Source organism: Nelumbo lutea, chromosome 4 (genome assembly GCF_056320005.1).
Source record: "Nelumbo lutea isolate HS-2025 chromosome 4, American lotus-T2T, whole genome shotgun sequence".
In the NCBI taxonomy this organism is placed as follows: Eukaryota; Viridiplantae; Streptophyta; class Magnoliopsida; order Proteales; family Nelumbonaceae; genus Nelumbo; species Nelumbo lutea.
In genome coordinates this window covers 69,414,386-69,486,474 of record NC_142687.1, presented here as the reverse complement: position 1 = coordinate 69,486,474, position 72,089 = coordinate 69,414,386, and the positions used below count along the sequence as shown (strand labels likewise).

Sequence of the window (72,089 nt, the reverse complement as noted above, 5' to 3'; positions counted from 1 at the left end):
TTTTCTGTTTTTCTGGAGAGTATGAATGAGATCCTCTCTCAATTCGCAGGAGATATCCTATACCTCTTCAAGGTGGTTCGAAATCTCCTCCTTTCTTCTTTATTAAGAAACCTCCTTTTTTAGGAGTTATCCCAATCCAAATCAGTATTTGGATAGGGGATAATCTTAATCCTTTCTGCAGATAGAGTTAGCTTACTCCTGATCTTATCAGGAGGTTACCAGATTCAAATCTAATTTGAATTTGGTCTCCAAGAGTGGATAAGGCTAAAGGCCCAATCCTTTTACTAACTTTAATCTCAAATTCGCCCCATGGATGGGTGATCATATCAGCCCACCTCGAAATGGGCTTTTGGCCCATTAAGTGTTCAGTGTCTAATTACTTTCCAATCTGCTGCCCAGTTGGGCTTCTTTGTATGGTGTGGGACCCAAGCATTGATCTACACACTAGCCACATGGGTTCGGCCCAGCCTCTAAAACAAGGCTCAGCCGAATTCACTGAAAAACTCAATGAACCCCTTGAGTCCATCATATGGACCCTATGGGCCCAACACTTACATTAAGTGGTCCCTGGGCCAAGCCATCTTATAAAAACCCAGGGACTGTGGGCAGGTGCAAGATTAGCCCATCAGGTATTATCCTCAATGGTCTTACACTTAACCTCTCAGCCCTTAATGATCAAGCACTGCCCGACAAGAGTGGACCTCTCCCTCGGTTGCAAGGAACAGTGCCGCACTCTCTTCTCACATGGATCCCGGGAATTAAAACCATTTGCAAACAATTCAAAACCGTACATATATATATAAATATATTAATTTTGCAAAACAAAATTCCAACGATTGAAATCAACTGCCGGCAGTTTGGTTTCCATCAGAGAGAGTGCATTCCCGATCATTACCCTTTGTCCGACAAAGTGGCTGATTCTGTGACTATGATCACCCACTCAGATGAATTCTCAAACTGCCCCAACATACCCAGGTTTTGATCCCCGCTAAGGATCTCACTGATTGGCATATCAAAGGCAGCCTGATCCAACACCTAGTGAAATGTCATAATCGAGTCTAGGGGTGAGGTGTAACTTTCCAGTTTTGCCCATCTATCTCCAAGGTCCAGGGCAATACTGGAAATCTGGTCCGGTTCAAGGATTCAAGTAATCCCATACTGCATGTGCCTCGGGTCTTACCCTGATGGCCGAGACAGGCCATCCCAACACTTGGTGGCACACCAGTATCAGCCTTGGCAGGATAAATCTCCCCAGACTTATCCAACAGCTGTGAACATTTAAAACTAACATGAGTCTCTATAAATGTCCAGTTTTAGGGTTTTACACAGAATTAAACCAAACAACATGAATCAAACATGCACTTTATTTATCTCCACTAAATAACAAAAGTACATCAAATCAGATTGAAGCTAAGGGCATACAAAACTGTCTAACAAGATCCGGTCCACATCAAAGACAAAACATGGCCCTAAGTCAGAGCATGTTTGTAGCAAAGCCCATTTCACAGCAGAAGCCCAATTCGCAGAAGAGCCTTGTAGCAACCCAAGATATTCAGGCAGCCCAATTCGAATTCAAGAGCTTAGAGTCCCAATTTTGAATATAACCTCCAGAAAGAGAGTCTTATTAGATTTAAACATTGAATGTAATCCTATTGATGAACCTACAATTTATCTATAATTTTTTAGGACTTTAGCATGGATTTTTATGCCGGTTTTATTAATTTTTGCCTTAATTTAGCTTAATGCTAAGAATAAGTTTCAGGGATAATTAATCCAAGAAAAGGAAGGAAAAAGGCAAGAAAAGAAGGTTCAAAAAGACCAATTTAAGCCCAGCCCAGTTGTGGAAGCAAGAGAGAGCACTTCGGCCCAAGAAGAGCAAGTGGATTCCTTGAGAAAACCCAAAAAAAGAAAACCTAGCTAAGAGTAGAATTCGGCCCAGCAAAGAAGGCCCATTCTCAGTCTAAATGAGCAGCTCAAAGCATAGCTATCATGTGCTAAGAGAGATCCTAAGTGCAGCCCAAATAGCAGCCCTTAGGAGGCTTTCAAGAGAGCTCTAGAAAGTTTAAGAAAGGGGAGTAATACACCCAATTCTAGAGGCTTCAAGAAGGGGCAAGAGGCCCCTTGAAAAACTATATAAGGAGGCCTCTAGGAGGGGGGAGAATTGTTCAATTGCTTGAGAGGAAGGCTCTCCCACTCTTAAAGGTTCGGCCACCTTGAGAGAAGAGAAGAGAAGAAGGCTAGGCGCAAGGAAGAAGAAAAAGAAGGGCTGAAGGAAGTTCAAGTCAAGCAAGCAAGAAGAAGAAGGTGAGTTCGAAATTGGGCTCAATTGTAGTTTCATTCTCCTTTAATTTGAATTCAGTTTCTTTGTTATATTTTTTTTCCTCTTTCTCCTTCTTCCATTCTTTCTTGATGTATTTCAGCTTGTAAAATTTTAGTTCAACAATCAAATTCTTTTTTATTCATCCGAATGGTTATGAATTGTACTTGAAGTTTCTTGAATAGGGGTTAAATTGTAGATTAATTCGGGCAATTAACCTTCAAAACTCAGACTTGAATTCTCAGATCTGAGATTGCAAGATCTGAATTGTTTGAAAGAGAATTCAGATCTGCAAATTTCAGATTGGCCGAATGGATCTAAAGCTTGGAATTCCTAGAGTGCTTGAGAGAGACTCTAGGAATTCAGATTTACTATTCAAGAACTGAATTGAGTGCAAGGTTAGAGATAACTTGCACAATTCAATTAGTGATCAATTCATATTTGAATTGATGCCTTAGAAGTGTTTGAAGAAATGCATGTATGGGGATTACATTCTTGTTAGAGATAGAAGAACCATCACTCATGCATAGGATGAGCATGCGCTTGAGAAAGGTTGTTCATGATCTTGGGGTTTTACCAAACCAAGGCTCAATCATGATTTATTCGAATGATTCAAATTGATAGGTTGCTGAATTCTGAGATTGACATTTACTGCTTACTCTTCTAACCTGATTTGAAGGCAATTGGGCCAATGATTTAGATAAATTTTAGTTTAGGATTTTTAGCTTTTGAATAGAGTTTTGATTTATTGATTGATCAAATAAGAAGTGCCCAATTTAGTATTGGTAATTGCTTTCTAAATCCTCGTAGGAATGATACTTTATTCACTACTTTACTACTTGAGCGGCTATTGCACTTGCTAGTGTCACAATGAGCCACATCAAGTTTTTGGCGCCGTTGCCGGGGAATTAGGGAAATAATATTAGGAAACATTGGGCATTTTTAATCTGATCTCATTCAACATTGAATTCATAGTTGGGTTAATTTGCTAAATTTTTCATTTCAGCTTGGACTGCAACTACTGTACTACTATAATTGTGTTTTAGTAGATTACTTTCTCTTCCTTGTTTCAGTTTAATTTTAATAAAGGGAGACCTCTTTTCCTTTCTATCTTGAAGTTATTGTCTTATAAAAGAAAAAAAGAGAAAAAAATTGAAAGTATGAGTGTTGCAGATCTGAGTTGCATTCGGCACTCAGATCTGCTATAGCAAAACTGCAACACTCAGCTGAAAAAAAAATCAGTTCATATGTCAGCCCTTTATTATTCTTTTCTTTCATTACGAAAATAAATTAATATATATTTAGACAATGAAAAAAAAAGAGAGAGAACCATATAACCAAAAGAATGGAAACCAAGGATTTGGATCAGAACTCAGATCTGAGTTCAGATCTGAGTTCCCTTGAACTCAGACCTGAACTGATGTAAATTTAAAGGGTAATCGGGGGTTATCATCACCCCAATACACCATAGAACAAATCTGATATCTCCCAAAAACAATTGGATAGCATTGGGTAAAGAAATTCAGATCTGAACTGGGGCTGTGAACAGAGCAGGATACAGGGCAGACTTTGCAATGTTAGATAACTTGTACTATAATCTTTTTTGAGCTGATTTGGTTGAGGAAAAGTGTATTTATTTTTGAGAATTTCTTTTTGAGGCCTCAGTAGTTTTAGTGCAATGCAACACCTCCACACATTTTTCTATTTCAAACTTCTCTTTTGATATTGCAGATCTGCAACAGTTCAAATCCAAGTTCATTAGATCTCAAACCTGAACTGATGCAATCATGAGGTGAATTAGGAGCCATCATCACCCCAATTTAGTTGTGAATGAATAAAAAGTCTAAAGATTTGGACTCAATTCAAATCTGCTACTGCTGCACTTTAGCTTACAATACAGCAGCCTTGAATTTGAAAATGTGTGGAATGATTATTTTGTTACTACTGCACTATGGGTTGCTACTTTTGGTTTATAGGACATTTGTATGAATTCATAAGGAATCTGAACCAAAATATTGATTCATTGTGAACTACACTACTTTCAATAGCAACAACTTATGCAGGTCAATATCAGACCTGATTTCAGGTCATAAGAATTCTTCAAGATTTCTTGAAGCCATACACTTGCATAGCTCATAAACCTGAACCCAAACCTGGCCCAGGTCGAGTTATAGCTCAAATTAAGTTCTCTGAAGGCACATTGACATTTCAGCTCTGAATAGCAGCCCATAGTATAGCATATGTAAATGGTGATGTGCAATAGTTCCAATAAGTATATTCAATTCAGACTCCATTTATTATGGTTTGTTAATTGCAGATTTGAACTCAAATAAATTGTATCTGAATTCAGTTGCTACAATTAAGGGATGTAAATAAGATGGTTTGGATTCCCTTTTTAATAATCAAAATCATTTATGATATAAAATCATGGATGCTAATAATCACTAATTTCAGTATTAATGACTACTGTAATTTCAGATCTGAACTCAGATCCAATCGTGATTGTTCTTAATAGGTAAGTTTGCATATCTGATTTCAAGTCTCTACAATTTATCGAGGCATACAAGACATATAAGTTGGGACTTGAAACAAGAAGTCTTAAACTCTTGAGTTTAGATTTATTTCAGACCTAATTGCATCATAATTCAGACTTATTGATGTTAGGTTTTTTTTTGTAAGACTATTCTCAAAAGCTAAGACTTCAGGTCTGATTCTATTAAGAGCCTGAAGAGCAGCCTAAAGATACTAAATTTAGCAATTGATTTTAGATCTGATTATAGTAGATGTTAGATATGCTTACTTCTATTTAGTCTAGAATAGTGTGTAATAATATCTATTGTTAATTTAGCTAGCTTTCTTTTTCATTAATGATCTACTTCACACTTGAATGCTGGTTTTCAATGATGGAGCTCTATTTTTCTTGTTTATAAAAAAATAAAAAAATAAAGAAAGAGAGAGAGAGAGAGAGAAAAAGAGAGAAGCAAATGACTTTGGTTTGTCTTATTAATTACCTGGCTTTGTAAATTTTTCTTGTATATAGTTGGTAGATTAGGATTACTTACATTCTTTTGAATTGTGAATAGTAGTCTTTTTATTATTTGGTTTAAATTATTTTTAGTTAGAACAAAGCTCTTGATCTCTCTTGCAAGTAAATTCTAGCAGAAGAGGCTCCCACCAGAGAGAGAGAGAGAAAAAGAGAGAAGCAAATGACTTTGGTTTGTCTTATTAATTACTTAGCTTTGTAAATTTTTCTTGTATAGCTGGTAGATTAGCATTCTTTTGAATTGTGAATAATAGTCTTTTTATTATTTGGTTTAAATTATTTTTAGTTAGAACAAAGCTCATGATCTCTCTTGCAAGTAAATTCTAACAGAAGAGGCTCCCACCAAAAGAACTCTTGCATATCTGGAAATTAATCTTCAGGAAGTCCTCTTTACCCTTCTCTTTACTTGGAATTTCTCTTGTTGGTTTTATTGTGATCCCCTTAACACTAGGAACATTGAGGACAATGTTCATCTTAAGTGTGAGGAAGTGAGCCCGAGGCTAGGGTATGGGGGCTGAAATCATGCACCTCATTCACCCCAACACACATATGTAGACAGTGGCATAACCAAAAAAGACTGGAACCCCTCAAGTTCATTACTATTTATTTGATGATTTTTAAGAAGGAATTCAATGATTGAGGAAGACTGATGTACTTGTTAAGTTTTTATTCTTGTGAATGACCCAATTTGATATATGCATGAGAAAAGGGGAGCTGAATATGCTTTTCAGCATAACTAGCCCTAACTATCTTCATGTGTATGGAAGCCCTTGATTTCATGGTTAATGGTCAAGAGAGCTAGTGCACATCTGAAGTGTTGATTCTTGAGGTTCAATAATTGCAAAGAAGGACAAAAGCCCAAATTGACTCCGCTATTTAGAGCTGAATAGTAAAACTAGCAGCTCAGAATATGAGTCCAATTGGGGGTTTGTGATTCAGAGATCTTTTGTAATAACTCAATTGTAGTTTCATTCTCCTTTAATTTGAATTCGGTTTCTTTGTTATATTTTCTTTCCTCTTTCTCCTTCCATTCTTTTTTGATGTATTTCAGCTTGTAAAATTTCAGTTCAGCAATCAAATTCTTTTTTATTCATTCGAATGGTTATGAATTGTACTTAAAGTTTCTTGAATAGGGGTTAAATTGTAGACTAATTCGACCAATTAACCTTCAAAAATCATATTTGAATTCTCAGATCTGAGATTGCAAGATCTGAATTGCTTGAAAGAGAATTCAGATCTGCAAATTTCATATTGGCCGAATGGATCTAAAGCTTGGAATTCCTAGAGTGCTTGAGAGAGACTCTAAGAATTCAGATCTACTATTCAAGAATTGAATTGATTGCAAGGTTAGAGATAACTTGCACAATTTAGTTGGTGATCAATTCAGATTTGAATTGATGCCTTAGAAGTGTTTGAAGAAATGCATGCATGGGGATTAAATTCTTGCTAGAGATAGAAGAACCGTCACTCATGCATAGGATAAACATGCGCTTGATAGAGGCTATTCATGACCTTGGGGTTTCACCAAACCAAGGCTCAATCATGATTTATTCGAATGATCAAAATTGATAGATTGTTGAATTCTGAGATTGACATTTACTGCTTACTCTTCAATCCTGATTTGAAGGCAATTGAGCCAATGATTTAGATAGATTTTAGTTTAAGATTTTTAAATTTTGAATAAAGTTTTGATTTATTGATTGATCAAATAAGAAGTGCCCAATTTAGTACTTGTAATTGTTTTCTAAATCCTCATGGGAACGATACTTTATTTACTACTTTACTACTTGAACGGCTAGTGCACTTGCTAGTGTCACAATGAGCCACATCACCTATAAAGATAAAGAGATTGGATTAGATCACTAGATAAGAGATAGGATAGGATTAGTTCAAAACAGACCAAGACTTGAAGTTAATCTCCCAGAAGGAGTTGGAGAGAGCCCTCTCCCTCAGCTATATAAAGAGGGGGGCAGACCAGCTCCAAGCATCACTGAAGCATCCAAGCAAGCATCAGCAACTCAAGCTATCAAGAAGAGCAGTCCAGCCTACTGAGAAGCAGAGCATGGAGGGATCAAAATTCATGAGCATCTAAGCTTTCTCGTTTTGGTTCAAGGGGGGAGGTTCGATTCTGTCATCGTGAGGTTCTGTATTTAATTAAAGTCTTGCTTTTTAATTCAAGTATTCATTGGTTATTGTGCATATTCTCATTGGATGTTAATGTTAATTAGTCTGATAAATTAATTAATTTTGATTATCCTATTGCTATCCATGGTTCGGTGATCTGTAATTATCATGAATAGTGGTACAAGTAGCAATTAGGTTAATATCTTTCTTGGTCAATTGTTCGTGATAGCCTTTGACCTATGTATTGACATGTTTTAACCTAAAGGGAATTGATGGAACTGAAGGGATAGGATATCCATCCCATGGATGCACAAAGATTGCAGAATAAGGGGAAGAATTTCAAAAATTTTTCTCTCCCTTCAACTAGGAATCGCATTCCCTATTTAGAAAATCATATTTTCAATGATCATTCTTGAACCATAAACTAAACCAGATCTGAACCAAAAGGAGTACGAAGGGATTATACCTGATACGGAGAAACAGTATCTCCCAGTGGAAGTGTTCACCCCCAAGGAAGGATCCAAAATTTACTCCCACTAAAGATGACGCAGTGCAGGATGGAGCAAAATAAGTAGTGTTCTTCCAAAATAACTTGACCCTTTGCAAGAATCAACAGGATGGCTTATAAATACAGCTCCAATCAATCTTTTCTCCAAAAGATTGATATCAAGATCAAAACTTGATTACTCCTGTAGAGAGTAGGAGATCAAACTGCTGGAGGTAGCGGCTGCAGGAAGGAGGCAGCAAGAGAGTATTCGCCGGGTGCAAAATTCTCTCTTCTTGTGATTTCAGCTCTTAAGACAAGAATTGTGGATTGCATATCTAAAGGCTGTCGCCCCGTCCTCCTTTTATAATCTTAAAGGGATCAGCTCCTAATCCCATTAGGAGTTGCTGATCCAAATCAAATTTGTATTAGAAGTCCCTTTAAGTGATAAGGGATAACCCTTATCCTTTCTAAATATCAGATCAGCCATCTCCTAATCTAATTAGGAGGCTTCAGATCTAAATCTTATTTAGATCTTGGACTCTCTAAGTGGATAGGGTCTGGGCCCAATCCTATCAGTTGATCCATCTCAGAATTCGCATCTTTAAGTGATTAATCAAATCAGCCCAGTTCAAAATGGGCTTAAGGCTCATTTAAGGTTATGTATTCACTTAGCCTTCCAAACTGCTGCCTAGTTGGGCTTCCTTGTATGGCATGGGACCCAAACATTGATCTATACATCAGCCACAAGGATTCGGCCCAGCCTTTATTACAAGGCCTGGCCGAATACATAGTTTATGTACAATGCACCCCCTAAAACCCATCTTATGGGCTCTAAGGACCAACACTTACCCTAAGTGGTCCTTGGGCCAAGCCACCTTGTTACACACAAAGACTATGGGCAGATGCAAGATTACCCCATCAGGTATTATCCTCAACGGTCTTACACTTAACTTCTCAGCCCATAATGATCACACACTGCCCAATAAGAGAGGACCTCTCCCTCGGCTGCAAGGAACAGCGTTGCACTCTCTGCTTATATGGATCCCAAGAATTAAATCCTTTTGCAAATCATTTCGAAACCATAATATATTTACCTTTATATCTCATATAAAATATATTTTGCAAAACAAATCTCAACGATTAAAACCGGTTGCCGGCAGTCTTAGTTTCCATCAGTGAGAGTGCATCCCCGATCATTACCTTTGTCCGACAAATGGGATGATCTTGTCATTATGATCACCCACTCAGATGAATTCTCAGACTGTCCCAACATATCCAAGTTTTGACCCCCTCTAAGGATCTCACTGATTGGTATATCAAAGATAGCCCAATTCGACACCTAGTGCAGTATCATAATCGAGTCTAGGGGTCAGGTGTAACTTTCTAGTTTTGTCCATCAATCTCCAAGGTCCAGGGCAATACAGGAAATCTGGTCCAGTTCATAGATTCAATTAATCCTACTCTGTATGCGCCTAGGATCTCACCCTGATAGCTGAGACAGGCTACCCCAACCGACTTGGTGGCACCACAGTGTCAGACTTGTCAGGATAGGTCTCCCAGACCGACCCACTGGCTGTGAACATTCTAAACTAACACGAGTCTCTTTAAGTGTCCAGTTTAAGGGTTATTACATAGAAACATACCAAGGGAACATGAATCAAATATGCACTTTTATTCATTTACAGTAATCTCATAAAGTACATCATCTTGATTGAAGCTAAGGGCATACAAAACCGTCTAACAACTCCCACTTGCACTTAGGTCCAATCAGGTACAAGCTAGAGTCTCATGCTTTCCACGTGTTTCTCAAACACTTTCTGTGATAGTGGCTTCATCAATGAGTTTGCTACATTTTCCATTGACGCTACCTTCTGAATCAGGGCGTCCCCTCTACCAACAATCTCTCGCAATACGTGGTACTTCCTCTCGATGTGCATCGACTTTGAGTGGACTCGTTGCTCCTTAGCATGAGAAATGGCTCCATTGTTGTCACACAACAATGGGATGGGTGATATGCTAGATGGAACTACTCCCAACTTGTGAACGAACTTCTTCATCCACATGGCTTCTTTTGGCAGCCTCACTTGTGGCAATGTACTCGGCCTCGGTCGTGGAGTCTGCAGTGGACCCCTGTTTGTTGCTTTTCCAGCAAACAGCACACGATCCTATCGTGAAAACATATACAGATGTAGACTTTCTATCATCTTGATCCAACTGGAAATCGGCATTTGTATACCCTTGGATCTGTAGTGAGCTACCATCGAATACTAGACAAAACTCTTTTGTCCTTCGAGGGTACTTAAGTATATTTTTCACAGCAATCCAGTGCTCCTGCCCTGGATTGGCCTGAAATCTGCTTACTACACTCACTGCCTAAGCAATGTCAAGACGAGTGCATAGCATGGCATACATGATGCTTCCTAAGGCAGAGGCATAGGGAACGTCTTTCATGCCATCAATCTCCTCAGAAGTCTTGGGAGACATCTTCTTGGAGAGAGTGACTCCGTGCCTAAAAGGAACATTTTCATTCTTGGAGTTTTCCATGCTGATCTTTTGACTATTTTGTCAATGTAAGCAGATTGGGATAATCCTATTATCCACATTGATCTATCTCTACAGAGTCGAAAACCCAGTATATAGGAGGCTTCTCCAAGATCTTTCATGGAGAATTGCTGTGAAAGCCATACTTTCACTGTAGTTAACATTCCTACATCATTCCCAATGAGTAGAATGTCATTTACATACAAAACCGAGAAGGTAACCTTATCTTCACTGTACTTCCTGTAGACACAGGGTTCATCTGGATTCTGCTCGAAGTCAAATGATTTGACAACAGAGTCAAAATGGATGTTCCAACTTCTAGAAGCTTGCTTAAGTCCATAAATGAATCTATTAAGTTTACATACTATGTTTTCCTAACTTGCAGCTATGAAACCTTGAGGCTGCTAAATATAGATATCTTCAGTAAGATCACCATTCAAGAATGCAGTTTTGACATCCATCTGCCAAATCTCATAATCATGGTATGCTGCTACAGCTAGTAGGATCCTAATGGATTTAAGCATGGCCACAGGTGAAAAGGTTTCCTCATAATCGATGCCCTCTTTCTGAGGGTACCCTTTCTCCACCAGATGAGCTTTGAAGGTCTCAACCCTACCATCGGGGCCCTTCTTCCTCTTGTAAATCCATTTGCAACCGACTGCTTTTACCCCAGACGGTGGATCTGAAAGAAGGGTAGGATCCATCAAATGGACGCCAAGAAGGGTGCAGAATGGGTGGGCGAATTTCAAAAATTTTTCTACCTTCTCCCAACTGGGAATCATATTCCCTAAATTTAGAATTCAAAATTCAAGGATTCTACTTGAACCATAAACAAACCAGACAGGAAGGATTATACTTGATCCGGAGAAACAATATCTCCCAAAGTTGGTGTTCACGCCCAAAGAAAATACCAAGAACCGCTCCTGCTGAAGATGACACAGCTGTGAATGGAATGGAACCAGCATGGTGCATCCTACATTGGATCCTTCGCAAAAACCCACTGGAAACTCTGAACACTGAATCCATTTCAGTCTTTTCTGCAAGACTGATGTCAAGAACTGATTTCTTGACTTCTTTCTCCTACAAAGATTGAATCTTGCAAGAGGGGTTGGCGGCGGCTGGAGGAGAACTCCTGGGCGAATATGGCTGAACAACTTTTCTTCTCTCTGGAGTTCTTGAGATCAAATCTCTGTTGCAGAAGACTTTCTTCTCTCTCTTGGAAAAACTTGGTCCAAAATCTGGTATATTCAAATCTTGTTTTCTCCTCCTTTTTTCTTGATTAAGAAATCCTCCTAATTAGGAGTTATCCCAATCCAAATCAATATTTGGATAGGGGATAATCTTAATCCTATCCGCAGATTAAGTTAGTTTACTCCTGATATTATCAGGAGGTTATCAGATTCAAATCTGATTTGAATTTGGTCTCCCAGAGGGGATAAGGTCATAAGGCCAATCCTTTTTACTAACATCAATCTCACATTTGCCCCATAGATGGGTGATCAAATCAGCCCAGCTCATAATGTGCTTTTGGCCCATTAAGTGTTCAGTGTTTAATTAGTTTCCAATCTACTGCCCAATTGGGCTTCTTTGTATGGCGTGGGACTAAAACATTGATCTACACACTAGCCACATGGGTTTGGCCCAGTCTTTATTACAAGACCCAGCCGAATTCACTGAAAAACTCAGTGACCCCCTTGAGCCCATCACATGAACCCTATGGGCCCAACACTTACATTAAGTGGTCCTTGGGCCAAGCCATCTTATAAAAACCCAGGGACTATGGGCAGATGCAAGATTAGCCCATCAGGTATTATCCTAAATGGTCTTACACTTAACCTCTTAGCCCTTAATGATCAAGCACTGCCCGACAAGAGAAGACCTCTCCCTCGGCTATAAGGAACAGTGCCGCACTCTCTACTCACATGGATCCCGGGAATTAAAACCTTTTACAAATGTTTTGGAATCTGTACATATACAGATATATATGTATATATATATTAATTTTGCAAAACAAAATTCCAACGATTGAAAAAAACTGCCGGCTGTTTGGTTTCCATCAGAGAGAGTGCATTTCCGATCATTACCATTGATCGACAAAGGGGCTGATTCTGTCACTATGGTCACTCACTCATATGAATTCTCAGACTGCCCCAACATGTCCAGGTTTTGACCCCCACTAAGGATCTCATTGATTGATATATCAAAGACAGCCCGATCCGACACCTAGTGAAGTGTCATAATCGAGTCCAGGGGTCAGGTGTAACTTTCCAGTTTTGCCCATCTGTCTCCAAGGTCTATGGCAATACTGGAAATCTGGTCCAGTTCAAGGTTCAAGCAATCCCATACTGCATGTGCCTTGGGTCTTACCCTGATGGCCGAGACAAGCCATCCCAACACTTGGTGGCACACCAGTATCAGCCTTGGCAGGATAAATCTCCCCAGACTTACCCAATGGCTGTGAACATTTAAAACTAACACAAGTCTCTATGAGCGTTCAGTTTTAGGGTCTTATATAGAAATATACCAAACAACATGAATCAAACATGTACTTTGTTTATTTACACTAAATGTCAAAAGTACATAAACTTGGATTGAAGCTAAGGGCATACAAAACTATCTAACAGCTCCCACTTGCACTTAGGTCCAATCCGGTACAAGCCGGAGTCCCATACTTTCCACGTGTTTCTCAAACACCTTCTATGTCAGTGGCTTAGTCAATGGGTCTGCCACATTGTCCGCTGATGCTACCTTCTGAATTACGACGTCCCCTCTACCAACGATCTCCCGCAGAACATGGTACTTCCTCTCGATGTGCTTTGACTTCGAGTGAGCTCGAGGCTCTTTAGCCTGGGTAATCGCTCCATTGTTGTCACACAACAACGGGATGGGTGATGTGCTAGATGGAATAACTCCCAATTCGTGTATGAATTTCTTCATCCACACGGCTTCATTGGCAGCTTCACTTGCGGCAATGTAGTCGGCCTCGATCGTGGAGTCTGTAGTGGACCCCTATTTGCTGCTTTTCCAACAAACAGCACACGATCCTATCGTGAAAACATACCCAAATGTAGACTTTCTATCATCTAGATCCGATTGGAAATCGGCATCGGTATACCCTAGAACTTGTAGTGAACTACCATCGAATACCAGACAAAACTCTTTTGTCCTTCGAAGGTATTTAAATGAGTTCTTTATAGCAGTCCAATGCTCCTGCCCTGGATTGGCCTAGAATCTGCTTACCACACTCACCGCTTGAGCTATGTCCGGGCGAGTGCGCAGCATGGCATACATGATGCTCCCTACGGCTGAGGCATAGGGAACATCTCTCATGCCCTCAATCTCCTCAGAAGTCTTGGGAGACATCTTCTTGGAGAGAGTGACTCCATGCCTGAAAGGAACATTTCCTTTCTTGGAGTTCTCCATGTTGTATCTTTTGACAATTTTGTCAATGTAAGCAGCCTGGGATAATCCAATTATCCACTTCGATCTATCTCCATAGAGTCGAAGACCCAGTATATACGAAGCTTCTCCAATATCTTTCATGGAGAACTGTTGTGTTAGCCTTACCTTGACCGAAGTCAACATTCCTACATCATTCCCAATGAGTAGGATATCGTCCATGTACAACACCAAAAGGGTGATCTTATCCCCACTGGATTTCCTATAAACACAGGGCTCATCCAGATTCTGCACAAAGTCAAATGTTTTGACAGCAGAATCGAAACGGATGTTCTAACTTCTAGAAGCCTGTTTAAGTCCATATATGGACCTATTGAGTTTACATATCATGTGTTCCTGACCAGCAGCAATGAAGCCTTGCGACTGCTGCATGTAGATATCTTCATTAAGATTTCCATTCAGGAACGCGGTTTTGAGATCCATCTGCCAAATCTCGTAGTCATGGTATGCTGCTATAGCTAGCAAGATCCTAATGGATTTGAGCATGGCCACGGGCGAAAAGGTTTCCTCATAATAGTTACCTTCTTTCTGAGTGTACCCTTTCGCCACCAAGCAAGCTTTGTAGGTCTCAATCCTGCCATCGGGGCCCTTCTTCCCCTTGTAGATCCATTTGCAACCAATTGCTTTTACCCTGGAGGGTGGATCTACTAGAGTCCAGACTCCATTGGTCTCCATCGAGTCCATCTCAGCTCTCATGGCCTCCACCCACTTCTGGGAATCTATGTCTAGCATAGCTTTCGTGTAAGTTATAGGATCCTCTTCACTAGTCAATGCTTCCACCAGGTAACTATCTTGGTCATAACCATATCGGACTAGTGGTCTAAATACCTGAGTGGATCTTCTAGGTTGGTCACTACCTGGAGCCTGTGGAACATCTCCCACTGCACCTGAGCTCTCCTCATCAAGAACTATTTCTTGACAATGGGTGTCCAAGATGTAATCAGTTTCTAAGAATTGGGCATTTCAACTATAAAACACTTTCTACTCACCTGGGTCATAGAATAGATAACCCACTGAATCTTTTGGGTAGCCTATAAATAGGCAACGACTGGTTTTGGATTCCAACTTGTCCGCACTTGTTATTTTAATGTGTGTAAGACAACCCCAAACCTTCAAGAGTCTCACACTTGGCTTCCTTCTGGTCCATAGTTCATATGGAGTCTTTGGAACCGATTTGGTTGGAACCCGATTCAGTACGTAGATAGCAGTTTCTAATGCATATCCCCAAAAGGATGTGGGTAATTCTGAGTGGACGAGAAGTGACCGGACCATGTCCAACAAGGTCCTATTCCTCCTCTCTAAAACACCGTTGAGTTGAGGTGTGGCAGGAGGAGCTAATTGTGACACTATCCCGTTGACCTTTAAGTAGTCCCTGAATTCATCAAAGAGATACTCGCCACCTCGATCTGATCGAAGGGCCTTAATTTCTCTCCATAACTGTTTTTCGACTTCCTGTCTGAATTCTTTGAACTTTTCAAATGACTCAGACTTGTGTCTCATTAGGTACACGTAACCATATTGTGAAAAATAATCTGTAAAGGTGATGAAATACACGTGTTGATTCCGTGTCCTAACACTCAGGGGACCACATACATCAGTATGTATTAGGTCAAGTGTGCCTGCAGCTCTTTCAGGCTTACCGTCAAATGGCCACTTAGTCATCTTACCTCGAAGGCAAGGCTCACAAGTGGGAAGATTTTCTACAGTTAAAAAATCCAAAGGACCATCCTTTACCGGCCTTGTGATTCGGTCAACACCGATGTGGCCAAGCCGGTAATGTTAGAGGCACATGGGATTTACTGTATCACGATTTCTTCTCTTAGGATTTTTGACCAGCGTAGTTTCGGTTAAGTTAGTTTCCAGAGAAGGATGTAGAAACAGAAATCAAATTTCTTCTCATGTTCTGTACATAAAGACAATCTTTAAGTATAAGCACTCCTTCTCTAAAAACTAATTCTACGGTTCCTATTGTCGTAGCTGCAACACTTGCAGTTGTTCCCAAAAACAGTGTCACTTCACCTTCACTCAATCTTCTGCTAACTTTGAACCCCTACAGTGAGTTACATGCATGAGTTGAAGCCCCGAAGTCATCACACCAGGACACAGAAGTAACTAACATATTAGTTTTTATGACACAAGTTTTGTCGTTACCTTTCTTAGATTCTAGGTAGGTAGGACAGTTCCTCTTCCAGTGGCCGGTCTGCTTGCAGAAGTGGCAGATATCATATGCCTTGTTCGTCTTCTGCTTCTTAGGTTTGGTAGTTTTCTTCTGTGGCTTCTTTGCCTTTCTCTTTTTCTTTCCCAATTTGTTAGCTTCAGCAAGCATAACCACAGGCTCATCCTTCTTGAGTAGATCCTCGGCCCTCTGTAACATATTGCTGAGTTCCTGGATGCTGACATTCAGCTTATTCATGTTATAGTTCATTGTGAATGCATTGAAGGAAGAGGGCAAAGAATTCAGGATGGCATCCACTTGCGTGCCAAGATCCAGCTCAGATCCAAGGGCTTCAAGTTCGTTAATGTATCCCATCATCCAAAGACAATGGTCATGAACTTTCTGCTCTTGGACATTTGTGCGGTCATGAACAGTTTCAGGACCTTCTGTCGAGTAGAACGGTTCTGCTCTTCATACATTGTCCTTAGACTGTCCAATATGTCCTTGGCTAGTTCGAACTGATCGAACTACCTCTGTATTGAGTTGTCTAGTGAGGCAATGACAAAGCAACGGGCTAGGGAGTTCTTATCCTCCCAATCTTGGTAGTCCCTCCTATGGGCCTCAGAAGCCCTACCACCTGGACACTCCGGGGTAGGATTTTTCACTACCTTATCTAACTTTTCAAAAGTTAGGACCAGCATAAGATTTTTGTACCAGTCGGCATAGTTTGGGCCCTTAAACTTGTCATCATCTAGAAGCTTTGCGAATTGACCATTTGCCATTTTCTGATAAAACAGCAAAATCATTAGTCCACAACCTTAGTTTGATTCAAGTTACCTACATAGATATGGCTTTTAATCTATGTTCCATTCCCATTTATTCAACTCTGATATTTCCCTCCTTTCTCAGTGACGGAGACGACGGAATGTCTCTGGAAATGTGGGAAATCACATGGGGTGCGTGAAGCCAACTGTTTCAGCTGCATAACTCCACCACCTTTTTGTGACGGATCATATCCACTCATCAGATGAGTTTCCCTTTGGCCTCTGTCAGACAAAGTTCAGAGCCGTTTTTAGGTAAACCTTTCTGTCCAGTGAGTGCACACCGATCATATTCATGTTACGCCAAGGCACTATGAGAGAGTTCCCATTTTCTGGTGAAGCCCCTCCCACATCGGTCTATGATGCCCCTATCATCTTATGAAACACTCTAACAGATCCAACAACAAATGGATAGCCCAATTTTATGGTGCGTTTCCTCATTACTAATGGACCCATCAGTGTGCTAATGACGGAAGGCCTTTAGAGAGTCCATCATATGGATCTCCCTATCACTTGCATTCATATTTGCTGGAGGGAACAAAATTACGCCCTAGTTCTAATTTAGGTCAAACCAAAGTGGCTCCCACTGACTTTCACAAAGTTAGATTTCTGGTGGGCCTTAATCGGCTAGGGGTTTTGTATGCATCACTTTTTAGGGTTGTGGGGCCCACCAAGAAAGGAAGGGTCATCCAATGACCTTAAGGGACACCATGGCAATGATATGCATTCAACCATGGTGTGCGCAAGAGCCACTAACGAATCATCATGGGCCAAGTGCTTATGGCCCACGGTCCCAGCACATCAAACATCCAATCATCACATGAAAAAGGAGGAATTGAACCAATCAATCAACTGCTGTAAAGCCCATTAAACGGCCCATATGAAATCCATAACATTAACAATTAATGTCTACTAGGTGTATGGGCTGAATCGCAGTTAGTAGTTCGGCCCATATAGCTTTTCTCACAAGTGTGGGCTTTTGCAGTTTTAACCTTTTAAAACTGGGCTTTACAGGTGAGCCAAATTAATTCCTGTAATTGAACATCAGATTTGGAATGAAAGTGTGAGAAGAATGGATTGAAAAACAATCCCTTTCGAATCGCCAGATTCAGTCCAAACAGTTTTGGTCCAATCTGGTCCGAAATGGTCCGAAACTGATTTTCAATTCAAGAATTAATTCATGAAAGATCTGAAATTAATGATTTTGATTTTAAACAAACACAAATCAACTATGGACTATTCACATAACCTACAAAATAGAGGTTAATCACAAGGGTTGCAGTTTCACAAACTGCAAATCACTGAGAATGATTTCTCCATCTACAAATCTCCAGCGTCGCCTTCTTCTTCCTTCTTCTTTAATCAAGAAAATAAAATAAAAACAGAAATCCTATTTCTATTAATTATTAACATTCTTGATCAAATCCTATACATTCAGTCTAGAAAATAAAAAAAAAATTATTTACAGACCGAATTAAATAGAAAAGGAAAAAGATGCGTAGACCATCTGCGCCAAATCTACACTATGATCTCTAGGTTTGAACAGTCCATTAAATCAAAATAAATAAAGAACAGTTCTAAATAAGTTTTGAATTTAACAGAAATTAATTTCAGATCAATCGCCCTTAACGAGAACAATTTCTTGAAATAAAGAAAACAATCTGTGCAAATCTTGGCAGAACATCTTCTATCCGTCTGCGCAGGTTCAGATCTAAATTTCTTTTGGTTCAAGATTCGAACATGTGGCTCTAATACCACTGAAAGAATGGTAGGATCCATCTAATGCAAGCCATGAAGGGTGAGGAATGGGTGGGCGAATTTCAAAAATTTTCCTACATTCTCCCAACTGGGAATCATATTCCCTAAATTTAGAATACAATATTCAAGGATTCTACTTGAACCATAATCAAACCAGACAGGAAGGATTATACCTAATCCGGAGAAACAATATCTCCGAAAGTTGGTGTTCACGCCCAAAGAAGATACCAAGAACCGCTCCTGCTGAAGATGACACAGCTGTGAATGGAACGGAACCAGCAGAGTGCGTCCTACACTGGATCCTTCGCAAAAACCCACTAGAAACTCTGAACACTGAATCCTTTTCAGTCTTTTCTGCAAGACTGATGTCAAGAACTGATTTCTTGACTTCTTTCTCCTACAAAGATTGAATCTTGCAAGAGGGGTTGGTGGCGGTTGGAGGAGAACTCCTTGATGAATATGGCTGAACAACTTTTCTTCTCTCTGGAGTTCTTGAGATCAAATCTCTGTTGTAGAAGACTTTCTTCTCTCTCTTGGAAAAACTTGGTTCGAAATCTGGTATATTCAAATCTTGTTTTCTCCTCCTTTTTTCTTGATTAAGAAATCCTCCTAATTAGGAGTTATCCCAATCCAAATCAATATTTGGATAGGGGATAATCTTAATCCGATCTGCAGATTAAGCCCAATCCTTTTTACTACCATTAATCTCACATTCGCCCCATAGATGGGTGATCATATCAGCCCAGCTCGTAATGGGCTTTTGGCCCATTAAGTGTTCAGTGTTTCATTAGTTTCCAATCTACTGCCCAGTTGGGCTTCTTTGTATGGCATGGGACCCAAGCATTGATCTACACACCAGTCACATGGGTTTGGCCTAGCCTTTATTACAAGGCCTAGCCGAATTCACTGAAAAACTCAGTGACCCCCTTGAGCCCATCACATGGACCCTATGGGCCCAACACTTACATTAAATGGTCCCTGGGCCAAGCCATCTTATAAAAACCCAGGGACTGTGGGCAGTTACAAGATTATCCCATAAGGTATTATCCTAAATGGTCTTACACTTAACCTCTTAGCCCTTAATGATCAAGTACTGCCCGACAAGAGAAGACCTCTCCCTTAGCTGCAAGGAACAATGCCACACTCTATACTCACATGGATCCCGGGAATTAAAACCTTTTGCAAATGTTTTTGCAACCGTACATATACAGATATATATATATATTAATTTTGCAAAACAAAATTCCAATGATTGAAATCAACTGCCGACAGTTTGGTTTCCATCAGAGAGAGTGCACTCCGATCATTACCATTGTCTGACAAAGGAGCTGATCCTGTCACTATGATCACTCACTCAGATGAATTCTCAGACTGCCCCAACATGTCCAGGTTTTGACCCCCACTAAGGATCTCACTGATTGACATATCCAAAGACAGCCCGATCCGACACCTAGTGAAGTGTCATAATCGAGTCCAGGGGTCAGGTGTAACTTTCCAATTTTGCCCATCTGTCTCCAAGGTCTAGGGCAATACTGGAAATCTGGTTTGGTTCAAGGGTTCAAACATCCCATACTGCATGTGCCTTGGGTCTTACCCTGATGGCCAAGACAAGCCATCCCAACACTTGGTGGCACACCAATATCAGCCTTGATAGGATAAATCTCCCCAGACTTATCCAATGGTTGTGAATGTTTAAAACTAACACAAGTCTCTATGAGTGTCTAGTTTTAGGGTCTTACACAGAAATATACCAAACAACATGAATCAAATATGTACTTTGTTTATTTACACTAAATGTCAAAAGTACATAAACTTGGATTGAAGATAAGGGCATACAAAACTGTCTAATAGGATCTACTAGAGTCCAGACTCCATTGGTCTCCATTGAGTCCATCTCTGCTCTCATGGCCTCCACCCACTTCTAGGAATCTATGTCCAACATTGCTTTTGGATACCCGAGTTAATCATCTAGGTTGGTCACTACTTGGAACTTGTGGGACATCTCCCACTGCTCCTGAGCTCTCCTCATCAAGAACAACTTCTTGACGATGGGTGTCTAGGATGAAATCGGTTTCCAAGAATTGTGCATTTCGACTGCAGAACACTTTCTGCTCACTTGGGTCATAGAATAGGTAACCAACAGAGTCTTTTGGGTAGCCTACAAATAAGCAACGGCTGGTCTTGAATTCCAACTTGTCGGCACTCATTCTTTTAATGTGTGATGGACAACCCCAAATCTTCAAGTGTCTGACACTTGGTTTCTTTCCGATCCAAAGTTCATATGGAGTATTCGGAACTGATTTGGTGGGAACCTGATTCAGCACGTAAATCGCAGTCTCTAATGCGTAACCCCAAAAGGATGTGGGTAACTCTGAGGTTATGAGAAGCAACCGGACCATATCTCATAAGGTCCTATTCCTCCTCTCTAAAACACCATTAAGTTGTGGTGTAGCAGGAGGAGCTAATTGTGATACTATCCCATTGTCCTTTAAGTAGTCCCTAAATTCGTCAGAGAGATACTCGCCACCTCAATCTGATTGAAGGACTTTAATTTCTCTCCTAACTATTTCTCGACCTCTTGTCTAAACTCTTTGAACTTTTCAAAGGATTCAGACTTGTGTCTCATTAGGTACACGTAACCATATCGTGAAAAATCATCTGTAAAGGTGATGAAATACATGTGTTGATTCCATGTCCTAACACTCAGGGAACCACATACATCAGTATGTATTAGGTCAAGTGCTCCTGTACATCTTTCAGGCTTACAATTAAATGATCGTTTCGTCATCTTGCCTTGTAGGCAAGGCTCACAGGTGGGAAGATCTTCTACAGTTAGAAAATCCAAATGACCATCCTTTACCAACCTAGTGATTTGGTCAACATCGATGTGGCGAAGTCGGTAACTCCACAGACACATGGGATTAACTGTATCATAGGCTCTCTTCTTGGGTATTTCAGCCGATGTAGTTTCGGTTATGTTAGTTTCTAGAGAAGGATGTAGAACATAGAGATCGTTCTCCAGTTCCCCGTATGCGATGAATTTGTTATTTCTTTTAATAGTAATTATATTACTAAAGAAGACAGAATAACCATCTACACATAGTTTTGAGACAGAAATCAAATTTCTCCTTAAATTTTGTACATAAAGACAATCTTTCAGTACAATTGTTCCTTCTCTAAAAAGTAACTCCACGGTTCCTATGGCCACAGCTACAACAGTTGCAGTAGTCCCCAAGTAGATTGTGACTTCTCCTTCACTCAGCCTTCTGCTTACCTTGAACCCCTACAGTGAGTTACACGCATGAGTTGAAGCCCCAGAGTCAATACACCAGAACGCAAAAGCTACCAACAGATTGGTTTCTATAACACAAGCTTTGAAATTACCTTTCTTGGATTCCAGGTAGGCAAGACAGTTCATTTTCCAATGGCCGGTCTTCTTGTAGAAGTGACAGGCATCCGATGCTTTGTCTCTCTTCTGCTTCTTACCCTTAGTGGCTTTCTTCTAAGGCTTCTTTGCCTTCCTCTTTCTCTTGCCTGTCTTGCTAGCTTCAACAAGCATAGCTACAGGCTCATCCTTTCTAATCAGTTCTTCAGCTCTTTGCAACATATTGCTAAGCTCTTGCAAGCTGACATTCAACTTGTTCATGTTATAGTTCATGATGAACGAATTAGAAAAAGGAGGCAAAGAATTAAGGATAGCATCTATCTGGGTCGCAAGGTCTAGCCCGGATCCAAGAGCCTCCAGTTCGTTGATGTATCCCACCATCCGAAGACAATGGTCGTGAACTTGTTGGCCCTAAGTCATTTGTGCGGTCATGAGCTATTTCAAGACCTTTTGTCGAGTAGAACAATTCTACTCTTCATACATCATCCTGAGACTGTCCAATATGTCCTTGGACGTAACCCATTCTCATGCTAATATTAGCTAGAGGGAACAGTTATTACACCCTAGTTTGATTTAGGTCAAACCAAAGTGGCTCCCACTGACTTTCATAAAGTCAGATTTCGGTGGGCCTTTATCAGCTAGGGTTTCACACGTAACCTCTTGATGAGGTGTGGGGCCCACCACTGAGGGAGGTCATCCAATGACCAAAAGGGACACCATGGCAATGATGTGCATTCAGCCATGGTGTGTGCAAGAGCCATTGTCGATTGAGCATGGGCCAAGCACTTATGGCCCATGTACGTAGCACAACACACATGCATACATCTCATGCAAGGATAGATTGATCCAATCAATTAATCATCTATAAGGCCCATTTGAAGCACGTTTTAAATCCATAATATTAACCACTATTATTATCAAGGTATACGGGCTGAATGGTTCAGCCCATATAGCTTTAAGAGTTAGCTGGGCCTTTACAAGTTGGGGCGGATTATCCATTTAATTATATATCAATCCTCAAGCCCATTAGTGGGTAAATTAGGGCTGACTTTCAGCCTTGATTAAACTCTAGATTTGGTCCAAACGGTTTGAACCAATCTTGGTTCGAATGGGTCTAGGGTGTGATCTTTAATTAAATCTTTAATTCAAGAAAATAATCTAAAATTAAAAAACTGTTAAGACAAAATAAAGAATCAGTCAACCAATGTTGTTCGCACAATCCATTCTACAAAACAAAGGTTAGATCACAGTTTGCAGTTTCATAAACTGCAAATCGCAAATTCTGTTTCTCCCATCTGTGAAATCTTCTTCTCTGCGAAATCTCCTTTTCTGCGCCGCCATTTTCGATCCAAAAATAAAAAAAATAGAAATCCTATTTCTATTAATGATTACATCAGATCGAATACCTATACATTCAATCTAAAAAATAAAAAATAAAAAATTATTTTACAGACCAAAAGTAATAAAGCAATCCAAAACCTGCAAAATCGTAGGTTCCCTGCGCAAATCAAGATTTCAATCTCCTCTTGTACGAATAGCCCATAAAACAAGAAAATCATAAAAAACAATTCTAAATAATAATCATATTTATATAAAATTAATTTCATATAATTAACCCATTAATTTTGGGAACAAATTTCCCAAAACCCATACTGCGCAAATCGGGTAGAATGCCTTCTGCCCATTTGTGCAGATTCAGATCTGAAACAAAATTGGTTCAAGATTTGAACCATGGCTCTGATACCACTGAAGGGATAGGATATACATCACATGGACGCCCAAAGATTGTGGAATAAGGGGGCAAATTTCAAAAATTTTTCTCTCCCTTCAACTGGGAATCGCATTCCCTATTTAGAAAATCATATTTTCAATGATCATTCTTGAACCATAAACTGAACCAGATCTGAACCATAAGGAGTAGGAAGGGATTATACCTGATACGGAGAAACAGTATCTCCCAATGGAGGTGTTCACCCCCAAGGAAGGATCCAAAATCTGCTCCCATTGAAGATGGCGCAGTGCAGGATGGAGCAAAATCAGCAGTGTTCTTCCAAAAGAACCTGACCCTTAGCAAGAATCAATAGGATGGCTTTTGAATACAACTCCAATCAATATTTTCTCCAAAATATTGATATTAAGATCAAATCTTGATTACTCCTGTAGAGAGTAGGAGATCGAACTGCTGGAGGCAGCAACTGTAGGAAGGAGGCGGCAAGAAAGTATTTGCAGGGTGCAAAATTCTCTCTTCTTGTGATTTCATCTCTGAAAACAGGAATTGTGGATTGCATATCTAAAGGCTATCGCCCCCTCCTCCTTTTATAATCTTAAAGGGATCAGCTCCTAATCCCATTAGGAGTTGGTGATCCAAATCATATTTGGATTAGAAGTCCTTTTAAGCGATAAGGGATAACCCTTATCTTATCTGCAGATCAGATCAGTCATCTCCTAATCTAATTAGGGGGCTTCCAGATCTAAATCTTATTTAGATCTTGGGCTCTCTAAGTGGATAGGGTCTGGGCCCAATCCTATCACCTAATTCATCTCAGAATTCTCCCCTTCAAGTGACTAATCAAATCAGCCCAGTTCGAAATAGGCTTAAGGCCCATTTAAGTTATGTATTCACTTAGACTTCCAAACTACTGTCCAGTTGGGCTTCCTTGTATGGCGTGGGACCCAAACATTGATCTACCCATCTGCCACATGGGTTTGGCCTAGCCTTTATTACAAGGCCTGGTCGAATACACTATTTATGAACCGTGCACCCCCTGAAACCCATCTTATGGGCTCTAAGGGCCAACACTTACCTTAAGTGGTCCTTGGGCCAAACCACCTTGTAACACCCAAGGACTGTGGGCAGATGCAAGATTAACCCATTAGGTATTATCCTCAATAGTCTTACACTTAACCTCTCAGCCTATAATGATCACACACTGCCCGACAAGAGAGGACCTCTCCCTCGGCTGCAAGGAACAGTGTTGCACTCTCTGCTTATTTGGATCTCGGGAATTAAAACCTTTTGCAAATCATTTCGAAACCATAATATATATACTTTTATATCTCATATAAAATATATTTTGCAAAACAAATCTCAACGATTGAAATCGGCTACTGACAGTCTTGGTTTCCATCAGTAAGAATGCATCCCCGATCATTACCTTTGCCCGACAAAGGGGCTGATCATGTCACTATGATCACCCACTCAGATGAATTCTCAGACTGTCCCAACATACCCAGGTTTTGACCCCCGCTTAGGATCTCACTGATTGGTATATCAAAGACAGCCCAATCCAACACCTAGTGCAGTATCATAATTGAGTCTAGGGGTCAGGTGTAACTTTCCAGTTTTGCCCATCAATCTCCAAGGTGTAGGGTAATACTGGAAATCTGGTCCAATTCATAGATTCAATTAATCTTATACTGTATGTGCCTAGGGTCTCACCTTGGCAGCTGAGACAGGCTACCCCAACCGACTTGGTGGCACAATAGTGTCAGCCTTGTCAGGATAAATCTCCCCAGACCGACCCACTGGCCTTGAACATTCTAAGCTAACACGAGTCTCATTAAGTATCCAGTTTAAGGGTATTGCATAGAAACATACCAAGGGAGCTTGAAATAAATATGCACTTTTATTCATTTACAATAAACTCATAAAGTACATCATCTTGATTGACGTTGAGGGCATACAAAATTGTTTAACAGGAACAAGATTCGATAATTGCAGCTATCTCAATTATTGTTATTTTGGCTTAACTGTTTTCACAAAGCTTAATGCTATCATTAACTGATATTGAACACTATCATACCTAGTTGATTAGTGATAAGTGTTGATCGAATGCTTGAATTGCAAGACCACTGAAGTGTACCTATGATCGATGGCCAATTGACTAACCCAAATACTTGAACCATAATTTGGTAAGATTGATTACTTCTTGTTAGTTGAACTTTCTATTTTTTTCTTGTTCTTTTAAATTTTAGTTATTTGATTTTCCCACTTAGTTATATTGTTCATTCGGCTGAGAGATTATAGTTTTGATCCCTGTCGGATTCGACCTAGTACCACTATTACTACAAAATTTCTATTGTGGGACTAGCATTAATTTTGAGGGCTTCGACAACCCGTCAGATATACATATATATATTATGGTTTCAAAATGTTTGCAAAAAAGTTTTAATTCTCAGGATCCATGTGAGTAGAGAGTGCAGCATTGTACCTTGCAGCCGAGGGAGAGGTACTCTCTTGTCGGGCAGTGTTTGATCATTAAGGGCTGAGAGGTCAAGTGTAAGACCATTGAGGGTTATACCTGATGGGTTAATCTTGCATCTACCCACAGTTCTTGGGCCTTCATAAGATGGTTGGACCCAAGGACCATTTAGTGTAAATGTTGGGCGCATTAAGAGTCCATGGTGATGAACTCAGGGGTTTACTGTATTCAACAATGAATTCGGCTAGGCCTTGTAACAAAAGCTAAGCTGAATCCATGTGACTGATGTGTAGATCAATGTTAGGGTCCCACGCCATACAAAGAAAGTCAAGGTAGCCGACATTAAAAGGAAGTGAGCATGAAAGCTTAATGGGCCTAAAAGTCCATTTCGAACTGGGTTAATTGGATTAATTAAATAGAGGCAGATCTGGGTTTGAATTAGCAAATAAGGATAAGAGGATAACTCTTATCCACTTAAAGAGTTCAGATCCAAATAAAGATTTGGATCAAGAAACTCCTAATTTGATTAGGAATAAGCTGATTTTGAACTGCATATGAGATAAGGGATTATCCTTATCACTTAAAGAGTCCAGATCCAAATAAAGATTTGGATCAGGAAATTCCTAATCAGATTTGGAGGTTGCCTCTTTAAGGTTATAAATAGAGAGTAGGGTGGACCTGAAAAAGACACCAAAAACACAACACAAAGAGAAGACAACTCAGTTAGACTGATCTTGCCTTCATTTCTTTTTCTTCCTGCTCTTACCGCTCTACCCTATTCAATCTCCAGTTCTTGGATTTGACCAAGATTTGATCTTGATATTGTTTCTTGCTAGAAGAAACAATTTTGAAGTTGTGCTCACTACCCCATTCGATTCTTGCTGAAGAATTACAAGTTCTTGGTGAAGAGCTACCTTCTGGTCCTACCTCATCCTAGGTTGTGTCATCTTCAATGGAGGGAGGATTTGGTACTCTTTGGGCGTGAACACCTACATTGAGAGGAGCTTCTTGCATGGATTCTATATCAGGTATACCCCTCCCTAATCTTGGTTAGAGATTTGATCTGGTGTGGTTACAAGAACGAACCTTGAAAATGCAATTTTCTAAATTGTGAATAGGATTCCTAGATGGGAGTAAAGAAATTTTTGAAATTTCGCCCAACCTTCCTACAGGGTTTGGCCATCCATATGATGGATCTCCCATCCCTCCAGAAAGCATGTTCCTCCATATTTAAGATATTCTTGCAACCATTTCTTCCTGTTTTTCTCTAAAAGAAATTGAGCTTGAATAACTCCCATATTGGGTTGCTACAACAACTTGGAGAGAGGGGTGCCTAATACCTTCCCACTCCCAATCCCCCAATCCTTGGGACTTAAAATCTCTCAGTTATGTGCCTTTTCCATAAAGGATAGAATCACTATCAAAGACTTAAATCGAGTTTTTCAAATCTAAAAATGATGGCCCATTTCCTCTAAAAAAATGGGTGGCGACTCCATCTCTTTGAGCCAGCCATGAGCTTCCTGGAGCTCACATTAGGGATGCATGTTATTTTGGCTTTCTAATTGAGTTAAAGTTAAACCCAATAGAATGGCCTAAAAATTGTATTAGAAATCGGACAAAACCATTATGATTTGGTTTCTATACTAAAATGGTTCGATTTAGTTTGAGAGTTTCTTAAACCTTAATTTAATTACTTGTTTGGTTTGAGATCTCCAAATTGGGCCATGAACACCGTTAGAGGAAAATGTCACACAAATCTAACACATGCTTAGTGTTGTTTGTTACTAGTAGATTTAGATTCAACCATATGCCCCCATGGTTTATCACCTTTCTAATCTCTCTATAATACTATTAAAAGTGTGAATAAGAGTGTAGAACTTTTGTTTAACTAAAATACTTCAATTTTTTAATTTGATCCCACTTTAATTGTAAGGATAGAAATGTAATTTGAACAACCAATTTTCCCTTATTCAAATCTCTCACATTAAGTCTTATATTTAAGGTACTCCTATTAAGATTTATTGAATCCTATTCTTAACTAGAATACTGTTGTTTTTGAATTTGGTCCATCTCTAATTGTAAGGTCACAAAATGTAATTTAAACCATTACATTTCTCCTCATTCAATTCCCTTTCATGAAGTTTTGTATTTGGGGTATTAACTCCCATTCTTTCATTGAATTCTATACTAATTAGCTATATTAAAAAAAAATAAATGTGACAAAGAATAATTGTTTTATTGATGATAAAAATAAAATACAAATTTAAAATCAATCTAAAATTGGAGAAATTGATAGACTTTGGAAAGTTTCTTGGGGTATCCGCCTCAGAGGATCAAGAACCTCAAGTGTTAGATTGGTTCAGATCCGCACTTGCCCGCAAAGTGAAGGCTCAAAACCCTTGGAGTGTTAGGAACTCAGAACCAAAGTCAGAAGTGGAGACAGAAAGTTCTTAGTTAGATGCTTCTTCTACACCGTTTGTTCTGCCAATTGGGAACAGGAATCAAAACATTTGACGGATTGTTATGACTTATTGGTATCTAGTCCACCTTCTCGAGGTGCTTGTTGTACTAAGGGAAGGGGTAGAAGAGGTAGAGGAAGAAATAGCTCGGTATGTTAGTTAGAGGGCCTGCTCTTTTTGGTCTGTGGGGTTTGACTTTTGTATACCTCTCGTATACTTTTTTTTTTCTTTTTGAATAAAATTTATCTTACCTTTTCAAAAAAATAATGGAGTTTTTTTCTTGTTTGATGGCAAGTCAACAATTCAACCTTTTGGGTCAAAATGTGCCAATATTTCATGTCGTAATAATAATAATAATAATAATAATAATAATAATAATAATAATAATAATGAAAAAAATACAAAAGAAAGTTGTAGAAAACATTTGAGCACTTTTCTAATATCATATATTCATCATATTAAACAAATATAAGTGTGACAAATAAGACTAATTTTTATAGACAAAAATATAAAATAATTTTTTTAAAATAAGGAAACGTAAAGTTGGTCTTGTGGTCTTTTCAAGAATCATCATCATCATCATAAAAAATTGTCGTGTGCAAGGTAGTACACGCTTACTAGGGATTACATGTGCACAACTACATTTTAACTTCAACAGAAACTTTTCTCCAACATTCATGCTAGAATGCTGAATTTTAGGCCTCTACCTTGTTCACCCCTCCCAATACCCTAGAGACCTACGATTGGGCATTGGGCTTTTCTTAGTCTGGTTTGGATGCCACGTGAAATGAAATCATTTGTTATGAGGTCATTTCAAAATTTCAAACCATGAACTCGTTGGTATTCATTTTGTATTCCTTGCCCTTTTAAAGATTGAAAGGGTGCTAAAATGATAAATACTATAGAAAATTTATTTCTGTACAATTTAAATGTGGGGATGAATAAAACATACGAAAAATATGTTTCTTTATTTCACTTTAGAAGTAACAAATTATATTGCACCTCCTGCTTGCTTTTTACCATCGATGCTGCTCAATGACTAGTCCTACATTCACACTTGTGATGTCAAAAACTCTTGGCTTCGAGAAACTCCCAAGTCATTAGATAGTCTTGCACACAACTACATCCGCAGATATCATAATTAACAATCAAAAGGTAGAAAATAAGATAATCGTACCGTTTCTATCAAATGGTGCATAAGACAAAAGATGCTCCAACTTTGTATCCAATTTGAAATGATAGATTATAAAATATTTGGATGCACCAATTTTGTATGTCAAGTGGGTATAATGTGGTGAGCTATCAAGTTTACCTAAATCAATTTTCAGTTTTGAATTCAAATTTATTAAAAGTGCTAATGACAAAGGCGAAAGAGATTGTTACCTGTCTATACAACGATGGATCTCCATATGATTTTCTTAACTCTACTACATATAGAGATGCACTTATCTCAAAAACCTGCAGACTTTCACTGTTAGTAACCATAAACTTAACACCTATCAACCATTGACAAAGCAATAAAAGTATAAAACCCATTAAGAAAGCTCACCTCCGCAGCGACAGAAAGATTACCAGGTCTTATCTGCCCAGTGTGCTCTTGCATCACCTTAAGCTGCAAAATAGAAGCAGAGGAAGGAGAATTAAATTATTTGATTTGAATGCTTAGCCACAAAGTGATTCTGATATTGTAATTCAGAATAACAATACTTGACAAGTAGCTTCATCACTTTCGAATTGATGCATCTCATACATAAATGCTAAATGGGAGGTTCCTTGCATGTAGATTAAGGATATGTTTAGTAAGATAGAAATTGAAGTTAAGTGAAACTTCTTAAGGAATTTCACTAAATTTGACAAGAATTTTCCTTCAAATTTCTTTTTCTTTCTTATTTTCTATCAAACCAAACATAGCCTAAGGAAAAAACAAATACACACGGGCAACCAAAGATAGCCCAAAAGAGACTTCTTCTGTGAGGTTTAAAGTTTTGAGCAAATCCAGTGGACTTAATTAACACAAACGAAAATTGATAGCTCTGCATTAAGAGCACTAACCTTTCCATTTTTATTCTGGACTCTGAATCCCATACCTGTGACAACATCCTCGATCTTCTTACATAATTCTTTTGGTGAATAATTGGATGTGAACCTTATTTTTCTCTCAGAAGCCTCCTGCAGTTAATGTAATGAATGAATTTGTAATTGAGCTTCCTATTAACCAGGAACCTAATAATGAATCATAAAATAATACAAATTTCTGGATATGGAATTCCCTCAATCAGGGTGATTTCAATAACCCAAAAAATGGGATAGTAAAATCTATGAGGAAGAATGCATTCATTGTTGTTGTAAGAGGAGACTAATTACAAACTTGCAGATTTAATCAGGTTACTATTCAGTTAGGATTAGAAAAAATGGGATGAGAATGAGCATATTCATAGAAATCTAGGAGTAGCCCTGTTGTGTGAGATAAAATAAGAGAAAGAAAACTAAGATGTTTTGGTGAAATGCATAAAAAACCATTCTATGGAACCAGTAAGAAGAAGAGATCTATGGCAAAATTAAGGGGTCCTATGGGCTGGCAAAAATGACATGGGTTGAATCAGTGAAAAATGATTTGAGGGATCATAGTTTGACAATAAATATAGCACTGAATAGAGTGGACTTGCAGAATATGATTATTGTAGTCAAACAGATAAAGTTAATACAAGGCTTTGCTGAGTTGATAAGGTTTTGCAAGGTAAAGGGGGGAATTGTTTTTATCAGTGGAAAAGATACAAATTTGTGAAGTTGATCTTTCTGATGTTCTGTTATCAATTATGTATCTCCTGAAATTTTGCAGGTTGATGAACTAATTTAACATGCTTATGATGGCGTGCAAACAAACAAACCTCTTTTTCAAAGAAGCCAGAGAGGTCAAGGCATGATGACATTCCAATCAGCTGAAAAGCATTGATTAGAGCTGGTTGACCAGGATCTTTCTCCACCTCTGGTGTCTACATCAGGAAACTGATTTCCTTCAGTTCATCATAAAACCAAAAAAGCAAGCTCATAAATGGACTACAGAATAGGCTGACTTTCATACCACCCCATGCATTGAGAAGGCATCATTATCAATGTGGACGTTTTCATCTTCATCATCAGGAATAGTGGGAATATAATCTTGTTTGAACCACTCATCTGACTTTATCTCAGCCACAGTTATCCTAGTATTTGGATTGGGATTAAGAATCCTCTTTATCAAGTTTCTAGCACCTTTTGAGAGCCATTTGGGCATCTGTACATCTCCCTTGAAGATCTGAATCAGTAAAGAAGATCACATAGAAACTTTGGTCAAGGATCAATACGACTGGAACTCCAAATATAATGTATAGCCAAAGGCTACCATTGAAATCAAACCAAAGGTAAATTGCCTATACCTTCTGATACAGAACTGCAAGATTTCGATCGTCAAAAGGGAGATGACCTGTCAAAATCACATATAAGATAACACCACATGACCATAGATCAGATGTGGCACCATGATATCCTCTATTAGCAAGAACCTGTAGACATGGTATCAAGGTGCAAGTCAGCAAATCTCTAAAAAACCATCAGATATCAGCAATTAAAGCTCATGGCTACCTCTGGTGCAACATAATTAGGACTTCCGCAGGTTGTATGTAGTAATCCATCATCCTGATATTTCAGTGACAGTAAAAGAATGGGTAACTGATTGGTTTCAGTTATAAATATAAACTGGAACATGGCATAGGATGGATTTGTACACACGATACCCTAAAATGTTGAGGTAAAGCACTGAGCCCAAAATCAGATATCTTTATGTCTCCTTTTGCATCAATAAGGACATTCTCCGGCTGCAATGGAAACAGCATACATGGATGAGGATGAGCAAAATAAACAAAATATATATTGAAAAGAGAATGGTATAAGTTGAATGACTGTCAACCATGTAAATCCGATCAGCTTATGTTGCTTTTTCTAAAGTTCATTTAAGGCCATACTCATAAAGTTCCAATGCCAACTTTCCTTGTCTCTGATAATGCAATTTAACATTTAACAGCATTAAATAAAATTACCTTCAGATCCCTATGGAATACACCTTTGTCATGACAGTAGCTTACACCATCAATTAATTGCTGAAAGAGTTTCCGTCCTTCAACTTCTGGGAGCCTCCCTTTTGATGCCTACATGAAATTTTTCATAATGTGAAATACTACAGCGTTTGAATAGAAGTTAACAGGGACAACTTAATAATATGTGAAGTTGAAGAAACAAGGAAAAGATCCAAGTAAAACTAATCAGCTAGGGAAGAGATTGGATGGTCCTTACAATTCGGTCAAATAATTCACCACCGTTAACATATTCAAGGACCATGTAAATCTTGGTTTTGCTTGCTAAAACCTGATAATTCAGAGTTAACCATAGCAAGAGATCAGGAGATGAATTAGGATATTATCAACGTCATGGTAAATAATAGCATTAAATAGAACCATTTTTTATTACTTTGAGCCAATATGCTTATTCATTAAAGTATCAATCAAAAGGAAGGATGAGAGAGATATCAACATGCATCAGATACGACATCATTTACTTTTGATATCACTCTCGTGACTACAGGCAACTTCTCTATGATTAGCAAATGAAGAATTCTATATGAAATTCTAAACAGGAAATGATATTTTTATTCATACCTTGAAAATTTACTGATTTTGGTTGCATAGAAGAATTTGCTTTTTTTAAGAAGGAAAAATGGAAATGACTAACATTAAAGCTTAGCATTTCATAGCTTCATCCTGAAGTAAACTGCAATTAATTAGAAAATCATGATGAACATGAAATAAAAGGAATGGATTCTTCTGTGTGGAGTAATCAGTAGCTCATGACCTACGAAAATGACTTTAAATAAATAACCAAAATTTTTATGCATCTAAAATATCTTACTTCATTTGGCAATAAACTCAAATGTTAAAAGCATATTATGTACTGAGATATCAGACATTTTATTGGATACTTTTCTAGAGCTAAAAATTTAACAAAACAAGTTAAAACTTCAGATCAAAACTTAGCAAATTTGGTTTACTTTCACATCCCCAAACAAAATTACTTCTCCGCCCAAAGTTTGGTGGAAATTTAAAAGCTTGCAGCTCAATTACTGTCTAAGTAGACCTGGCAATTGGGTTGGGTGGGTTGGGTTCGGATTGGGTAAAGACACTTCGGATTGAATTTTGGGTTGGGTTGTCAAATGCTAGACCTTAACCCTAAATGTTCAGGTTAGGGTTGACCCATGGTTCAATTCCGGTCATCACAAAAAATAACTGAAATTTAAAAACATAAAGAAAAAATACGCAAAAAATGCTAAAATTAAAAGAATTACCCTTAAAATTCCAAATAAAAAAAAAAAAAACTTGAACATTTAACGATTCAAAGAGTAAAGAATAAAGAGTAAAGATTAAATAAAAAAAATTAAAGAGTGGAAACTTCTAACAATGCATAAATAGTCCTAATTATACCTAACAATCGGGTCAGCGGATTGACCCATGACCCAACCCAATCCAATCCAGTTTTTTCCAGGTCGGGTCATTCTAACATTCACATAACTAAATATGAGACCCTAACTCTGTTTTTTCAGGTTGGATTGGATCTGATTCGCATATTGAGTCAACTTTTTTCTAGGTCTATGTCAAAGCCCCCTCAAAAAAACAAGCAATAATTTAGGCAAATAATGGGTCGGGTGACTCGGGTCAAGTTAAAGAAGTGAAGGGAGCTGTGCTACTTCCCGTCCACCCACTAAAACGGCAAATAGTTCCATTGAGAAGAAGGGGTCCTAATTTTCAACTGCTGCCTGCTGGTGCTGGAAGTGGGTCAACAAAGAAGCTAGGAGACGTTCATCCGTATTCTTCCTAGTTTTTCTTTATTTATTTTTTTCTTAGCTGAAGCAATTTCTTAGTTTTTCTTGCAGACTCATTGATTCTCCCATTATATATAGACCTTAACCAACTCGATTCGCCGACGACGATGATGATGGATGAATCAAAATAACCGAATTGACTCAATTGAGAATGTGGAAGCACATGATTGTCCACATTCCATGCCACTGAAACCATCCATCCGCAACCGCCGGGACGGCCCAATCATATGTTTTCACCCACACCTACAATAATGAATAGTTTCCTGCAACTTCAAAATGCCCTTTACTTTACTTGAGGAACAGAATTCCTCCATAGATTGATCTGTGTGGTCTGGTCCCCTTTTTACGTGATGAATTATTATCGATCGTGGGTCCTCCGGTCTGGTGCCCCCACTCCTCACTCCCCAGGAAAGGGAGGACTCATAAGTCATTAACTTTGCACAATTAACAGGCCCCACCAAAATCATCAACACGGACATTGCTTGGGGTTTTCTTCTATCCCAAAAACAAAATTAGATGGATCAGAACCCTTGTTGCACGGTTCCACACCCTCCGAGCAATCAGAGTAATTATCGGAGAAAGCCCATGTCCTCCAGCCAATTAAATGGGTATTATATTAACTGTTCATAATTCAAATCCCATAAACCATCTCTCTCTCACGCGCCGAGTCGTGGTGTGACCCTTAAGTTTGGTGAAAGCTCCGGTGTCTCCAAGTTTTGAATCTGCTCCATATCTCCTGTAAATAATAAATATAAGGATGGAAGATGTTCCCAATCCACGGTGGGATATATCTATAAAATCGTTGTGAGGTGCCATATATGTGAAGAGTAGATCTGGTCTCGGCCATGTTATTATTGACGGCGAATCTGTTCCTTACAAAACACGTCTCATATTAAATTCATAACATATTCTAACCACACATTCAGAACATTTCCTGTTCAGACTGGGATGTGGCCGTGAGATGGATGTGAGGCGCATTTTGTGAGAAGTTCCCCATTCGTTACTATCTTGCCTTGTGATTTTGGCAGATTCATGCAAATACTGCCATGTAGGAAATAATTGGTGAATTAAAAATAGAACGTTCACGGCGACGCGACATTACAAACAAGGGATGTGGTCAAGAAGATCGCATGGTGAGGAGAGGAAATCAGGTCCTCAGGAAAATGAAAGGGGAGAAAGGAAAATAAATTACTTAACAAAATAAACGAGTGGAAAATAAATGGATTAAAATTTTTATATGAAGGTCTACAGTCTACACGTATACACATAAAGCCAAGGCATTAAGCAAAATCAAGTATAGGCATTTATATTTTTGGAATGCGGAATTTATTCGACAATAAAGCCGCAAGTTCCAGATCTCTGACTCGTGGTAGCAGAGACCCGGGATCAAATCCCGCGAACACAGCCCACGGGGTTAGGGAGACGAGAGTTACGTTATGTTGTTAAGGGATGGGCCGATGGTAATGGGCCATAGGCCCACAGCCCACGGATCACGGCTCACGGCTCACGGCTGTTGGTGTTGTCGTGTTGTGTAGCGCCATGAAAAAAAAAAACGAAAGAAAAGGAAAATCCTTGCATGTTCTAATAATCCAGCTAAAACAGTCTAAAAAGAGGAACTCGATTCGGGAGTTTGGTTTCCAATTGCAATAAAATATTCTGAAGAAAAAAAAAAAAAGAAAAGGAAGCTGCATACCTCGTGTAATCTGACGACATTGGGATGTTTTAGAAGCTTCAAAGTACGGATCTCTCTTTTTATCTGCAACACAAATCCCATTCGAAGAACGATAACAGACGCCTTTAAAAAAGAAAAAGAAAACGAAGAACACGAAACAGACAACCGAAGGCATAAAATCCACAAACTCACGAAAGCTTGGGTCATGTGTCACCTCAGGAAGATAGACATCGGAACCGGAAGCACGGGAAACACGGGAAATGAAGGAGCAAAATATGAAAAATAAAGAATCGGAACCGACAAAACATGTGATATGATAACCTGAATTTGTTCACAGGGGAAGAAAAGTGCAGATTTAGAAGAAAAGAACGGAGACAGGGGAGGTTAAGATGGAAATTTACAACAGAGCAGCGAGAAATTGAAATCTTTTAAGCAAGCTATAATATGAAATGAATCCAGAGAAGGATCTTATTGAAAATTTTCTCGAGATATGATGCCTAAAATCCCCCGAACAGACGAACACAATAAAGAAAATCCAGAAAAGTAAGAGGAACAGAACAACGTACGAAAGAATGGTAACATTGAATTAGGAAGGAGGAACTAAAAGATACCTGATCGCTGATTTTAAGTTCGAAGATCCTGTTTTTCTCCAAGATCTTAACTGCAAATCCTTGACCGGATTCAATATTCCTGGCAAATTTGACCTTGCCGAAATTCCCTTCGCCGAGAGTGCGTCCGAGCTCGTACTTACCAAGTCGCACTCCCCGCTTCTCCACCTCCTTCAACATTGACTAACAAGCAACGCCTCCCTCTGTTTAGCTCTCCTCTCAATCTTTTATAATAAACAGTTACAGATTAAACGATCCACTCTGTATCTCTATCTATGTATATATAAATATGATTGTCACTTTCTCCGCCGTTCCAATTTCCAAACACGGCGAACACGGCGAAGCGGTGAGATCTTTTTGCTTTTAGGTTTGAGATAAAATGTTTGAAGAGTAGCAGTCCACGGCCTTCTCGTCTGACTTTCTGCGGGTTTTTGTTGGACGATGACGCCGTGGATACTCTCACAAACAATTATCCTAGAGTCTTCAAATCATCAAATCCCACCACCAGAAGCCATTATTTTCTTCTTAATGAGTCTCTCTCTCCATCTCTGTGACAAGTTAATTATATAACCACCCGATTTAATACAGGTGCTCCATTTTTATATTGACAAAAGTACCCTCGCTTGTTTTGGAAACAAATGGGTCCTCTACTCCTCTCCTTATTTCTCAGCCACTCACAGGCCCTAGAGTCTCAGTATCTTATTTTTTAATTTTTATTTCTCGCATCTAGCCGTTTAGGAGGGCGGATGTTTGGTTTAAATGGATGATTTTGGGTAAAAATACTAACTTTGGATCATGGAATTGATTTCCTTTTAGACTAGGCGTTTTGTTTACGGGAAAATCTACGATGCAGAAAAGATATGAAATGAAAATAATTTTGATCAATTAAAATCCATCCATAATTTTTGATAAATAATACGTTATTTGCTAGTATGTTTATGATTATAGTTTATGGGTCAGTTGTTTTTTTTATATCATATCTTTTCTATATCATAGTTGAAACTATTGTTTATGTTAATGTTTTTTAATCGTCGTTAACTTGGACAGTTGGACCATTCAGGTAATCGGTTCTGGTTTGCCCTAAATTCGGTTCTTGGACAAAAGCCATTGAACTGGTCAACGATCAGTAATTTGGGTGGTCGAACCGTCAACCAATTCGACCCATTAAACATTTTTTGACTATTTTTATTTTAATATTTTTTGTTAAAATAAATTATCTATTCAAACTAAATAGTCAAATCGTCGATCCAAAAACCAGTGACCAGGATGGTTCATTCCAAGTCAATTTTTAAAACCTTGGTTTAAATACCACCAAAATCACATTTGATTTGGTATATTTGAATTCAAAGGTTTATAATTCGTACCTTCCTATTATATCATGTTATGTGCGTGGAGGCATTGGGGAAAAGTCTTTATTGACATTGTCTACAAACCGTGAGACATCTTGACATTAATTGTTTCATCTTTTACGAAGTGGTTTTATGTGTTTAAAGTATAATGAGTTGTTTTATGTGTTTAGGAATGGTTCCGAACAGGGATCATATTCTCCATCTCTGATCTCAATTTTGCATTCCCAACCCCAATTTCTGCTGGAATAAAAATCACCCTCCATTATGATTTCTGATAAAGATGGGTTTCTTGTTTGTTGAGGACCTGAATCCCTTAATTTTTTAAATTAAAAATATTTTTTAAAAAATAAATTTACTTAAAATAAGAGAATTTGTTTCCTTTTATATATATATATATATATATCAGGGTCAGATTGGGATGAAGAATCTTCATCCCCATTCCCATTCCCATCCAACCAAGGCAATCTCCATCTCCAACCCAATATGGAGTACATGATGGGGATGGGAAAATTGCCATCTCCATTATACCAATGTCAAAATAAATACCATTATGACAACTACACATGCCTTGATGTACATGCATCACCTGGTTGGGTTAATGTTAGGGTCGGGTAATTTGGATTGGGCTAGGATTGATTTGAACCCGAATTAAACCAGCCCAATTTAGATTAATTTGAAAGAAAAGAAGGGATGAGAAAGCAAAAGGGAACAGAATTGTTTTCCCCATGCATTATTTGGTTAACCTCTGGAAATGGTAGGGAGAACTAATTTTCCCTCCTTTGGTTAAACAAGAAAATGAATGTTTTTTTTTCATTTTAACACTTCTACCAAATTAGCCTAACTGGCTGGTGACCCGCCCTGCGGACCAGTTATTTATTTATTTTATTTTTGAAAAAAATAAGATCATGAAAGCAATTTCATTCAACTAGCTCAATAAAACATCTGACTCAACGATTCTCAGTGAAATTTATTCGTTGTTTAGTGGAATGGTGCTGTTCACACTTTAGCGCGTAAAGTATTAGTAGATATTTGGCATCAATGTTGTTGCTTCAAACATGTTTTTTGAGAAAATGGTACTGTATGCATGAGGGTCCGTTGCAACGTTTTCTTAAAAAATGTCTTTTTTTTTTTTCGCATCAATGCTAACATTTAGGCTATTCTCTGAGAAAATAACACTGGTTTTGTTTGGTATCAATGTTGTATAACTGTTTTAAACATTGATCTACTAACAATAACAGTGGTGCAATGATGCTACATTGATGTCACATCATTGCACCACTAACAATAATGAGTTATTTTCTGAGAAAACATTGAATTTGATATTTTTTCATACCACACCTTATCGATTTCCACGGCATGATCTAGAGAAACATTTTTTCTAAAAAGGATGATACCAAATAAGAAAATGTTTTCTAAAACACTGTTTTTTCTAACATAACATCGATCTAATGTCATTTTTACAAAAAACGGTATCAATGTCAAACACTACCTTAATGTTGTATAGACCATTAAGGTGGTCTATAGCATCGTTAGGCCAATTATTTGATTTGACGATAATCAGGATGAATTTATTTTTTATTTTGATGTTACAAAGCCATTAACAGGGAATGGTACTTACGGTTCTAACTTCTAACAATTTATTATTGAAAATAATGGAATAAGTTATCGTAATTCGTAATATGGCTGTGTTTAGATACGGTAACCAAAGGATCGCATAACTAATGATTGGATCGGTAGGAAGGAAAAGAAGATAGACGGTTCATGGTTTACACGGCTACGGTTACTTGGGTGGAAAAATGTCAACCAAAAAGCCTAAAAGAGCCAGCTGTACTCGACGCGTAGAAGAATCAATCAAACTTCTCCGATATTAAATCCTTCATTTCTGCACGTTTGCAAAATCCATATATAATGAAGACAAGACGACGTCATCTAAATTCTGAAAATTCATTTCCCTTCAACCGACCTGTTTGGCAATCTTTTGTGTAGGGTATATCCAATAAATGCGATCCCGGAAAAAAAATTATAGCTCTCATATAAATGGTCTTTTCATTTTCTAGAAAGTTTGATATGTGGTAATTTATGAGAAATTTCTGTTAAAATGCATAATTCACCATCAAGCTATAACTCTCCACCATCTTTTCATTTTTCTAGAAAGCTAGTGCTTGGATTGGTCGAGGACAACAAAATAATTTTGCCCCTAGGCTCTTGAGGATGGCCGAATGCTTCAAGGGTTCAGAGAGGTTGCTGCTAAGGCTGAGGCCGAAGAGGCTCTAAGTATTGCGGAAGCCAAAGGTAGGTGGCCGAGGTACTGCAAGACAGAATATGTCAGAGGCCCCGAGTGAGAACCCGAGGTAGAGTCTGCAACGTTCAAGTTAGTATGGGGTACGAAGAGGGGAACTAGCATATAGTTTTTGAGACCAGTTCCAAATTCAGATGTCGATTGTATTAGACTCCTCCCCTTACCTGGAGGGGGGTACCCCTATTTATACTTGAGCTGCCTAGAGGTAGATGGAGATGAACGCCTGAGATGGGTGTCATACGAGAGCAATCAGAGAGCTCTACGAGGACGCGTGGGCGCTCTGTGATTAGCTCCGTACGAGGGGAAAAGGGTAACCCCTGCTATAGCGGATCTCGTTCCCGAATCTGTCGCTTGTGGGATGGGCCTCCCAACCCCAAATGGGTTGGGTTGGGTCACCCCACATCACTTGCCCCCCACTCCCAAGGCCAAGAGAAAAATTTGGCTTCGGTTGATGGGAGTAGTAGTGGTGAGTGCCAGTGAATCTGGTAGCCGAGGTGTACCCTACAGTGGCATCCTCTTTCTCACCTCTGCTTGGTTCATCTTTAAAAGTTGGGTCGAGGCTGGGAGTGGTCTATGGCACTGCCGCTTTGGACAAGTGACTTGGGGGGCATGCTCAGTGTGGATGCTTTGGTGCCGTCATCTGGGCCGAGGACCTAAGGGGCCGAAGGTCTGTAAAGCCGAAGACTGTTTAGGTCAGGGACCTATGAAGTCGAGGGGCCCGTAAGGCCCGAGGATCCATGCACGAGACGACTTTTTGGTTGGACCCACGTGCATGTTCCTAGGAACGGCCAGCCCAGACCGGCGGGTCACTTTGGGCGGACGCGCTAGTCTGTCTTGAGCATCATTTCATCTTCCGAGGGTGAGCGCTCAGGGGTGCGGCACGGCTGGATCACAGGTGCACCCTGAGCGTCGTTTCGCCTTCCATGGATGGGCATTCAGAGGTGCGGTGTGGCTAGATCGCAAGTGCAGAGGCGTTTCATGTTCGTTGGATCAGGGATGATCTGAGCCATTGCTAGCGTGTCATTTTGCCTTCCAATGTTGAGTGTCAGGCGGCGTGCCATGATTGAATTGTAGAGGCAACGGCTTCTCAGTCGTTAGACCTCAAGAGATCTTGGCCGTTTGTTCCTCTTTATAGGGGCTTCAACAACAGAATTCTTGTCATTTTTCCTCCAAGTGCTTTCGTCTTCAAGTGAACTCAACTTGTCTTTCTAAGATTCTGGGCCTGAGTGCTATGAACTTCCGAATGTATCAGAGGGGAGCTCCATTCGAACCCCATCTCCCCTTCCCCTTTAATCCCTTCTATTTTTGTTCCCCTTCGGTGTGAGGTGGAGGTGCTCCAGGAGAGGGTAACCTCTGAGGGAGCCGAAGGCATCCACTGAGGCAATGACCCTCCCTATGAGAGCGTTGCATCTATGACGCCAAGGGAGGCCGAGGCGGAGAAGGACATAGATCTCATCCCCGAGGCGAGGGTTGAGAGTGTTGTCAGGGTAGTGGCCGAGACTAATCCTTCTCACCCAGAGTTCGAAGGTTCTTTGAAGTGGGATCAGGTCAAGGCCCTGACAATGCAATACTTCATCCCTTCGTCCTATGGGGTAAGGGCACCCGAGGTGGGTGATCGGCCGTGGACTCCCAAGGAGGGGGAGATTTGTGTTTATCAACACTTCCTCCAATTCGGTCTTCGGTTCCCCCTTCATCCGTTGATCTCTGACCTGCTAAGGGTGTACGGGATTACCCTTATCCAACTGGCACCCAATGCGATAGGAGCCATTGTGGAAATGCTGGTGGTGGCCAAGGCGGTCATAGGGGTCAACTGCAGCAGAAGATGGCCCACACCGGGAGTTCTGTCAGTGACACCCCGAGGAGGCCCTATAAGGAGCGAATGGGGCCATTTTCTTCTCCCACACCGTTGGAGGAGCTCGCCCGGTGATTTGACCAAATCTTTTGCCCTGAGTGGGCGATCCGCGAAGGGGACTCTACCCATAACGTAGGAGTTGGCCCGATGTTGGTGAGTGGGGCTCTCCTGGCACGGGACCGCTTCCATATGCTAGGGATGGCCCCGGATAGGTTGTTCAAGCAGCGGCTGTAGAGCCTGGCTGAGGTAACAACTTGCTCCCCTTTCCTTTCCTTCTTTTCTTTGTTTATCGATTGGGTGCTAACTGTTTTCTCATTGCAGGTTTGTCTTCACTTTGTTGGGCTAGGGGATCGGCTCAAACTGACCCTAGCCAACATGGACAAGCTGGAGGCTGAGAAAGACAAGTTTCAGTAAGTCGCCACCACTGTCGTTGACTAGCACTGTGAGTTCCAGCAATACTTCAGCAATGAACAAAAGCTTCGCATGGAGGCCAAAGAGAAGCTAAAGAAGATGCAGAACCTCCTTTCCCAAGAGCAGATGGAGAGGGCTCGTGCAGAGAGCCTCATTTTTTAGGCCGAATGGCGTCTCCATCAAGCCGAGGTAGACATCGCCAAGGCGAACAAGCAGGCGGTCGAGGAGGCAGCTAAGAGGGCTACAGGCGCCGAATAGAAGGCAACTAGGGCTAAGAAGAGGGCCCAAGAGGTAGGGAAATGAGCCAATGAGTTAATCGATCTTGCTTTCGGGGTTTACTTGGACGGGATCAAGGACACCAAGAAGGCACTTGTTGCGGTGCTTCCAGACTTTGATGCCAAATCTTTGAAGGTGATCCCGGACTCTCCCGAAGAGGCTGCTGATTTTGCACTTCCTCCTTTGGATGGTGATGAGGCTTAAGCCAAGCTTTTTCACTCTTCTTTTTTTCTTTTTTTTTTGACATTGTACATATGTTCTACCCGAGGGGCTATGAGACAATTTTGTAAAGCCAGAAAATTTGTACATAATGAAAATTAGTGGCATTTTTTATCTTTGCCTCAAATGTTGTACTTGTGCTTTGTTGTGTTGTTTTCCCTTGTATTTTTTGCATCGCTTTTGTACTTATGCTTTTGTTGCCGAAGGGTCCTTGCCCCTCCAAAAGAAAAAACACTGCGTGAGACAAACACAGTTCTCTTCAGTTTACTTTGTGTGTTAGAAGCGTGGTGGAGGGATGTCTGAGGCAAAACCTCCATGGCTAAGCCGGGGCTTTCCTGGCCTAACGCCCTTCTAAGCATTCACTTAGGCAAGGCCGAAGAGGCCTGTGATGGGGAGGCCGAAGCGGAGCATGAGGCTCACCTGGCTCTCTTCCCTTATACTTAAGTAAATAGCAAGATGACCTGTCGACGTAAGGGTGGGGGCCGAGGCTGAGCTAAGGCTTGCCTGTCTCCCACTCTTCTAAGTGTTGACTTTGGCGAGGCCGAAGTGGCCTGTTGTACTGAGGAGTGGTCAAGGCAGAGCTAAGGCTCGTCTAGCTCTATGGGGCCTAGGCAGAGCCAAAGCTTACCTGGCTCCCGTATACCCGTGTATTAGCTTCAATGAGGCCGAGATGGCCAGTCCTATTAGGGGGGTGGCCGAGACAGAGCTAAGGCTTGTTTGGCTCCGTGGGGCCTAGGCAGAGTCGAGGCTCACCTGGCTCCCATGTCCCTGCGCGTATGTTTTGATGAGGTCTAGCACAACACTCTGAGGAGGTTGGCTTCCTTTGCTGGTAGCGCTAAGTGTGAAAGTTCAGGAGGCTAGCCGCTGCCGAGGTGGGGCGTTGAGGCACATGGGGCCTTGGCCATCCTGGTGTATTTTGACATATTAAGTCTTTATCTAGGGTGTCCGCTACTTATTCATTAAGTCTTGGCGTCAGTCTAGCAAGGGAGTATAGCCCTCGGAGGGGGCTATGTCCCCCTGCCAGTCACGAGGCCGAAGAGTTGTAAGAACTTAGTAGGTACATGCACTGAGCATTAGGCCGAGGAGGAACTTTGCTTCATTCATTCTATAATTTCAAAAAGAAGTTACAATCACTTGTACTACATCCGGAGGTTTTTCGAGTTCCACCTCCGAGGTACAGGTCTTCCATTTAGGTGTTACAAGTGAAAAGTGTCAGGGCCGACGAATCGCTTGATTCTGTAGGGGCCTTCCTAGTTGGGGCCCAACTTCCCTACTCCGGGTTCGGGAACCATGACTTTTCTGAGGACAAGGTTTCCCTCTTGATAGTGTCTTTCTTTTACCCTAGAGTTGTAGTAGCGGACCACTCGTTGCTGGTACCCTTATCTGTGCTTGCTCTCAGATTTCTTCCAATAGGTTTCAGTTTACTCTGAGGGCTTCATCATTCTTAGCTTCAATGTACGCCTCAACTCAAAGTGTTGGTTGGCTGATCTCTGTTGGGATTACTACTTCTATGTTGTAGGTTAAGTTGAAGGGAGTTTCTCCCGTGGCTGTTCGAGGCGTAGTTCAGTAAGCCTAGAGTACAACGTTTAATTCTTCAGTCCATAGGCCTTTAGGTCGGTCCAATCTGGTCTTCAGCCCATCTAGTATTGTCCTATTGGTGACCTCATCTAGGCCGTTGGTTTGAGGATAGCCAACTAAGGTGTTTTGTTGCTTGATACCAAAGGAGGCACACCACTCGGGGAACTTAGTGTCATCAAATTGCTTCCCATTGTCGGTGACCAACATGTAGGGTAGGCCAAAGTGGCAGATAATGTTTTTCCAAAAGAAAGTTTGGATGGCTCACGCTGTGATGGTGGCCAAAGGCTCGGCTTCTACCAACTTGGTGAACTAGTCTACTGTGACAACGAGGTACATTCTGCCCCCTGTGGCTGGAGGAAAGGGACCAAGGAGGTTCATGCCCCATTTAGCAAAGGGCCATGAGTTGCTAAGGGTTAAGAGAGTGGTGGCCAGTTGGTGGCATAAGTTGGCATGCCTCTAACATGGATCACACTTTTGCACCAATCCAGCTGCGTCTTTATGGAGGGTAGGCTAGAAGTAGCCCAACCTTAGGGCTTTTTGGGATAGGGCTCTCCCACCGAGATGATTACCATAGACGCCTTCATGAATATCTTGTAGCACATAGTTGCCTTCCTCCGAGCGAAGGCATCAGAGGTAGGGCAAGGTGAAGGATCCTCAATACAGTTTCCCTTCCAGTAGGGCATAGTGGGCTGCCTGTCGTCTGAGTTGCTTTGTGATGTGTGCGCAAGCTACACATAATTTCTAATGTTTTATGCATGGTTTTGATGCTGATTTATATAGTTTGTTACCCTAATTTAGGTTGATTTCAAGAAATTAAGAGCGTGGACCAGCTTAGAGGGAAGATAGCATAAAACCATGTAAAATGGGCAAAAGTGGAAGCAATTTGGCCCAACTAGAAGAAAGGCCCAACGAGAATCCTAAGGAGGGAAATTCGGCCCATAAAGAAGCAAGACCCATGCAGCACTCTATGGGGGAACCCAAGGAGAGAGCCTAGCCGAAGTTCTCCAAGGGAGACCATTTGGCCCACCAAGTGGGAGGCCCAATTGCAGCCCAAGTTGCAGCCCAAGGAGCTCCTAAAGGTAGCAACCTTTTAGAAGAGAGAGAGAGGGCTAAAGAGAAAACTATAAAAGGAGAAGAGAAAGAGGGAAAAAGTGTTCAAACCCCATTTTGCAAATTAAGAGAAGAGAGAGAAGAGAAGATTGCTGAATTCAAAATTGGAGAAGAATCCATTCAAGGAGATCGAAGATCAGTCAAGACTCTAGGTTGTCTTCTTCTTTGGTTTTGCCCAAGTGGTAACCGAATTCAGCTAGGGTTTCATGCAATCTTGTCCATTAATTTCTCTTTCTTGTTAGTAATTGAACAATGTTTCATGAGAATTCAGATCTGTAATTAGTTCTCTAGGATTGTTCGATTGATTGGATTCATTCTTGATGTTTCTTTATTAGGGTTTTAAATGTTAGAATAGTTTGGCCAAATTGATCTTGAATGTTGGACTGTCTGAATTGCTTGAGAAAAAGTTTAGATAATCTGCTATAGTTGTGGTCGAATTGTTCTTGAATCTTGGAATGTCTAAATTGCTTGAGAAAGAGTTTAGATAATCTGATATGCTAATCAAGAACTGAATTTAATACAATTTAGAGATAACTTGTATCAAGAACTGAAGAACCAAATTTAATACAATAAACATGAGTATTATTGTTTCTTGGATGGGTATTCAAGTTATAATCAGGTTCCAATCTCACCGAAGGATCAAGAGAAGACCACCTTCACTTGCCCCTATGGTACCTTTGCCTATAGAAGGATGCCATTCGGGTTATGCAATGCTCCAACAACTTTTTAGAGGTGTATGATAGTAATACTTTCTGATATGGTTGAAAAGTTCATGGAGGTCTTCATGGATGATTTCTCAGTCCTCGGTTCTTCATTTCTTGCTTGCTTGAATAACTTGGAGAAGGTGCTTAGGCGGTGTAAGGACACACATCTAGTGCTGAATTGGGAGAAGTGCCATTTCATGGTGCAAGAAGGCATTGTACTTGGGCACAAGATTTCACAGAGAGGTTTTGAGGTTGATAGAGCCAAGGTGGAGACAATTGAGAAGTTGCCACCACCAACATCCGTCCGATCTGTGAGAAGCTTCTTGGGACATGCTGAGTTTTATAGAAGATTTATCAAGGATTTCTCCAAGATAGCTAAGCCATTGTCCACTTTGCTTCAAAAAGATGTGCCCTTCGAATTCACAAACGAATGCCTACAAGCATTCAACATCCTGAAGGACAAGCTTGAAGGGATGAGAGATCCATCATAGGGATGGCCAAACCCTGCAGGAAGGTAGAGCGAAATTTCAAAAATTTCCTCTCTCCCATCTAGGAATCACATTCCCTGTTTTAGAAAAACTGCATTTTTCAAGGATCAATCTTGATCCGAACCAGATCTAAACCAAAACTGTAGGAGAGGGATATACCTGATACGAAGATACAATATCTCCCAACGAAAGTGTTCACGCCCAAAGAAAGACTCCAAAGACTGCTCCCATTGAAGATGACACAGCAAATGGTGGAGCAGAATTAGTAGGGTCCATCCAACGAAATGAATTCTTTAGCAAGAATACGATGGAGGCAGTGAGCACGACTTCTAATCAGCCTTTCTCTAAAGACTGGTATCAAGACACCTCTTGATCGCTCCTACAAAGGATGGAGATCAAACTAGCAGTGTGGTGGCAACTAGAGGAAACACAGGGAGAAGATGGCACAATTACATTAGTGATGTCTTCTCTCTATGTAAACTGAGATCTGATCTCTAGAATTTGGGATGGGCTGAATGGTTCGTCCCCCCTCCTCCTTTTATAGCCTTAAAGAGAGCTTCTAATCTCATTAGGAGTTTCCTAATCCAAATCTGTATTTGGATAATGAGTTCTCTTTAAGAGATAAGGATAAGCCCTTATCTTATCTGCAAATTAGATCAGCTCTCTCCTAATCTCATTAGGAGGTTTTCAGATCTAGACACTCTGAGTGGATAGGGTAAGACCCTATCCTATCTGCTGATTTAATCCCAGATCCACCCCCCTTATTTAACTAGTCAAATTAGGCCAGTTCGAAATGGGCTTTAGGCCCAATAAGTCTAAGTGCTCAAACAACTTCCAACCTACTGCCCACTTGGGCTTCTTTGTATAGCGTGGGACCCAAACATTGCTCTACGCATCAGCCACATGGGTTCAGCCTAGCCTCTGTTACAAGGCATGGCCAAATTCACTGAAAGGACAGTGAACCCCCTGAAGCCCATCACATGGACTCCTAATTGGCTTAACACTTACACTATGTGGTCCCTGGGCCAAGCCACCTTATAAAAACCCATGGACTGTGTGCAGATGCAAGATTAACCCATCAAGTATTACCCTCAATGGTCTTGCACTGAACCTCTCAGCCCATAATGATCAAACACTATCTGACAAGAGAGGACCTCTCCCTCGGCTGCAAAGAACTGTGTTGCACTCTCTGCTCAGATGGATCCCAGGACTTAAAACCTTTTGCAAACAATTTGAAATCATATATATATATATATATTTATATCCATATATAAAATATATTTTGCAAAACAAATTTCAACGATTGAAATCGGCTGTCGACAGTCTTGGTTTCCATCAAAGAGAGTGCATCCCCGATCATTACCTTTGTCCGACAAAGGGGCTGATCTTGTCACTATGATCACCCACTCAGATGAATTCTCAGACTGTCCCAACATACCCAGGTTTTGACCCCCGCTAAGGATCTCACTGATTGGCATATAAAGACAGCCCAATCTGACACCTAGTGTAGTATCATAATCGAGTCTAGGGGTCAGGTGTAACTTTCCAGTTTTGCCTACTAATCACCAAGGTCCAAGGCAATACTGGAAATCTGGTCCGGTTTAGGGTTTCAAATAAACCTACACTACATGTACCTCGGGTCTCACCTTGGCAGCTGAGACAGGCCACCCCAACACTTGGCGGCACATCAGTGTCAGCCTTAGCAGGAAAAATCTCCCCAGACTTATCCAACGGCTGTGAACATTCTAAACTAACATGAGTAATGAGACTAAAAAGTACCCTATTTTTATCCCCTAATATTCACTCTTTTAGGTTAATTTAGCACTTAAATGGACTCATTACTCTTGTATTTCGATTCAGGGCAAGAAAGAAGGCAATTGGAAAAAAATAGGGCAATTCGGATGATTTTGCACAATTTCGGCAACAGTTAGTAATCTGGGCATAACTCTCAATTTCGGACTCCGAATTGGATAATTTGAGAGGAATCAGAAAGATAAAAGAAAGGCCCACAACTTTTATGTTTTGGGTTTTGACAGATTCGGTTCGCATCGAATACGAAATCGGCCTCGAAGTCAGAGCAAGTTCGTAGTCAGGCCCATTTTACAACTGAAGCCCAACTCGCAGAAGAGCCTTGTGGCAGCCCAAGTTCTTAAAGCAGCCCAACTCGAATTCAAGAAGCCAAGAGCCTCAATTTCAAATGTAACCTCCAGAAAGAGAGTCTTATTAGATTTAAATTCTTGAATGTAATCCTATCAAGATAAGAAGATTGGATTAGATCACTAGATAAGGGATAGGATAGGATTTGCTCAAAACAGATTAGGACTTTCTAATTTGAAGTTAATCTCCTAAAAGGAGTTGGAAAACAGCCCTCTCCCTCTGCTATATAAAGAGGGGGGCAGACCAGCTCTAGCATCACTCAACTCAAGGATCCAAGAGATCATCAAGCAACTCAAGCTACCAAGAGAGCAGTTCGACCATTGAGAAGCAGAGCATGGAGAGTTCGAAGATCATGAGTAGCTAAGCTTTCTCTTTCTGGTTCAAGGGGGGAGGTTCGATTGTGCCATTGTGAGGTTCTGTATTTAATTCAAGTTCTTGCTTTTTAATTCAAGTATTCATTAGTTCTTGTGCATATTCTCATTGGATGTTAATGTTAATTAGTCTGACAAATTAATTAATATTGATTTTCCTACTGCTATCCATGGTTCGGTGATCTGTAATTGTCACAAATAGTGGTACAAGTAGCAATTAGGTTAATATCTTTCTGGGTCAATTGTTCATGACAGCCTTTGACCAATGTATTGACATGTTTTAACCTAAAGGGAATCGATGGAATAAGATTCGATAATTGCAACTATCTCAATTATTGTTATTTTGGTTTAACTATTTTCACAAAGCTTAATGCTATCACTAATTGATATGGAACGCTATCATACCTAGTTGATTAGTGATAAGTGTTGATCGAATGCTGGGTTTGGTCAGTTGAATTAGGAAAACACAAGGTTTATTATGGCTATCCTAATAAATCTAAGGTTAAATGCTTGAATTGCAAGACTACCAAAACTTGAACCCTTGAACCAGAATTCGGTAAGACTAATTTCTCATGTTTGTTTAGTTTTCTATTACTCTCTTATAATTTCAGTTATTTAATTTTCCCACTCAGTGATAATATTCATTCGGCTGAGAGATTACTGTTAGCTCCCTGTGGGATTCGACCTAGTACCACTTTTACTACAAATATTTTATTATGGGACTAGTACTAATTTGAGGGCTTCGACAACCCGTCAATGAGTCTCATAAGTGTCCAGTTTAAGCATTTTACATAGAAATACACCACTATAACATGAATCAAATATGTACTTTATTCATTTACAATAAATGTCATAATGTACATCAATCTGATTGGAGATAAGGTTATACACTATCTAACAAAGTTGATCAATGCCCCAATCATGATAGCACCGGATTGAACACTTCCTTTTGAGTTGATGTGTGATGCGAGTGATTCAGCCGTGGGAGCTGTTCTAGGGCCAAGAATGAACAAGCACTTTCAGCCGATCTATTATGCTAGCAGAACCTTGAATGGTGCTCAACAGAATTACACCACAACTGAAAAGAATCTACTAGTGGTAATCTTTGCTTTTGATAAGTTTTGTTCATATCTGATTTTGTCCATTGTGTGTACAGATCACTTGGCATTAAGACACCTACTTGCAAAGAAGGATGCATAACCGAGGCTGATTAGGTGGATCCTGCTACTGCAAGAATTTGATATTGAGATCCGTGACAAGAAAGGTACCGAGAACCTAGCTGCTGGTCATCTTTCCCAATTAGTCAATGCGGAGTTAGAAGAGAAGACAATCAGCACCATACGAGAGGAGTTTCCGGATGAACATCTCTACTCCATTCAGGTAGATGCATCACCTTGGTATGCTGATTTTGCTAATTATCTAGCTGGACATGTTATCCCTCCTCATCTTTCATATCAGCAGAGGAAGAAATTCTTCTCTGATGTGAAACACTATTTGTGGGAGGATCCCTTTCTGTACAAATTATGTGCAGATCAGATCATAAGGAGGTGTGTACCCGAGGAGGAGATGGAGTCAGTGCTTCGGTACTTCCATGATAGAGAAGCGGGAGGCCACTTCGGAGCCAACCACACTACAGCCAAGGTTTTGCAATCAGGTTTCTATTGGCCAACCTTGTTTCTCACAGGTATGTGTCCACATGTGACCAATGCCAGAGAACAGGTAATATCTCCCGACAAAATAAGATGACCCTCACTAATATCTTAATTTGTGAAATTTTTTATGTGTGGAGTATAGACTTCATGGGACCCTTCCCGAATTCTTTTGGTAACAAGTACATCCTAGTGGCTGTTGACTATGTATCTAAATGGGTGGAAGCCATGGCTTTACCCACAATTTACTCTAGGAGGGTAGTACACTTCCTTAAAAAGCTATTCACCCGATTCGGCACACCTCGAGCTATAATTAGTGATAGGGCAACTCATTTCTGCAACACCCAATTTGAGCATCTGATGTGAAAATATGGTGTTACACACAAATTAGCAACCCCATATCACCCTCAAACCAGTGGCCAAGTCGAGTTAGCTAATAGGGAACTCAAAAGAATCTTGGAGAGAACGGTGGACTCTTCTAGGAAGGACTGGGCAATCAAGTTTGATGATGCATTATGGGCATGTAGAACTACATATAAAACACCCATCGGCATGTCCCCATACAGGTTAGTTTTTGGAAAAGCATGTCATTTACCTGTTGAATTGGAACATAAGTCATATTGGGCACTTAAGTTATTGAATTTTGATTCACAGGCCACAGGAGCCGAGAGACGATTGCAGCTGAATGAGATGGATGAATTCAGACTTGCAGCCTACGAAAATGCCAAGGTTTACAAGGAGAGAACTAAAAGATGTCATGATAAGAACTTGTTGAGACATGATTTTCATGTGGGCCAGCAAGTGTTATTGTATAATTCACATCTCTAGTTGTTCTCGGGCAAGCCGAAATCAAGATGGTTTGGACCCTTCACCATCACACAAGTTTTCCCCTATGGAGCCGTAGAGGTCACTCACCCGACACAATGCACATTTAAGGTCAATGGTTAGCACCTCAAGCCATATATAGTGGGTGGAACATTGCCCACTCCATCCACTATATACCTAGACTACTGGTAATCCTACTGGAAGGTCGAGCTTCAAACTGAAAACAAGCGCTTATTTGGAGGCAACCCAATATTGATGAGTAGTTTTTATTTTCATTTGTTTTTCTAATTTTCTTTTCCGTATCATTCGGGTTTCTTTACTAGGATGTTAATTTGGTAGATTGCTAATCTCTTAAGTATTTATCATGCTCTCCTCCAACTTTTTTATGTGGTTCTTAACAATTAGAGGTTCCAAACTAAGGAGCTATTCTAGATTTCAGAACACTCTTCAGGGAACTCCTCTAAACCCCTCTCATTACTTGATAATTCTCTTCAGGAAAATACCCTCATTGCTGGTTTCATCTTTACATTTTATCACTAGGAACATTGAGGGAAGTGTTCATGTTAAGTGTGGGGGAGTTAGGCTGTAGCTATGCACCTCATCACCCCAACACATACATGCATTGATAGGCCGAATAAAATGAAATTCCCATAAGATTATTGTGGTTTATAAGGTGAATTCCAAGAGGGAATACAATAAGTTGAGGGAAATCACTGTAAGTGTTAGAATTTATTCTTGTGAATGATCCAGTTTTATCACATTGCATGAGGTTAAGGAAGTTGAATAGGACTTTCATCATGACCAGCCCTAACTTTCTTCATGTGTATAGTGCACTTGATTGATATCTTAATGATCATTCGAGCTATTAGTCCACATCTGAACTATTAATGCATGAGGTTCAACAATTGAAAAAGAAAGGAAAGGAAAAAGAGAAGAAGAAAAAGACAAAGTCCAAATGACTCTACTGTGATGAACTGAATAGTAAAACTAGCGGTTTATGATATGAGTTCAGTCTAAACTCCACTATTCCGAGCTGAATAGTAAAACTAGCAACTTGGAATATGAGTATTGTTATCTGCCTCTAGCCTATGACCAGTGTGAGATGGAGCATAAAATGCACTAACACCAAAAAAAAAAAGAAAGAAGAAAGTGCCTAGTGTGAGATGAAGCATAAAATGCACTCACCCCCAAAAAAGGGAAAAGAACAGAATTCAGTGACGGCTGAGGTTCAAAGGGACAAAAGTTGGTTGAACACTCAATTAGGTGCATTGACAGACTTGAGACCAAGCTGAAAGTAATGGTCAATGGTGGCGATCAAGGAGCTGCTATACATATTGAATAGAAGTGAATGTTGGAGCTTGAAGAATCTCATATTCTCCCCTTCATGTGCTCTTATGTATGTGGTAAGAATGGCTAATCATGGGGATAAATTAGAATACTTATGCAGGTTTCCCGACCACTTAATGCATTCTCATCCTAAAATTCATCTGGTAGATGGTAATAATATGGGGGGTGATCAGTTTATGGGTGATGTCTTTGCTTGAGGACAAGCAAAAGCTTAAGTGTGAGGGAGTTTGATGTGTGCGCAAGCTATACATAATTTATAATGTTTTTTGCATGATTTTGATGCTGATTTGTATAGTTTCTTATCCTAATTTAGGTTGATTTCAGGAAATTAAGAATGTGGACCAGCTTAGAGGGAAGATAGCATAAAACCATGTAAAAGGGGCAAAAGTGAAAGCAATTTGGCCAAGCTAGAAGAAAGGCCCAGCCGAGAATCCTAAGGAGGGCAATTCGGCCCATAAAGAAGAAAGGCCCATGAGGCCCATGCAGCACTCTATGGGGGAACCCAAGGAGAGAGCCTAGCTAGAGCTCTCCAAGGGAGACCATTTGGCCCACCAAGTGGGAGGCCCAATTACAGCCCAAGTTGTAGCCCAAGTTGCTCCTAAAGGCAGCAAACTTTTATAAGAGAGAGAGGGCTAAAGAGAAAACTATAAAAGGAGAAGAGAAAGAGGGAAAAAGTGTTTGAACCCCTTTTTGCAAATTAAGAGAAGAGAGACATAAGAAGAGGAGAGAAGAGAAGATTCAAGAGAAGAGAAGATTGCTGAATTTGAAATTGGAGAAGAAGCCATTCAAGGAGATCGAAGATCAATCAAGACTCTAGCTTGTCTTGGTTTTGTGCAAGTGGTAACCAAATTCAGCTAGGGTTTCATGCAATCTTGTCCATTAATTTTTCTTTCTTGTTAGTAATTGAACAATATTTCATGAGAATTCAGATCTGTAATTAGTTCTCTATGGTTATTCGATTGATTGGATTCATTCTTGATGTTTCTTGATTAGGGATTTAAATGTTAGAATAGCTTGGACGAATTGATCTTGAATGCTGGACTGTCTGAATTGCTTGAGAAAGAGTTTAGATAATTTGCTATAGTTGTGGCCGAATTCTTATTGAATCTTGGAATGCCTAAATTGCTTGAGAAAGAGTTTAGATAATCTACTATAGCTGTGGCCGAATTCTTATTGAATCTTGGAATGCCTAAATTGCTTGAGAAAGAGTTTAGATAATCTACTATAGCTGTGGCCGAATTCTTATTGAATCTTGGAATGCCTAAATTGCTTGAGAAAGAGTTTAGATAATATGATCTGCTAATCAAGAACCAAATTTAATACAATTTAGTGATAATTTGTATGATTCGGTTGGTGTTCATTCAAATTTGAAATGATGCCCTTCGAATTCGAGATTTTAATGCATGCATGGGGGTTAGATTCTTGATAGAGATATAAGAATCATCACTCATGGATAGAATGAGCATGTGCTCGAGAGAGACTGTTCATGCCATTAGGGTTTCACCAACCATGGCTGAATCCCAATTCAATTGAATAACCTTGAGAATTGGTTGCTGGACCAAATCTGTAGTGTTCACATACAACTTGTTTTCTTGATTGCATGAAAGGTGTTTGATCCGAACAGGTTAGGATAGGTTACAAGTTAGGAATTCAAATTTTGATTAGGTTAAGAATTCAATTTATTAGATAACAATTGACTGATTTGTTACTAGTAGTTGTTGTATAAATCCTCGTGGGAATGATAATCTATTCTTCACTTTATTACTTGATCGATTAGTGCACTTGCTAGTGTAGGCAATATGCATCACTTTGCCTCATTTCTGTCTTCGGTTAACCATCCAGTTGATAGGAAGTTGACGATGGGATCCATCCATGAAGGTTTGGCCTCTATTAGGAGTACTCGAGTTTCTTCAATGGAGGGTCAAAGTAGCTTCTCGACATGCACAGTCTGGTCGGGGGATCCGCTTGAGGTACTTGCCAACTTGGAGAGGGCGTAAGCTCGTGTGTTCTCGACTTGCGGGACCCATTGCAGGGAGAAGCGTTGGAAGTGGCGGCCTAGATCTTGGACTTTGGTGATTTACTTGGACATACTTGGCTCCCTGGCCCCATACTCGCCATTCAACTGATTCATCACTAGCTGAGAGTCGCTGAAGGCTTCGACGTATGAGGAGCCGAGGTCCCTAGCAAGCTGCAGACCAACAAGAAGGGCCTCATACTAGGCTTCATTATTTGATGCTGGGAGTCGAACCTTAACACATACTCCAGGACAACATCATTTGGGGTGAGGAGGATGAGGCCCGCTTCGCTTCCTTTAGCATTGGAGGAACCGTTGACAAAGAGCTTCCATCGAGGTTGAGCCTCATTGTCCACATTATCCCCCTCAGCATTTTCTGGGGGCTGGCGAAGCACTCAGCTAAAGGTGCATTCTACTATGAAATCTACCAGGGCTTGTGCTTTGATCGCGGACCTCAGATGGTATTGGATGTCAAACTCAGATAGCTCAATGGCCCACTTCGTCAGGTGCCCCGAGGTCTCAGGTTTGGCAAGGATAACCTTGAGGGGCTGGTTTGTCAGGACCACTACAGTGTGGGCCTAGAAATATGGATAGGGTTTCCTTGCTGAAATCACGAGGGCAAAAGCCAACTTTTCTATCTCGGGGTACCTGGTCTCGATGTCGCTAAGGACCTTGCTCGCATAGTACACCGACATTTGCATGCCATCTTCCTTGATGAGGACTAAACTAACTGCTTCATCCCCGGCCGAGAGGTACATGTACAGGGTTTCCCCTTCAACTGGTTGGGCGATGAGGGGAGGCGAAGAAAGGTATGCCTTGAGCTCATCAAAGGCGCACTGGCACTCCTCCATCCATTGAAATTCTTTTAGCTTCTTGATAGCATGGAAGAAGGGTAGACAGCGATCGGCTGACTTCAACTTGAAGCGACTAAGAGCTGCTATTCAGCCGGTGAGCTTTTGGGTCTCCTTCACCATCCAGGGGGTGCCATGTCTAGTATGGCCTGTATCTTCTTAGGATTAGCCTCAATACCACTCTAAGTGATGACAAAACCTAAGAACTTGCCTGATGTGATGCCGAAGGCACACTTACTAGGGTTGACTTTCATATTGTACTTTCACAAGGTGTCAAAGGTCTCGGTTAGGTCCAAGATGTGGGTCTCGGCTTTCAGGCTCTTCACTACCATGTCATCCACATAGGCTTCGACGTTCCTCCCCATCTGTTATTTGAACACCTTGTTGATAAGGGATTGGTAGGTGGCCCCAGAATTCTTGAGGCCGAAGGGCATCACACAGTAGCAGTATGTGCCATGTTCGGTGATGAATGAGGTCTTCTCTTCATCATCTGAGTGCATCTTTATCTGATTGTATCCAGAGAAGGCATCCATGAAGCGAAGTAGCTCGTACCCTATAGTGGAATCAATGAGGTGGTCTATCCTCGGCAAAGGAAAATTGCCCTTGGGGCATACTCGATTAAGGTCTGTGAAATCAATACAGATCTGCCATTTCCCGTTAGCTTTCTTTACCATAACCACATTTGACAAGCAATTAGGGTAGTGTACATCTCAGATGAAGCCGATGTTAAGTAACTTTTCAACTTCCTCCTCTACGACCTTCCAATGCTCTGGTGCAAACTTCCTCTTCTTTTTTTGAACTAGGCTAGAGCTCGGGTCCCAGCTTAGCCTGTGTGTAATGACCGAGGGGTCAACTCAGGGCATGTCAGCGGAAAACCAAGAAAAGACATTGGCATTGAGTCTGAGGAAACTTACCAATTTAGATAGGCTCTCGGGGGGAACATTGGACCTGACACGGACTACCTTGTCAGGTTTGTCCTCGTCTAGGGGGACCGAGACGAGGTCCTTGGCTTGCTGGCTCCTCCCTGAGGTCGAGACCCTCTAGTGGTAGAGCTTCTTTATTCTTGCCCTTTAGCACTGCCACATAACACTGACGAGCGGCATGCTGGTCCCCACGAATAACTCCGATGTCATGCTTGGTGGGGAACTTCAAGGCGAGGTGGTAGGAGGAGATGGCTGCCTGGAGTGCGTGAAGAGTTGGTCTCCCCATGATGGCGTTGTAGGGTGAGACAATCTTCACAACCAGGAACTCTGCCATCCTTGTCACCTGCTGCGGTTCTGTCCCTACTGTAACCGGTAGAGAAATCTTGCCCTCTGTTTTGACGATGCTGCCAAAGAAGCCGACTAGTGGGGCGTCTACTGGTTGTAGGCACTCCAGAGCTATTTCATCTTTTCAAAAGATTCATAGAAAAGGATGTCGGCTGAGGAGCCACTGTCAACAAGGATCCTTTTGACTACGAAGTTTGCAGTGATGGTTGAAACCACTAATGCATCATCATGGGGGATTGCTACTCCCTTCAGACCCTCGTCCATGAAGGAGAGGGGTTCTTGCTTTGCCTTCTTGGGGGCCGACCCCTAGATGTTCAACTACCTAGCGTAGGCTTTGCAAGCCGAGGCCGAGGCTCTACCCAAGGCTGTGCCTCCCATGGAATCAACACGTGTATTTCATCACCATCATCGATGATTTCTCACGCAATGGTTACGTGTACCTAATGAGACACAAGTCTGAATCCTTTGAAAAGTTCAAAGAGTTCAGAAAAGAGGTCGAGAAATAGTTAGGGAGAGAAATTAAAGCCCTTTAATCAGATCGAGGTGGTGAGTATCTCTCTGACGAATTCAGGGACTACTTAAAGGACAATGGGATAGTATCATAATTAGCTCCTCCTGCTACACTACAACTTAACGGTGTTTCAGAGAGGAGGAATAGGACCTTATTGGATATGGTCCGGTCACTTCTCATACACTCAGAGTTACCCACATCCTTTTGGGTTTACACATTAGAGACTGCGATTTATGTGCTAAATCGGGTTCCAACCAAATCGGTTCCGAACACTCCATATGAACTTTGGACTGGAAAGAAACCAAGTGTTAGGCATTTGAAGATTTGGGGTTGTCCATCACACATTAAAAGAATGAGTGCAGACAAGTTGGAATCCAAGACCAGTCGTTGCCTATCTGTAGGCTACCCAAAAGGCTCTGTGAGTTACCTATTCTATGACCCAAGTGAGTAGAAGGTGTTCTATAGCCGAAATAAACAATTCTTGGAAACAGATTACATCCTGGACATCCATCATCAGGTAGTAGTTCTTGATGAGGAGAGCTCAGGAGCAGTGGGAGATGTCCCACAAGTTCCAGGTAGTGACCAACCTAGAAGATCCACTCGGGTATCCAGGCCACCGGTCCATTATGGTTATGACCAGGATAGTTACTTGGTGGAAACCTTAACTAGTGAGGAGGATCCCGTGACTTATGCAGAAGCTATGTTGGACATAGATTTTTAGAAATGGGTGGAGGCCATGAGAGCTGAGATGGACTCAATGGAGACCAATGGAGTCTGGACTCTAGTAGATCCACCCTCTGAGGTAAAAGCAATCGGTTGCAAATAGATTTACAAGAGGAAGAAGGGCCCCGATGGTAGGGTTGAGACCTTCAAAGCTCGTCTAGTGGCGAAAGGGTACACTTAGAAAGAGGGCATCGATTACGAGGAAACTTTTTCGCATGTGGCCATGCTTAAATCCATTAGGATCCTGCTAGTTGTAGCAGCATACCATGATTATGAAATTTGGCAAATGGATGTCAAAACTGCATTCTTGAATGGAGATCTTATAAAGATATCTACATGCAGCAGCTGCAAGGCTTCATTGTTGTTGGTCATGAACACATGGTATGTAAACTAAATAGATCCATTTATGGACTTAAGCAAAGTTCTAGGAGTTGGAACATCTGTTTTGATTCTGCTATCAAATCGTTTGACTTCAAGCAGAATCCGGATGAACCCTGTGTTTACAAGAAGTACAATGGAGATAAAGTTAACTACGGTGAAAGTATGGCTTTCATAGCAATTCTCCATGAAAGATCATGGAGAAGCCTCCTATATACTGGGTCTTCGACTTTATAGAGATAGATTGAAGCGGATAATAGGATTATTCAAATCTGCTTACGTTGACAAAATAGTTAAAAGATACAACATGCAGAACTCCAAGAAAGGAAATGTTCCTTTCAGGCACGGAGTCACTCTCTCCAAGAAGATGTCTCCCAAGACTTCTGAGGAGATTGAGGGCATGAAAGACGCTCCCTATGCCTCAGTCGTAGGGAGCATCATGTATGCCATGTTGTGCACTCGTCCTGACATAGCTCAGGTAGTGAGTGAAATAAGCAGATAGCAGGCCAACCCAGGGCAAGAGCACTGGATTGCTGTGAAAAACATATTTAAGTACCTTCAAAGGACAAAAGAGTTTTGTCTGGTATTCGATGATATCTCACTACATTATAAGTTTATTGTAAATGAATAAAAGTACATATTTGATTCATGTTCCCTTGGTATGTTTCTATGTAATATCCTTAAACTGAATACTTAATGAGACTCATGTTAGTTTAGAATGTTCACAGCCGGTGGGTCGGTCTGGGGAGACCTATCCTGATAAGGCTGGCACTGATATGCCACCAAGTCAGTTGGGGTCGCCTGTCTCAGCTGCCAGTGTGAGACCCTAGGCACATGCAATGTAGGATCAATTGAATCTTTAAACCATACCAGATTTCTAGTATTGCCCTATACCTTGGAGATTAATGGGCAAAACTGGAAAGTTACACCCGACTTCTAGACTCGATTATGATACTGCACTAGGTGTCAGATTGGGCTATCTTTGATGTACCAATCAGTGAGATCCTTAACGGGGGTCAAAACCTGGGTATGTTGGGACAGTCTGAGAATTCATCTGAGTGGGCGATCATAGTGACAGGATCATCCCCTTTGTCGGACAAAGGTAATGATCGGGGATGCACTCTCTCTAATGGAAACCAAGACTGCCAGCAGCTGATTTCAATCGTTGAGATTTGTTTTGCAAAATATATTTTATATGAGATATAAAAGTATATACATTATGGTTTCTAAATTGTTTGCAAAATGTTTTAATTCCCGGGATCCATATAAGAAGAGAGTGCAACACTATTCCTTGCAGCCGAGGGAGAGGTCCTCTCTTGTCAAGTAGTGTTTGATCATAATGGGCTAAGAGGTTGAGTGTAAGACCATTGAGGGTAATACTTGATGGGCTAATCTTGCATCTGTCCACAGTCCCTGGGTGTTACAAGGTGGCTTGGCCTAGGGACCACTTAGGGTAAGTGTTTGGCCCATAGAGCCCATGTGATGGGTTTCAGGGGGTGCACTATCCATAGTAGTGTATTTGTCCAGGCCTTGTAACAAAGAATGGGCCAAATCCATGTAGCTGATGTGTAGATCAATGTTTGGGTCCCACGCCATACAAGGAAACCCAACTGGGCAGTAATTTGGAAGGCTAAGTGAGCACACAACCTTAATGGGCCGAAAGCCCATTTTGAACTAGGCTGATTTGATCAATTTAAATGAGAGGCGGATCTGGGATTAAATCAGTTGATAGGATTGGGCCTAGACCCTATCCACTTAGAGAGTCCAAAATCTAAATAAGATTTAGATCTAGGAGCCTCCTAATAGGATTAGGAGAGGGCTGATCTAATCCACAGATAAGATAGGGGTTATCCCTTATCACTTAAAGGGACTTCTGATCCAAATATGATTAGGATCAGCCACTCTTAATGGGATTAGAAGCTGATCTCCTTAAGCCTATAAAAGGAGGAAAGGGGCGGCAGCATTTAGACACAAAACTAAGACCTCTAGTCTTTAGAGCTGAAATCATAGAAGAAAGATTTCTGCAATCCCTGCGAAATTCTTTCTTACCGCCTCCTTCCTGCCGCCGCCAGACCTCCAGTTTGATCTCCAACTTTGTTGGAGAGATCAAGATTCGATCTTGATATCAGCCCTTTATGAAAGGACTGATTGGAAGCGGTGCTCATGTGCCATTCAGCTATTCTTATGAAGGATCAGGTTCTTGGAGAACGCTGTTGATTCTGCTCCATCCTACACTGCGCCATCTTCAGTGAGAGTAGTCTTTGGATCCTTCCTTGGGCGTGAACACCTCCATTGAGAGATAATATTTCTCTGTATCAGGTATACCTCTCGCCTACTTCTTTTAGTTCAGATCTAGTTTAGTTTATGGTTCAAGATTGATCATTGAAAATATGCTTTTCTAAATAGAGAATACGATTCCCAGTTGAATGGAAAGAATTTTTTTTAAAATTCGCCCACCTTATTCTACAAGATTTGGGCTTCCATACGATGAATCTCTCATCCCTTCAGAATGCCCTGAAGCTCTCCAGGTGGTCCTCTGGGTCAGTGTTCTCATCATGCATCTCCAAGGTGGGAGTTTTGAAATTTAGAGAGGCTCGGCGATGATGTCTGGGGAGAAGGCATCCATTTTCCCTAGGCAGTTGCTTTGTCTAGCTGAGGTGTCAGTTCGGCCTTTCTTAACCCATCGGAGCTCGGCTTTGACAACACCGAGCTCAGCTGGGAGTTTGGCGAACATGGGATTGAGCATGGCCTGCGTGCCATCACAATCTTCACGGACACAATGGTGCTTGGCACAGACTCCAGAGTGCTTAGAGTTGAGACTGTGTGCTTCGCTCTTACTGCGACAGTCATTCAGGACGTCCCAAAGGTCCGAGACGTGAGGGGGAGAGGCTCGACACCAGTCCTCGGCCCTGGAGTGGGCACTGGGGTGATCGCGGCATCCGCCTTTGTCCCTCGGATTGGACCTTTGGCGTCAGTGGTGCTGCTCGAAGGTCTGGCGGCTCTCCTCCGTTCGTTCCAGCTCCTCCTCCCTTCGGCTGGGAGGTCTGGAGTTATCCTCCCTTCAGCCGGGAGGTCTGGTGATCCAGGAGAGTGGGTTGGCGGGATGACTACTACCAGACTCTGAGTGCTTGGTCTGCTTGCACAACCGAGGCTGGGGGCCGATTGGATGGTGGACCCATGCTAGCCTGACTGTGCTGACTCCCCAATGGGGCAGTCACCCTGGAGTGACTTCCTGCCTGGGGGTAATTCTGCTCGACTCGTTTTGTCAAGTACTCTAGGTGGTTGAGCACGGCCTGGAACTGTTCATTGGTGACAAGATTTTGTGTATTTCTTGTTCTTCGTACCATATTGGTCAGTTGGAGCTTAGGGACTTGTTAGCTTGTTAAAGTTCTTTCAGGGAATGTCCTAGTGACGTTCCCATAGACAATGCCAATTGTTGGTGCTCGGATTGGCCGAGGACAACAAAGTAATTTCATCCCTAGGCTCCTGAGGATGGCCTAATGCTCCGAGAGTTTGGAGAGGTTGCTATCGATGCCGAGGTATGCAGGCTGAGGCAGAGGAGGCTCCGAGTACTGTAGAAGCCAAAGGCAGGTTGCCGAGGTACTGCAAGACAGAATACGTCAGAGGCCCTGAGTGAGAACTCGAGGCAGAGTCTCCGATGGTCAAGTTAGTATGGGGTACGAAGAGGGGAACCAAAATATAGTTTCTGAGGTCAGTTGCAAATCCAGATGTCGGTTGTATTAGACTCTTCCCCTTACCCGGAGGGGGGTACCCCTATTTATACTTGAGCTGCCTGGAAGTAGATGGAGATGAACGCCTGAGATGGGTGCCATACGAGGGCGGTCAAAGAGCTCTTGGGGGATGCATGGGTGCTCCGCGATTAGCTCCGTACAAGAGGAGTAGGGTAACCCCTGCTATAGCGGATCTCGTTCCTGAATCTAGCACTCATGTGCTGGGCCTCCCAACCCCAAATGGGCTGGGTTGGGTCACCCACATCACCCACAACCCACTACCACCATTTTCAATCCATTCCTAAAAAAATGTAGAAAATGCAAAAGTGGTTATCCACAATCACTTCTGCCTATAGAGTATGGATCTCCTGCCCACATTTATCGCAACCTTACATGGAGAACATCTCATCCTCTACATAGTATTATGTAGGAGGAGATGCTCCCCATTCACAGGGGGTAATGTATAGTGGGTAGGTATGGGCAGAGTTCTCATGGGCAGGAGATCCCGACTCCTGCCTACTACAATGGTCTAACCGAAGCCAACAAGACCATCCTAGATGCAGTAGCCAGGGGCTCCATTAACAATAAGACCCTTGAGGTGGCCCATACACTCATAGAGGATATGGCAGCCAATAGTTATCAATGGCATTCAGAAAGAGCCCAAGTTAGGAAGTAGCATGGTCTTCACAATGTGGACACATATACAACTCTATCTACGCAAATAAATGCACTTTGTAAGAAAATAAATGAGATGCAGATGGCAGCCATGCATGTGCAATCCATGACTTGTGATAAGTGTGGGGAAGGACATATCAACACTGAATGCCAAGTTGGCAATCAGTTTATACAGTCCATAGAATAGGTATACTTTTTTGGCAACTTTCCAAGGCAGCAAGGAACACAGCATCATCATGCCTTCAACCCCGGATGGAAAGGCCACCTGAATCAGTCATGGCCAAATCAACATGTACCAAAGCCCTTCCCCCAAAACTTCCATCAGTCGGAACAGAAATCTAACCTAGAGAAGCTGATGACCAAGTTCATAGCTAGTAGTAAAACAAGATTTCAGAACAACGAAGCATCGATAAAGAACTTGGAGAATCAAGTTGGGTAGTTGGCACAAATGATTTCAGCAAGTGTACCGGGCACTCTACCAAGCAACACCATGGTGAACCCAAGAGAACAAGAGGCTGTTGGGAGACATCCCTGATGAACATACAATTTATCTATAATTAATGAGGACTTTGCATGGATTATTATGCCGATTTTATTAAATTTTGCCCTAATTTAGCTTAATACTAAGAAAAGATTTTAGGGGTAATTAATCCAAGAAAAATAAGGCAAAAGGTAAGAAAAGAATGTCCAAAAGAACCAAATTCAGCCCAACCCGGTTATGGAAGCAAGAGAACACACTTCGGCCCAAGAAGTACAAGTTGATTCCTTGAAAAAACCCAAGAGAAGAAAGCCTAGCAAAGAGTAAATTTTGGCCCAGCAGAGAATGCCCATTCTTAGCCCAAAAGAGCAGCATAAAGTATAGCTATCATGTGCTAAGAGGGAGCCTAAGTGCAGCCCAGAGAGCTAGGGGCGGCAACCCTTAGAAGGCTTTCAAGAGAGAACTCTAGAAAGTTCAAGAAGGGGGTGTAATATACCCCATTCTAGAGGCTTCAAGAAGGGGCAAGAGCCCCCTTGAAAATCTATATAAGGAGGCGTCTAGGAGGGGGGAGAGGTGTTCATTTGCTTGAGATCTAGGCTTTCCCACTCCTAGAGGTTCGAACACCTTGAAGAGAAGAGAAGAGAAGAAGGGATAGGTGCAAGGAAGAGAAGAAGAAGGGCTGAAGGAGTTCAAGTCAAGCTAGCAAGAAGAGAAGATGAGTTCAAAATTGGGGGTTTTTGATTCAGAGATCTATTGTAATAATTCCATTCTAGTTTCATTTTCCTTTGATTCGAATTCAGCTTCCTTGATAAAAATTTTTTTTTTCTTTCTCCCTTTTCCATTCTTTCTTGATGTAATTAAATTTGTAAAATTTCAGTTCAACAATCAATTTCTTTTTGATTCATTCGAATGGGTGTGAATTGTTATTGAAGTTTCTTGAACAAGGGTTAATTGTAGATCAATTCATCCAATTAAACTTTCAAAACTGATATCTGAATTCTCAGATCTGAGATTGCAAGATCTAAGCTGTGGTTGAGAACAGAGCAGGTTGCAGGGTATACTTTGTAGTTTTTGATAACTTGTACCCTGCTCTATTCGAGATAATTTAGCTGAGGGAATGTATGTTTGGGTTGAGAATTTTGATGCCTCAAGAGTTTTAATGAAAAATGAACTTCTAAAAGATTTTTCTATTAAAATTCAGACCTGTAGCAGGGCTGCTACAGCAGACCTGAATTCTGCTGTTGCAGAACTGCTCAATTCAGATTTGAGTTCCTCTAAACTCAGACCTGAACTGATACAAGTTTAAGGTGAATTGGGTGTTATCACTACCCCAACTCACTCTATGATACATCTGACATACCCCAAAGGCAATTGGATAGCAAGGAATGAAAATATTTGAAAGAATGATATGAGAGCTTTCAGATCTGAAACTCAACCGGTTGCAGGTCTAAATACATTTGGGTTCAGATCTGAGTTCAGATGAACTCAGACCTGAACCCACTCTATTCTGATGTGAATTCAGGTAGTAACAGCACCCAATTCACAATTTGATGTATCAGACTTGACTCATTGATTAAAGTATAAGCAATGAATGGTAAAATCATATCTGAAGTGCATGAGAATCTGAGGCAGTATGAGATCTGAAATCTCGGTGGATTGATGTTTTGTTTTAGATCACTTGCACCCAATCTGAAATTTCTGAAGACTGATGTTTGTGAGGCTTGAAAGGTCCAAAAAGAGCTTCATATTTTTTATTGTAATGTATTGGCATTCAGATCTGAATCAAGGCTACTTACAGTATAAAGTTGCAGACGTGATTTCAGGTTTCTGCAATCACTTAATATGAGCCACACAGGCTTGGATGTCCATTACTAAATTTAAAGTTTTTGATGACCCGCTCTATTTTCTAATTGGACTAATATGAGATCCGATCTGAATTATATATGGAGTGGGTTTTGTTCTATAAAACTGCTAACATCATATCTGAATTGCAGCAGTTAACAATACCAAACATTGCAGACCTTATTCCACGTCTTAACAAGTGTTTGGTATGCATAAGGTTTGGGCTTCAATTGTAGAGCTTAAAATCCTTAAACCAAGCCTAACTCAGGACTGGTTTCAGTTTATTTTAGGTCCTCCAATTATATTTTTCAGTCCATATCTGATATCAACCCTAAAGCATGATAGATCTGATCACGGCCTTAATGAATGTATATTGCAGTATATACCAATGAGTGTGTATGAGATATACAACTCAGATCTGAATTATTATTTGTTATGTTGTCTCTAAACCAACAATCCCAAAGAATTGCAGGTCTGAAATCAGATGCTGCAATTAAGGGATGTAAATAAGATTGCTGGTTCTGATCCCTCTTAATAATCCAAATTATTTATGATTAGTAAATCATTGTACATATCTCAGTTATGATAAGCTTAGATTTATATTTTGTTGTATTGGCCTTTTTATTGCCTTGACTTTCACAGTTTATGACAAGCAGAGTCGAGCTGGAGGAGATCCTCTACGACCCGGAGATTGAAAGAATTCTCCATGTCCATCTAAGAGCAGCTAGACAAGTCCAACAAGAAGCTCAAGAAGCTCAAGAAATGGCTGAACAGAGAACCATGATGGATTATGCCAAACCCTCACTCACTAGAGCTGCTTCCAACATTATCAGGCCTACTATTGCTACTAACAACTATGAGATTAAACCTGCCATTATACAAATGATTAAAAACACTGTGCAATTCTGTGGAATGGCCCACGAAGATCCCAATGCACATATTGCTAACTTTTTAGAAATATGTGACACCTTCAAACACAATGGGGTAAGTGATGATGCCATTAGGTTGAGGTTATTCCCATTCTCTTTGAAGGATAAAGCCAAAGCATGGTTGAATTCATTACCAACGGGATCAATAGCTACGTGGGATGAAATGGTCAGTCGTTTCCTCTCTAAGTATTTTCCCCCTTCTAAAACTACTAAAATGAGGAATGATATCATTACATTTTTCCAACAAGAGGGGGAATCTTTATATGAGTCATGGGAACAATACAAGGAGCTGCTGAGGAGAGTTCCTCACCATGGCCTTCCCATATGGCTGCAAGTGCAGACCTTCTATAATGGTCTTATCGACTCAAATAAGAACATACTAGATGTTGTAGTCGGAGGGTCCATAAACAATAAGACTCCTGAGGTTGCCCATACACTCATTGAAGAAATGGCAGCCAACAATTATCAATGGCATTCTGAAAGAACCCAAACTAGGAAATGGCATGGTCTGCATAATGTTGATACTTATACAACACTATCTGCACAAATAGGAGCACTTAGTAAGAAAATAGATGAAATGCAGATAGTTGCCATGCATGTACAGCCTCTTACTTGTGTGAATTGTGTGGGGGAGGCCACATCAGTACTGACTACCAAGTTGGCAATCAGTTCAGGCCATCTATTGAACAAGTCGACTTTGTTAGCAATTTGTCAAGACAGCATGGTTACCAGAGTCACCATACCTTTCACCCAGGATGGAGGGGACATCCAAACCAGTATTGGCCAAGTCAGCATACTTCCAAGCCTTTCCACCAAACTTATCATCAGCCCAAACCAAAATCCATTTTGGAGGAGCTAATGACAAAATTTATAGCAAGTAAACTAGGTTCCAGAACCAGGAAGCCTCAATCAAGAACCTGGAAAATCAAGTGGGGCAATTGGCACAATTAATCTCTTCTAGACTACTGGGAACTCTTCCAAGCAACACTGAAGTGAATCCACAAGAGCAAGTACAAGCTATTATCTTAAGGAGTGGAAAAGAGTTTCCCGAGGTAGAAAAGAAGAATAGGGCTGAACCCAAGGCAGAAGCAAGCCTTGGGACCGGACAGCAGAAGAAGGAACAACCTGAAGCACAACAAGGGATGCACCAGCAGCCACAAGTTCCATTCCCTAACAAGCTGAAGCAACAGAAAATGGAGAAGGAATTTGGTAAGTTTCTTGAAATATTTAAAAGTTTACATATTAATATTCCTTTTGTTGATGCTTTAGCTCAGATGCCACACTATGCAAGGTTTTTGAAGGAATTAATGGCAAACAAAAAGAAATTGGGAGATGTGGCTACAGTTGCTTTGAATGAGGAATGTGCTGCTATCCTTCTGAACAAGCTACCTCAGAAACTCAAAGATCTAGTGAGTTTCACTATTCCTTGTACCATAGGCAGTTTAAAAATTGAAAAAGCGTTATGTGACCTGGGAGCTAGCATCAATTTAATGCCATTTTCTATCATCAAGAAATTGGGATTGGGGGAACCCCAACCCACTAGAGTGGCATTACAATTGGCTGATAGATCCATTAGACATCCTAGGGGAATCATAGAAGATGTGTTAGTTAAAGTTGACAAATTCATTTTTCTAGTTGATTTCATTGTGTTAGACATGCAAGAAGATGTGGAGGTCCCACTTATCCTAGGGAGACCCTTCCTGGCTACCGGGAAAGCAATGATTGATGTCCAACAATGACAACTCAGCCTTAAGATACAAGATGAGGAGATAATTTTTAAAATGTCTGATGCTATGAAACATGCACCCTCTAGTGATGATTCTTGTTATATGATTGATGCCATTGATATGACACATAATGATTGCTTCCAGGTAAGTAGGATCGCTGATCGTCTTGAACTCTGCCTCCAGTAGGGAGAACTTGAAAAAGGAGAAAATGAAGAAATAAACCTCATGATAGCATATCTGAATGATAAGCCTCAATTCAAAGGAAAGGGGTTTATCAAATTAGAGAACTTAGGCAAATTGCCTGGACCATCAGGTAAGCCATCACCCCAAGAACCCCCCACCCTTGAACTGAAGCAATTACCTTACCATTTAGAGTATGCTTTCCTTGAGGAGCCATCAGCTCTCCCTGTAATAATTTATGCATCACTGAATCCATTACAAAAAGAAAAACTATTAAGAGTGCTACAGGAACACAAAAATGCTATAGCCTGGAAGGTAGAGGATATCAAAGGCATTAATCCATCAATCTGCACTCACAGAATTTTGATGGAAGAGAACAACAAGCCTTTCGTTCAGCCCCAAAGACGCCTGAACCCCAACATGAAAGAAGTGGTAAAGGCTGAAATAATTAAGCTATTAGATGCCGAGATCATTTATCCTATCTCTAATAGCTCTTGGGTAAGCCCTGTGCAAGTTGTGCCCAAAAAAGGGGGTATGACCGTTGTTCCAAATGAGAAAAATGAACTCATCCCGACTAGAACTATCACCGGATGGCGTGTATGTATTGACTATAGAAAATTAAATGAAGCCACCCGAAAGGACCATTTCCCTCTCCCATTTATGGACCAAATATTAGAGAGGCTAGCCGGGCATGAGTATTATTATTTCTTGGATGGATATTCGGGGTATAACCAGATCCTAATTGCACCAGAAGACCAAGAAAATACCACTTTTACATGCCCTTATGGCACCTTTGCATACCAAAGGATGCCCTTTGGATTATGCAATGCCCCAACAACCTTTTACCGATACCTGATGTCCATATTTTCTGATATGGTTGAAAAGTTTATTGAGATCTTTATGGATGACTTTTCAGTTGTCGGCTCTTCATTTGATGCATGTTTGAATAATCTGAAACAGGTGCTTACTAGATGCGAAAAAACACATCTTGTGTTGAATTGTGAGAAATGTCATTTTATGGTGCAAGAAGGCATAGTGCTTGGACACAAGATTTCTCAAAAAGGTATAGAAGTCAACAAGGCCAAGGTGGAGATAATTGAAAATTTTCCACCCCCATCATCTGTCCGTTCCGTAAAAAGTTTCTTAGGGCATGTCGGATTCTATAGGAGGTTCATTAAGGATTTCTCAAAATTTGCCAAACCACTATCTACATTGCTTCATAAAGAAGTTCCTTTTGAATTTTCAACTGAATGCCTTCATGCTTTCAACACCTTGAAAGACAAATTGATCCATGCGCCTATCATGGTAGCACCAGATTGGACCCTCCCATTTGAATTAATGTGTGATGCGAGTGATTCTGCTGTAGGAGCAGTTTTGGGACAAAGAGTGAACAAACATTTTCAGCCAATTTACTATGCTAGCAGAACCTTGAATGGACCCCAACTCAATTACACCACCACAGAAAAGGAGCTACTAGCAGTAATCTTTCCACTTGACAAATTTCGTTCATATATGATATTGTCCAAAGTTGTTGTATACACAGATCACTCGGCATTACGACACTTGCTTACCAAGAAAAATTCAAAACCAAGACTGATCAGGTGGATCCTTCTACTGCAAGAATTTGATATTGAGATTAGAGACATGAATGGTGCTGCAAACCTGGCTGCTCATCATCTCTCCCGATTAGACAAGGTAAGCTCAGAAGAGGAGATAATCAGCAACATTCGAGAAGAATTTCTGGATGAACAGTTGCACTCAATTCAAGAATATGCATCTCCTTGGTATGCTGATTTTGCAAATTATCTAACTGCACAAGTCATTCCTCCTAACCTATCATATCAACAAAAGAAGAAATTCATTTCTGATGTAAAATACTATCTGTGGGAGTAACCCTTTTTGTATAAATTGTGTGCAGATCAAATCATAAGGAGATTTGTCCTTGAGGAGGAGATGGAGTCGGTACTCCAATTTTGCCAGGATAAAGAAGCAGGAGGTCATTTTGGAGCTAGCTGCACTGCAGCCAAGGTTTTGCAATCAGGTTTTTATTGGCCTACATTATTCAAGGATGCCCACAGGTATGTGTCCACATGTGACAAATGTCAAAGATCGGGAAACATTTCCCGACAGAATGAAATGCCCATTTCCAATATTTTGATCTGCGAAATCTTTTATGTTTGGGGTATAGATTTCATGGGACCCTTTCCGAATTCTTTTGGGAATAAGTACATCCTCGTTGCTGTTGATTATGTATCTAAATGGGTGGAAGCCATGGCTTTGCCCACAAATGACTCAAGGAGGGTGGTACACTTCCTGAAGAAGCTATTCTCCTGATTTGGCACTCCGCAAGCTATAATTAGTGATAGGGAAACTCACTTTTGCAATAGCCATTTTGAGCGGTTAATGCAAAAATATGGAATTACACATAAATTGGCTACCCCTTATCACCCTCAAACTAGTGGCCAAGTGGAGTTGGCTAACAGGGAGATCAAAAGAATTATGGAAAAGACTGTAGCATTTGCTAGAAAAGATTGGTCCATTAAGTTATATGCATACAGAACTGCATATAAGACACCCATTGGCATGGACCCCTACAGGTTGGTTTTTGGTAAAGCATGCCATTTACTAGTAGAATTAGTGCACAATGCCTATTGGGCTCTTAAATTCTTGAATTTTGACATTGAGGCCACAGGGGCTAAAAGGAGGCTGCAATTGACTGAGATGGACGAATTCAGACTTTTCGCCTATGAAAATGCCAAGGTCTATAAAGAAAGAATTAAAAGATGGCATGATAAGAACTTGCTGAGGTGGGACTTTTATGTTGGGCAATAGGTATTGTTATATAATTCTCGTCTCCACCTGTTCCTAGGCAAGCTATGATCCAAGTGGTCTGGACCCTTCACCTTCACTCAGGTCTTTCCCCATGGGGCTATAGAAATCACCCACCCGGTTCAGGGCACATTTAAAGTAAATGGCTAATGCCTGAAACCATATTTAGTGGGTGGTACTGTACTCCCTTCATCCACTGTTTATCTTGACAACCAATGATCTTCTTGTTCATGAACAGGTTAAGGCATCTTTTCTTCATTTTTCTTTTTAAGATATTACTTAGTAAAATAAAGATCTCTTTTTCAAAATTTCAATTCATTTTTAGCAGAAGAGGTTTCCCACCAAAGTGCCCATTTTATTATCCAAGGAGTCCTCTATT

The 72,089-nt window shown here is 40.7% G+C and overlaps 1 protein-coding gene, 1 non-coding gene and 1 pseudogene across 7 annotated transcripts; 1 reads left to right on the top strand and 2 right to left on the bottom strand.

Annotated features, from left to right (window-relative positions):
- Positions 1 to 23,249: 23,249 nt before the first annotated feature.
- LOC148861003 (CBL-interacting serine/threonine-protein kinase 1-like) lies at positions 23,250 to 37,637 on the bottom strand. Of its 6 annotated transcripts, none has more exons than XR_016112406.1 (13): positions 36,943 to 37,511; positions 36,353 to 36,415; positions 33,081 to 33,152; positions 32,828 to 32,935; positions 32,525 to 32,605; positions 32,373 to 32,426; positions 32,168 to 32,293; positions 31,834 to 32,046; positions 31,640 to 31,744; positions 30,839 to 30,920; positions 30,301 to 30,363; positions 30,135 to 30,209; positions 23,250 to 23,588 (listed from the first exon to the last, which is right to left on the bottom strand). XR_016112406.1 is itself a non-coding variant. In XM_088982691.1 (13 exons), the coding sequence occupies exons 1-13, from the start codon at positions 37,117 to 37,119 to the stop codon at positions 23,532 to 23,534; spliced, it is 1,311 nt and encodes a 436-aa protein (XP_088838817.1). In that variant the 5' UTR covers positions 37,120 to 37,511; the 3' UTR covers positions 23,250 to 23,531. The 6 variants fall into 6 exon arrangements, 3 of the variants coding, with proteins under 3 accessions (XP_088838817.1, XP_088838816.1, XP_088838818.1); XM_088982691.1 differs by having other exon boundaries at positions 30,804 to 30,920; XR_016112404.1 differs by lacking the exon at positions 23,250 to 23,588 and adding an exon at positions 29,571 to 29,871.
- A 4,362-nt stretch (positions 37,638 to 41,999) lies between these two features.
- On the top strand, positions 42,000 to 52,230 carry LOC148861002 (uncharacterized; annotated as a pseudogene).
- Positions 52,231 to 67,185: 14,955 nt separating this feature from the next.
- LOC148861001 (small nucleolar RNA R71) lies at positions 67,186 to 67,292 on the bottom strand. The gene has a single exon (XR_016095330.1). It is a non-coding gene; the product is annotated as a small nucleolar RNA R71 (small nucleolar RNA).
- Between the last annotated feature and the right edge of the window lie 4,797 nt (positions 67,293 to 72,089).

Coding starts and splice junctions, on each gene's coding strand:
- LOC148861003 (XM_088982690.1), bottom strand. CDS start 37,119: ATGTTGAAGGAGGTGGAGAAGCGGGGAGTGCGACTTGGTAAGTACGAG. Junction 36,416..36,942: donor AACTTAAAATCAGCGATCAG/GTATCTTTTAGT, acceptor TTTGTGTTGCAG/ATAAAAAGAGAGATCCGTAC. Junction 30,210..30,300: donor ATCTTTCTGTCGCTGCGGAG/GTGAGCTTTCTT, acceptor GAAAGTCTGCAG/GTTTTTGAGATAAGTGCATC.